The following is a 72089-nucleotide window of genomic DNA, read 5'->3' as shown; positions in this document are numbered from 1 at the left end:
TGAAATGTGGAATCAAGCATATTTGCCAGACAGGCAGATAGATGTACGAATGAACGATTGAGAGAGCTCAAAAATAACATTGATCAAAAGTGGAGGCATATCGGAGTTTATGTCAGAGATTGCCCGTCAAAACATTGTGCCGCAGGACGTGAACATTGCGAAGTGCCTGAAAAATGTTATGAACAGCTGGTGCGAGATAATCGAGGCAGCTGAGTTAGCTGCATTGCAAGAAGAGAGCATTAGGAAAACGTCCCTGCAGCTAACAAAAAGCTTGATATGTTAGATGTATAGCTATTTATGGAGAGCGCAGATGCGTGTGTATACCTATGGGCCGAAGTGACATGTGTGTGATACATGTGATGCTGTATATATGGATGTGTGTTCACTGAAATAAATATCGTTGAAAGTGAGCGCTTGTTGTGTCATCCTTTTCTCCTCTGTTCCCGTCACGTTCGAGCTGTTAACCTATTTTGAATCACTAACAAGCCCAATCTGCTGTTCAGCAACAGATTTCCTTATTGTTATCCATCCAAGGAAATGTTTTTAACAACCAGAGCATACGAATGTGGGACACATAACAAAACTGATGCTAATAAAGAAATAACAGTATGGTGCGGCAAGAAAAATTCATAGGGCTAAAGTTCCTCTTCTCAAAAACTAAATATCCTTGCTTAAAGGCAGAAGAATGGGATTTCTTTTGCATTACTGTGCTAACCGAGAGATTGGTAGCCGGTTTGGAAGAAGTTGTTCAATTCCTTGTGTAGCATATAAATAAGCATCAGCAATGCGCGCATTATGACGCCGTATCTAAAGAACAGGAGTTCGGAGGTGCATATTAGCACGACTCAATGTTAAGGCATCTTACGCTGAATATCTGTAACCGTGCTATTACCGCAGTTGTAGAGACACCTGTAGCGGTAAGTCTGCTCCATATGCATCCTACCTCCATGCAGATCAGCTGTTGCATTGCCAGCTTGGGATGTATTTCAAAAAAACACAGATATGGTGGCGTTCCTACAACAGGCAGACATTTTTTATCAGTGCACACCACTCAATTATCCTTTTAAAGGGCCGCCTTGTCGCGTAATCTGATGTTCGTAAAAAAATATGGGCTTTTAGGAACCATGCATTCGCTGTTATTAAATCCTGGAGCCCTTCCAAATTGATTTTCGCTGTTTCAAAGCAAACAGTTACATGTGATAATGTAAACACAATGCTGTCACTAAAAAGCCATATGTTAGGAAAAAGATGCCCGCGTGGCCAGGCCACGTGATACAGTAAGAACTGCTACAGGCTAATCAAAACCATTTGCCTGGCCAGTGCTAAACTGACAAATAAGAAATAAAAATGCTTTAATATCTAAAAGGAAATTCATAGGGAACTTTTAAATTGTTGTACAATTGTAGTACAATTGCAAAGTGGTCAAAAGAAAAAAAATTGCTCCTGAAGGTATCGCATGTTTCCTACAAAAAAGTAACACGTCACAGAACACCATTTTGTCCCTAGTTCAGAGTCCAATTGTACACACTGGTGGTCAAAGCAAAATACAATAATTGCCTCATTAACTCACTATAAATTCTTTAAGTAAGCTTGTGCAGCTGCCATGGGCAGTTTTTAAAAGAAAGAAGTAATTTTCGAAGTTGAGTGTGGGTTACTCTGTGTAGCGCTCAGCGCACGTCCCCTAGAACATAAAGTCTGGTGAATTGATGCTGCGTTTTCAAACTGTTCCAACTGAAATCAAATTAAGCATTGCATGACAGCTTAATAGTCCCTCCTACCTTCTTTGTGCCAGCACCTGGATAGCCTCTATGTTAATTCATGTACCCCCATCGAAGCCCAACCTTATCAGACTATTACTTTTCGTATGTGCCCACGTTTGTATGCTACAGTAGAGAAGGTGCTTGCACGCAGCCTTTTTAAGTCATTGAAGATGGTTGAATGCAAAGTATGAATTGGGTTACATGAAACGACCCTTGGTTCTCCAGGCAAGATACTACACCATCAATATCTGTTGAATTATAAAGGCCAGCCTAAAAATATCACAGAAAACGTTCATGAGTGACCTTCTGAGAAAGTACAGTAATCGTCTTGCTAATGGAATTGCTTGTCAGTATGATCATGCCTGCTTTACCCCCAACAGTGAAGCCCCTATTTTAATTTTACCAGCGGGCACAAATACTTGAGAAACCCATGTTGTAATTTATAGCAAGAGGAAGCAATACCATACTAATTACCACATTAAATGCTTTCAAATACAAAAAAGTCGCAAATAGTAGCCTCTATTAAAATTAATAAATGAGCTCACTGACCACCACTACATAGGCCAGGTGAGCCGCTACCTAGAATGCATTCTTATCCCATGAACATATATAATAGTATCAATATTCCAGAGCAGCTCAGTATAATGGAGGTTTCATAACCGCAAGATAAATACTATTTTAAATCACCTGGTCACCTCTAAAGAGCCCTGACATTGCAAAGCTCACAGGCACATTTTGCATTTTATCGATGTTGATGCGGCGCTACCAGCCCACATATAAAGGACAAGGGTTCAATGCTGCTGAACCGAATGTGGAGTGAAAGCATTAGCTACCGGTGACCGAGCATTCTTCTTCTTCTTCTAATTCTGTTCCTTTTTTTCTCTTCTTCTTTTTGTTCTTCTTCTACTTCCTTTTTTTCTTCTACCTCCTCCTCTTCTTTCTGTTCTTCTTCTTCTCGGCAGTTCAAGGTCAGCCGTGGCTATGGCAGTGAGCTACATGACGGCTCGAAACCTAAAAAAAACCTAATAAAAAAAAAACAGCCACGTGGTCTAGATTAGTACGGTGCCCACCACTGCAACATTTATCATTGCCCACGTGGAGCTTTGGGACGTTAAAGTAGGCATGCCATAGCAGGATTATGAGATGTTTCGAAAACCCGTTATTTATGACTTGACGCTGCCGCATGATCGATGAGTTTTAGGAAGCCTTGGCGTTATGTTTGGTCACCGACACCTGTACGCAGCTGCGAACATACTCACTATGTGCGTTTGTATATATTTGTCCTTTTCGTAGGCACATTTCAACGGATGCAAATATTCGCGTGATAAAATATTTTTGCGTAGGAGATGACCGATTGCTTGAAATCAAAAGGAATCAGGAAAATAGCTTAGCGTTCTTTTCAGCAAGGCCACCAAGCCACACCACAGTGCAGCCTGCAAGAAGAGCTAGTTGATATTAGGGCTAAAACGCATCCTCATTCTTTGGGTAGGTATTTGTTTCCTTCAGACATTTTGTTAAATCTAGTCGATAAAGGTTACCGTCTTTGATTATGGCCGCACTATTATTTCATCATCAGGATGTTGCGGTTAGTAAAAGGTTATCGGCTTGAGCTTTTTCGTGCATTTGCTGGCTTAGTTCTTGCAAAAATGCTGGGACCGTCGTATATAGGCGGAAATCTGATGAGGCCACGAGGGGAGGAGCACAAGATGATAGCAAGTTGCATACAACGCCAGAAAAGAAGTTTTAGGGTATGATTAGGGTATGATAAACGACTTGGGCAGGTATCTAAGAGGGTGGAGCGCTTGCGACAAGGACGACAGGAGACACCGACACATAGCGGTGTCTGTGTCGCCTCTCGTCCTCATCGTATGCGCTGCACCAATAATAAGAAAAATCCTATACCAATTTCGTTTACTGTAAGCAGCCCGCCGCTTCTCTGCGCAGACACAAAACCAAACACTATAGTATCACTAGAGTGTAAAGGCTCATTCCATATATGTATCTAATCTAGATCAATGGGTAATCCTGCATTTCCGCTCTTTCAATAGATAGACCATTCTTTTGCACCGTGTTACTACATTTTCAATCATGGGATCGGCGACTACTGCCTGTATCAACCCTTTCTCGCTACTGAATCTGATATTTTGTTTCCATGCTTCCACATTTATTTCGTATCCTGAAAATAACATTTTGTTTTAAAGTCGAAATTTTTGATCTTGGTTATTTTTTAATTTATTGCAGTACACTTTATTGTATACCCGATCACGCATAAATATTTTTGTAATTTCTATTTGTACATTTTTGATGAACATTACCTCACCTTTTAGCATGTAGCGCTAATGCCATTTGTCGGGTCTTCCGAACCCCGTCGAGATTTAAGCCCAGGATACTTTTCAGTTTCTAGAAGAGGGAATTGCGTGTACATGAATAGATTTACCTGCCCTCTGCGGCCTGCCTGCAGCGTGGCGGAGCGGGGCTGGGAAAAAATGGCGGACAGTATCTTCTTTCATGTACGTGTACCCTTGCATTGAGGGCTCTAAATAACTCCGATCCTCATTTAATTCATCAAGTAAGGTGCCCTATAGACCAGAAAACTAAGAATGTGCCAAATAAAATCCACTCATAAATGGTGAAAGTTTGTACTGCCGGTTGGTAGCTGTCAACTTCTACTGCTTACAATGGAAACACAACAGCTTGTAAATTAATACTGATTGATTTTTATGAAGGGAAAGGCGCGGTAACTGTTTCACTTGTTTTCTGTGGACACCCCAACCGCGCCGTAAGGGAAGGGAGGAATATGGGAGTGAAAGTAGAAAGAGAGAGAGGAGCCGTAGTGGACGGCTACGGAGTAATTTCTACCACCTGGGGACCTTTAATGTGCGCTGAAATCGCACGGACGCCTCTTCGTTTCGCCTCCATCAAAACGCAGCCGCCGAGGTCGGGTTTAAACCCAGGTGTTCCGGCACAGTAGTCGGGCGTCTTACCACTGCACCACCCCGGCGGTATCTTGTAAATAAATAATAACAATAATTGGTTCAATGGAAGGAAAAGGTGCAGTAACTGTTACACTTCTTTCTGTGGACACTTGAACCGTGCCGTACGTGAAGGGACAAAGGTGGAAGTGAGAGTTGAAAGAGAAAAAAAAAAGAGGAGCCGTAGTGGAGGGCTACGGCGTAATTGCGACCCCCTAGGGACCTTTAACGTGCGCTGACATCGCAATTGCAGTTAAACGTTTTGAGTGCGTAATATTTCATAAACGTACTTTCTGTTTAACCTCTTGCAGCCCACAAGTCAAGTTGCGTATGGAAGCCTTGTACAGAACCTCCATCATCTTTGTGGTGGCGGCAATGTTTTTGCCGTGCACCACACAATGGAAAGGCTTTCTTTCGGGGAAAGACCAGACAAAATACGATCCGTGCGAAGAAGACTTTAGTAAGTTGTTCGCGGCTACGTTGTCCTGTCATTTAACACCCTTGTCCTGGTTATATATTGTAAGAAACTTTGGGGCGCGTAGAAAAAGACGAAGACTCGAGGTTGTCCTGTCTCGATAATGATGATCACAAAGTATGCTAAAAAAGGTGAAAATGTATAAAAAATATATAAAATAAATGTATAAAATGCCATCATTACCGATTGTTTTCGGAAACAAAATATCTGTAGTAGATAGTTTCTGCATCTTGTTGGTGCCGGTACTAATGTGACCTTCTCCAGCATTCTTTTCACGATTTCTAATTGTTTTGGGGCCAATGCCTGAGTTCAATCTTGCTGGGATTTAATGAGTGTTTAACATGAAGACATACATTTACACAGCTGGAAGAAAGACCAAGGAATAGATTTCTATTGAAAACAATATTTGGATGTCCATTTAAAGAGCATGGCACGCAGTCTTAGCCTTTGTTATATCCAGGAAGCAACTGAGTACACTGGTATTTATATCATGAGCAAAAGATTTTTCTTATGGCAGCATCGTGTTTGACTGACGTAGAGACGTCGAAAGCGCAACGTGAGCCCTCATGTGCGACGTCTCGCGGCGTGTCCACCAGCTATGAGTGCTACCTGGCACTGGATAAACACACTAGGCAGTAATTGAAGGAAGAATCTAGTGGACACGTTGGGGTGTAGTAGTGTGTGACTGACAGATGAAGAGTCCAATTGCTGTCGTCGCGATCTCTGTTGTGCACTTGTTATTTGTAGTGTAAGAAGTGAGGCAGCCGGGAACTTCAGTAGTGAACGCCCAGTGGACGTTTACTAGACGAGTGTGTCTACATGCCTGTCGCACAATGTACAAAAGAGAGTGAGGCTAGGCCTTACAACTGCTTCTTTAGGGCGGAGTAGGTGGCGCAGTAGGCGATGATTGTGTAGGTGGCGCAGTAAGCGAGTTGCCCGATGATTGTGTAGGAGCAAGCTAGATACAGCCGATCATGACAATATCTTGCAGAGCAACAACTGTGCTGTTTAATGTGATCTGTGAGCAGGCCTCGGAAAAAACTGAAAGCCAAAAGGCTTCAACAGGAAAGAAACAAACTTGTTTTATGAAGAAAACGTACACAATTGCCGCAGAGATGCACACAAATCAAAGTTATTCAAGGCTGCAAAAATGTTACGTCGCCTGAGGATGCATATTTAAAAAGGAAAAGGACACTTTTCTCTAATAAGTCCAGGCGATAAAATATATGTCGACTTTACTGGACCACGACTGAAGGGTCAGTGAATTCTCTTGATCAAATGGCATCTTTCACAATTGCTTTCTCGGTAGAAATGTATAAAACGCGCGCAGTTTTTTCATCGAGAATTGCCACTATACATGAAGTGATGTTATGTAGCATGCACTGAACTAATTTGTCCTGTCGCCACTTCATATATACAGCCCCCTTGCCGTCATGCCCAACTTCGTTCTGCGGCGCACAACCAACAAATAACAAGCAGAAATAATAACTATATTGAAAGCAATTTAAGGAGATATTTCAGCGCTGTTAGTAAAGAAGAATGAGCTGAGCTTTAGGTGAGATACAGGGGCCAATACACGGCAATGAAGTACTCTTTTTGATCGAGTATTTTGTGCGGCCTTTGACTAACAGAACCGGAATTTCAAATTTTTATACTGGAAAACCTGGAGAGGCCTTATAAGCTGTACTGTCGAAACGGGCCTAATTTGTGATACTAGGCTCTTTCTTTTATGCCTGAAAGTGCAAACATATGGTGCATTGAGTAGTGAGAATGAAATGACATTTCCTTAATGATATCCTAGCGTTAGCATTTGCTATGACAATTTCGCTGCTGAGCAATTCTATTAGAATGTTTAGGCGATACAGATACAGGCTCCGAATACAAGAGTAATTTATGAAGATAATTGCGAAAGGTGTCATCTTGATCTCTCAAACACATATCTGAACAACTTGTTCTTTTTATGACCTAGTTTATGTATGTTTTCTTTAATTGTCGGGGAGCACTTCATTCCTGAAAAGTATATTCGATCTAGTAGTCATATTCTAATCCAATATTTTGTTTAAGGGCGATAGCACTTGAAGGCCTTATTCCTAGCAAATTAACCTTCAGGCAGCAGCTTGCTGAGACGTGATTTACAAGCAGTCTGATATTATATTATGTACCAGTATTCAACAAAGGTATCTTTATGTGGTCACATAGGTAAGTGGACTGTTCATTGGGCCATGACGAAAACGTTTTTCTATTTTTATAATGAATAAAATCATTTACGTTAAGCACCAACTGTTAATCGGTGCAGTACTTGTATCATCTTCTAAAGTAGGATGCAACTTGAAAGAATAATAGGGCGGCAGTTATGATGCTCGGCAATGCGAAAGCTAAGCGCATCACTCCAGTTTTTTTAGCTAGTCGCTATATTAAATTAACCAGATTGAGAGGCATGTTTTTTTTATATGCAGTTCGCACCTAGTCTACATTTTCTCCCCTAACCATCCTTCAGCTAGCACTGAATGATGCAGGTTCTTGATTGATACAAAAGATGCGCTTACATGAGACATGCCGCTGCCGTGTTTAGATTACTTTACCTCGAGCCGCGAATGAGCTACGTCTCTCTTCCCAGCAATAATATTTCAACGTCACCATGTGTGCATTCCTTAATCTCCGTCTTTAAAGGCATAATGTCACTACGTTGACGGCTCCCATCTGCTACTTTCCTTTCCGATGTACGTTCCTGTTCATGCACCTGGTTAGTTTCGGAGCTTAATTTTGGCCCCTAATATATCATGCGTAATGTAAAATGCAGGTCGCATAGAGTCGTAAGTCGATATATGAAATATATCGGTGTAGGTGTACAGCCCTGCGTTAACCAAGCTTACGTAATGCATGGCCTTGCGTGGTCCAGCGGTTATATGCCTCAATCGGAATTGATGGGTCCCGAGGCCGATTCTTATGCCAACTGATAGCTGCCGAGTTGGCAGCTGGGCACTCGAGTATCAATGCAAGCGCCGAGTTGGGTTGCTTACACCGTTTGGCGGGGTGGCGTTGGAACCGTGAAATCATCCGTGGCCACAGAGTGGCAGTTGTAGGAACTGGACAAACAGAAAAAAGGGAGGAAGGAAGTTACATGAAGTTGAGGCGGGTCCTTATACAGGGAGGGCCGTTCGAAGTGGCTCCGGAGGCGACTAAAATAAAAGGTTTCAGCCCGCAACACCGATATATCGTTGGCTTAGTATAAATACCACTAATATATATCACTAATAGATAGCACGGACAGCACTAATTGGAGAGGAGATAGGAATTCTCCCACCACCTTAATGAGAAATCCCGTATCGCGCCAAACCGGTTTTTACCGGTCCTATATTGCTCAACCTAGGTAAATCTATTGGCGGTGTGACCAGTCATGTATGAAGATTGAATAGGTATAGTTCGACAGTCCAATATGAATCTGAATCCGGACGCACCGCTCCGGTATGGAGCTATAATCGGACAGACCATTTCCGGTATGCATCTCAAACCGGACACCACGTTCGGTATGAATCTGAAACAGGGAGGACCAGTCCTTATGAAGTTCAACAGCGGATAGGCTATGTCCGGTTTAACTGAAACCGGACGAACACGTCATGCATTAAACTGATACTGGACAGAGTATTTACTCTTCTCAACTAAAGCAGGGCGGACCGATAAAGCTGAACCAGAATGACCATGGCGGAGCATGACGGTGCCCTAAACAAGCTGAAATCATGAAGTGTATATGTTACAACTTTTGTGTATATGTGGAGTACGCGTTCTTGCACAAATACCTCGAAGATATGAAACCGTCGAAGTATGCGCTAGTAAGTAAATACACACAGTATGTCGCCTTTGATGATCTGCTGCCTTCAATGTGAAAGTGCAGGAAGAACGTAGAATTTCGTTAGCGAGGGCTAAAATACACTCGATGATAAATAAAACATATAGCTGACAACCGAAATATGTACAGATATCCGCATATGGGATGCACATTGCTCGAGCGTTTTCATATGGAAAACACTAAGTCCGAAGTGCATTCATTGACGTCGCTGCTTTACTGGCAGCACGCGAAGCTAGAGCACGAAGTATTAAAAGTGTAGTGCACCGGATATATGCATGTAGAAAAGAATTACATGCGTTCGATGACAATGACAAATACATCAGCATGAGTTAATTATGATATTATGAGTTTTGCCTGCAAGACAGCGATGCTTTATAAACACGAAGGACATTGGTGACCCCTCGTGATAGCCAGGAAAAAGATTCAGCGCGTGTAAAGGGTGATTGGTGAATTACGACCACAAATTCTACACCCGTAAAAAATATTCTATGCACCAAATAGCAACGCTAACTACATAAGCTGTAACCATTACAGCCTTTGAAGCAAAAAAACCCCCCGCGGAGTAGGGGTTAAAGTATCTGTCTGTGTAGCAACACGATCGAAATTCGAATCGATGCTTTCGCCCAAACTTCTCTTTTTGGTATTTGTCTGTTTTATTTTCAGAGGCAGTCGTATTATTTTGCAGCTCTGCATGTTTTTGAAGCTTGACGTAGAGTGCTTTTTTAAACGACTGCCACCCACCGTACATGAAATTCCGCAAACAGAGCGCTGCGCAGTTTCATGACGGATCCGCCTGTACAATAAACCGGTTACCGAGTCCGGCATGAAATTGATACATAATTTTTCAGTGGGACAGAAGGCGAAAATAAAATATGTACAAATCAAGCTACATGACAACCTGTTAACCAGAAGCTGGTCGGAAAGAATTTCTTGATAATAAAATGAAAATGTTTATTTTTGGCAGTTGAAGGAAAAGGGATCGTAATTTCTACAACGAGCTAAAGAAATAAATTACGCAAGCTTATCGTAGTTAACCGTGATATAGGCCCTGAAACTATCTGCCCACAAGCTTTCTCTAATAATCACTGTACGTTAATCGAAGTCTCCTTCTCAGTGACGTAGATAATCATCCGGAGGCGACATTGAGGATTTCTCTTCAACCATAACAGCTATGCGATCCTTACCTTCTCGACTGCAAGACAACCAGGTTTTAGCCAGCCAGAGGGCGTCTTGTTCCTAATCACATTTCACTCACTACATAGCTTTCTGCTCTTTCGGAAATGCAGTTTTTGGATTAACCTCCTAAAATACAGAGATATGTGTTGTCATATTCTCGTGGATGATAAATACTGGCTAGCAGGGTCTACTCAAAATAATAAATGGGGCCTTTTAGAACACTTATTGAACGGGGGAAAACAAACTCGGCCTTAGGGCACAGAGTAAGCTTTAATTGTTGACGTGTGCTGAGGCTTAGTTAGCTCTTTAGTCTTATGATATAGCTTCTTAATTGCCGCTAGTCATATTTTTCCTTTTCATGTTCCTTTCTCAAAAAATCAGAAGTGGTCCATATGGCCAAAGCAGCGCGGCTCGGCGCAAGAATACTCGACAGCTGCTCTAATAGGTTGAATAATTACAAAAGCATTCACAAGGCAATCGACATCGACAAGGTGGGTGAGTAAGAGGCCATTGCGTATCGACGACCGCTTTTAAGCGCTTTCCTCGCATATCTGTTGAAATGCCTATTGCATATTCAACACCAGCTCCTTTAATTCTCGTTCTTTGTTAATACCAACTTCTTGACTATTCCAGCTATGTTGGCTGTTAACCAGCAAAAGACGGATATATTTTAGAAATAAATTTATATAAACATTTTCCTGCTTCTAGATTTACAGTTCTGACGAATTAGTACAGAAAATTGTCCAAGGTATCACCATCTGCAACTGGATGGCAGTGTAGCCTCGCCTCATGATTCCGCAGTTGCGATTGGTTTTCGCACTACCGCAAGGGTCTCGTGAATATGTCTTTTGCTGGCGTTATCTGTATTTTAATGAGATTTTGGGCGATTTCGATGATGGTGCCTGCGCCTTATTTACAAGCTTTTCCAGCGGAGGCCTATGCTTTCTGGAACGCTATGCTGTTATCGCTGAGAGAAACGATAACTCAATTTGCACAGGATAGTAATCCGTCAGAATCTAAATCCCGTGGCCGGAGTTCGATTTGCGCAGCACTTCATCTGATTCTGAGATTTTATTTCTGCAGATTGGTCCAGGGAAATGTGAAGACTAGCACTTTTCGTGAGTGTTGAATTGGCTACAGAGAAAGGCAACATTTTCTTGAGCTGATGATAAACTGCATTACTATTGTGATTGCTGCATCAAGTGCCCGGCAGCAACGAGTCTACAATATACACCTGTAGGTAGTCCTAACTGCCTTATATACAGCTTCAGATGTAGCTTTAATGTAGACCATGCCGGCAGACCGTTGACTGTAGTGATCCCGGTGGGATACAGCCAAGTCAAGACGGCAAGGGGATTCCACGATGCATGGCACTGAAGCTCGCACAAGATCTTCGCATGGCACGAAGTACCTCCTTTTGTAGACCGGGTGACTATTTGGGGGTCTATTAGCAGTGCATCATGGGAGGCTTGAGATGCAGCGAGGATATGATGAAAACCATTTCGAGACAGGAGGATTAAATGGATGTTGTGCTGCTACCACAATAATGGCGGCTATTCTGTTTTCCACAGCCTGAACTTCATGGATTCTGTCATAGGGCCCAATCCATGACAATTTCAAATTGAGTGCATTTGCTGCGCAGTGAGCTGGTGGATTTCATCTGTGTTGCTTTGGCTGCATAGCCACAAAACGCTGTCCGGCAGTATACATCGTCGTATCCACTGTCGTCATCATAACAATCACTAGCTATCATCGTCACCACCATTCTCATCATAACCAATGTTATTACCTACATCGACCACCACTAACACTAAAAACCACTATCACCCAGTATCATTACCTGTCATAATCATCGCTATTGCCACTATCATTTTATCATTGCCATTGACTACCACTAACAATATCACGAACTACCACCATCACTATTAGCAACTGTTATTACTGCTACGAACAACTATATCTTAACCAAGTACTGTCAGTAACCATTGGTAACTATCATTATCACGATAAGTTTTCATTTTTGTAGTATCGCTATAATTATTAGTAGCTACTATTCGTGCACATATATGTTTTAAGGTATTGTTAGACGCCCCGTGTACCGCAAGCGCTTTCGGACGCAAGCAGCCAATTGGGAGATGCATAGTTGCAATTTGCTTGTAGCAAGAAACGAGAATATTGGATGAGCTCAAATTAAGGGTGCGATACAATAGCAGAAAAACGCCATGGTTCTCACTCCCCGAAGAAGGTCCCGAGCGTTGATTTGTACCAGCGGACTGGGCATGGCGCCGGAGAAAAAGTACGCTCTCCCGCGAACGCAGTCATATCCTCCTTGCCTAGATGGCAAGGTCATGGCGGCATACCGGAAGAATGTTTAGAACTGACAATATTGGAAGTGGCAGCTTCACCACAAATCCCAGCGATGTGGGTTTTATCGTGCTTCTGTTGTGATTTCGAAGTGGGAGCGACCTCGTGGCTTTATAACAGAGTTTGGGAGTCTAGTCCAGCGTTTTCGACTACGGGAAGATGCCATGCATCATAGGCTACGCGCAGTAAGGTGTCTTCCCCGTTCATAGCTGATTTAGATTTAGCAAATTATGTTTTTGAACTTTTGTTGAAATTATGTCTCGTAGTGTCTAAGCTTGTAAATGTGTAAAACGTTTGTACATAAAATTACAACGAATAATCACACACTAGTCCTTCCATCATATTTGTCGCCGCAGGCCGTCGCGGACGGGGGTGCACCTTTCGTGCCGAAGGTTACATGTTAGATGTCACTATTGACATCTAACGCTAACACATGATGATTGGCACTTCGTGTTGACAAACATGCCGACAGTTTTTGCCGACACTTCAGTCGACGTCACCCATCAGCCAAGAAAGCTTTCCGCCTTAATAACGCACTTGTGACGTTAAGAGACTTCCACTAAGACTTATGTGCAGCGCTAATGCGAGTCTAGCACCACAAAAGCAAAAGGCATCGTGCAGCTGATTACCGGGGTGGTTATAGTTAATGGCGAACCGTTTCTTTCCAGGCAGCTGTCAAGATCTGCATAGGAGTTCGCATGTGTCATGCCAAATTCGCTGACATCAAAACAACGGACAAGGTACGGCTTAAATGTATGATTCCGCTGCACCCAGCCAAATGTCCCTTGCAGCGATAGGAAGGCAACAGGCACGCTTGACGTTATGCTACAAAATATTACTGAGAACGAGAGCCTTGGCGTCTCCGCCTAAATAGGCTACAGAGCAAGCGCGGCCAATAACTACCAGCGCAACGACGTTCGGCGGAAAAAAAATTACGAGGGACTTTAGCAACTAAAGTAGTGAAATGCAAAAGCCGGAGTTCTGCATTCTGCTATGCAACTGGCAATAATTAGTAAGTAATTAATCAATTATATGATAATTGATTATTCACTAAGTGAGTAATGATTAAATTTTTATTTATTCATTATACAATTATTATTTGGTTAAGTAATGAATTACTTATATAGTCCTCAATTGCTAATTATTTAAATAAATCGTAACTGATCATTGAATGACATATGGCCATATAAGGCACGCATTCGCGCATACTGTGGTGGTGCTCTGTGAATGGTCGATACCTCTATGACGTCATCTCACTTCGGCCTATCAGAGCCGCCGCAAAAGCGGGACACATTTTGTCCACAACAGCATGAGCCATTAAAGGCTTTCGCCCTAATATATGACCACACGAGATGAAATCGGAGCCGGTGATACGTACTGCGTTTACCTGTTGTTGACAATGTATGGGGGGACACCCACTCGATACAATTGATGGAGCAAAAGGCTTTCGGTCTATTTGGGCCAATACGAGAACCTCCCTCGAAACAAAACACTTGATTACGAAGTCGTTCCAGACGGAGTCGCCGCATTCCACCCATGTGAGTCGGGTACAGAAGTTGTGCATGTTATTTCATTGTTTTGTATTAGTCATATTGTATACTGTAAAACGATTCATTTAATCATCATTGTGTTAACTGTCCGCCTAATGCTCGGGCAGGCCTTCGTATCGCTTTGAGAAATATATTTCTGCTTTTTTGTTTTAAGTTTGTAACTGATCTTTAAGACCATAAACCTCTGCAGAGGGGCTAACCCTCGTGTGCTTGTGAGCCTAACCAAATTAAAGTTAAAGGAAGGAATTCCTTTTCGACCTTTATGCAATAGTATGAGCGTGGCATCCTAAAGTCGGAACCCTCATAAAGGAATGCGAGGTACCATTTACATCTGGGATCTCAACGTAGATGTTGGATCTAAGATGCGCTTAAACGCGTTTTTTCTCTTCAGGAAGCTTTCAGAAAGAAGATGCCCTGGTGTGTTGTGGACTTGGGTCGGATGATCATTAAGCTGAATCCGGTGAGTTATTAAAAAAAAAAGGGAATAACAGCTGTTGGTGTAGTTATTGCGCAATAAGTACAGAGTGAATATTTTTTTTCCTTTCCAGGAGTTCAATATCACCATGGTAACGGGGGTAATGGTGTATGGTACTGTGAGTATAACAATGGCTATCATGCACTTTCATGTTCAGTCAATTTTTTCAACCTAACATCGCAATGGATATATAAAAACTTTTATGGTCTACACATAAAGTGTTTTTTTTTATTTTTGTGATATTGTTTCTGTGTTTGATGTCAAAAATAAGCACGTTTCGGGCCGCTGTTTATATAGAATTTCTACCGAACCTCTCCTCTGTACGTTGTTTTCTATTGAACTATCTTAAATTATCATTATAATATTCCTAAATTTTATCTTCATCTCGTTTTTAGGTTAAATGGGGTCGGTGCTAATGAACAGGTTATACCAACTTGTATAAACAGTCAAATTGAGAAATAGATATTTAGCTTAACTAAACGAAGAGGAAAATCACAGAAAACCTGTTTAGGAAGCTATCTTTCACAAGAAAACGGGATGTAAAGAAATATTATAGGGGACACTTATTAAGGTTAGGTCTCGTTAGCGTAGACTAACACATAACTTATAAAGCAGCCATTAGCCTAGCCGTATTGATTTGCCTGCGTGGCCTAGAAGTAATGTGAATGCGAGGGACGAGGCAGTCTGATTCTGATATCTTTCTCCCCCATGAAAGGGGAGGCCAGAATACGCAGCTCCGGCCTATTGTAACGTTATCAGTGCGCGGCCATGTTTGCTGCCAGTTGCTACCTGCCAGCCCCATGGTCGCGATTTTTCGTTCACAGCGTCGATGCCTGGTGTTCTGCAAAACTGCGTCTTTAACGCTTTCACGTAAAATGGTGAGTGTGGATGGTAAATGCTGCTCTGGAGGACGGAGTACATAGAAAGAGAACTGTAGTTAGCGTCAGAGATTCTTCCCCTCTTCAAGCACGCTTACCCTAGAACAAATCACTCTTGCGGTCTTTGAAGCGTCATGCAGCTGCCTATTCTTGCGCGTCCGTATCGGGCCCGGTTTCTTACATATGATAAACTCATGCTTCATGAATCTTAAGCAATGAGATAACTGTGTGCTAATATGCCGCACAATATCGTCTAGAATCCATTAGATAAGCTCTCATTTCTCCGATGAATCCTATTATAGTACGTTGTCTCCCAGGGATGTGCTTAAATAAGCGTCTTATTACTGGTTGCCTACTCGAAGAGCTCTAGTTAATTCCAGTGACTGAAGACAAGGATGTGATGCATGCAATATGGCATAGTGCTGCCGTTGTTGCCATTATTAACTTTCGAAAATCGTTTCTTTCCGGAAACACCCTCATTTTTCATCTCGGCAGTACAAACCCTGTCGCATTTATGTGTGTCCAGCACGCTGGCGCCGCTCCTGAGATGCGCGTAGAAAACGCTAGCGGTAAAGGCCACCTTCACCAGAGACAATGGCGTCAACGTTGTCGGTGTCGGTGTTGTCAGAGAAAAATCACGAGCATTGAGTTAGCAGGTGGTAGCAAGCAGCTGAAATGGCCGCCCATTGATTGGATATAGAACTGCCTGCTGGACGTTACGTTTCACAGGAGGTACAGATTAGGGCCTCTCCTTTCGAATCGAAGTGTGATGTCAGAATGAACCTGCTTGGATCCTTGTATTCTGGATGAGACCCTTTACCCCAGGCCACGCAGGCACACTCGTACAGCCTGGTTAAAAGGGGGCTTTATATGTGGGTGATCGCCTATAAAATCACCCCGTTCTCTTTTAGGCGGAGCATAAGTATGCTCCCTAATCTTTGTTCTGTCTCTGAGTGCATAGATGATGAGCGTTTGCGCATATGTTGTGTTGGATTTTACAGCTAAAGCTCTATCAACCGCTAAAGTGAATTTATTTCTGTATCGCAAAGGAAAGATGCGACGTTTTCCATCACCGCAGGGCAGAAAGCATCACAAGGACTTATATGTGTGCGGGTAGGCGATTGAATCGTTGAACGCCAAATGTAGTCGATAAGGCCAAGGACGCGTTTTCTTCGCTACTGTGAGGTTCTAAGATCAGCAGGAGGCATCCTCAGGCAGAAAGAGGAATGTTGGAAGGGTGGGAAATTGGTGTCACAGTCATGCGGCTTATATAGATACTGAATCTGGAGCCAAGAAACACATCTGATGCTTTTGCTCGAGCTTTCATGCAACCATCTTTACATCTGGCTAGCGTTTTCCCCAGTTGGATTGATTAGTCGTTGAAATGGAATGGAGATGGTGAACAGCGCCGTAATGTTTATTTCCTTAACAATGAACTTATTTTCATTGATCTGCATATAATTATCGGCATATGATTGGTACTATGAGATACCTAAAAGTTTCCCCAGAAGGATTCTTTCCGGGCAGTAAAGGGGTAGGCAAAAATAAAGCCGCCTGGTTTGTTTCCTCCAATTTTATGCTATATTTATTGATCGGCTCATTTAAACAAATCGCCCCGTCATTGATATTCTTAGAAATTATACTTCAGAAAATCATTAATATTGCTTTTGGTAGCATATGAAATACCTAAACAAGGTTTTCTTGAATTGTTTGATGTTGATATCATGTCATGAAACATCGCAGTTTTTTGTTCATTCTTGCTTGCCCGCATTTATGCAACCCTCCTCGAAAAAACTTTAGGCAATTCCAGGGCACTTGAACTCCGAAATTCAACGTCCCCTTTGAAATCCTACTCGCATCTACTGGTTTTGTACTATGGAAACTCGGTTATGCGCTGAATGATTTCAACGAACGGTGTTCAAAGCACCATTCACTGTAAAAGAATTGGCTGTAGCTTAGCTCGGCTAGTCCAGAATATACGTAGCGAAAGCAAGTGTGCCTAGTACTGGGCTGCCTATTCCTCTCCAATCCAATTTATTCCCATCCAATCCAGTGTAATTCAAGCCAGTCCCGCTTAATCTAATCCAATACAATCCAATTCAGTCTAATAAAATCCAGTTCGATCAAGTACAGTTCATTCCAGTGAAATATAATCCAACTAACGCTGTTCAGTTCAATCCAAACCTGTCAATACAAACCAGTCGAATCCAGTCCAAACCAATCCAGTCCAATCTAATCTAGTCCAATACAATCCTGTCTAATGCTGAGCACACACTCATCCGAAATGATTCGCTGACCAGCCTATCATAATCACTACTATCATCCTCACTCTAGAGAAGGAGAATTAAGATGCGCTACTCACTATGTCTAGCTATGTTATTGTTGCATTGAGAAATCGTCTTCTGGTCGCTTCTTGATTGCAGATGGCACGGTGGGAGCGCGGCCTCCGCCAGCTGAGGCTGTTGCTAGGCAACGGCTTTCTGTCTCCGGCGTCGCGAAACTCCTCGTTCGTGGCCAATGTAGCTTTCTCTACAAAAGTCACAGAAAGACGCAGCATACTTGAAATTCAGACAAAAAATGCAGGAAATTTAACCATGAATGAACAAAAAAACTAGAATCTTATGTAACTTGACACTACTGTTCATTGCAGATTCTCCAGCTCATCAATAATACGCTGGAGGACACCGAACCTTAGAATTTCAACATCCCTTTTGAAATTCTCTTGGCAAATAAAGCTTTTTAATAAACGGGCCCATATAGCACTGACCACTTTAAAAACAATGGTGTTCAGACCGCGCATTAGTAAAATAAAAGGTAGTCAAATGCGCAAGATATTTGGAAATGAGGCCGGCACAGAAAGTTTCACACTACAAAAAAACAACAACAACAACACAATATTATATTAACGTTCAATAATGTTCTTTCCAGACTCTCCAAAGTATGGCAAATTCGGCATCATTGATTTCACCGCAGCGTGTCTTGCAGGTGTACGCATGAAGTATTGGGAACTAACCTTAAGAATATGCAGAATATTTTTACTGTATTTCTTTGGGGCCTGTGGTGTTTGCAAAAGCCTGAACTTATAATGTTTCCCTTTCAGTTATGCCTGCTGGAAAACGATGTCTACACAGACGATCTCACCGTGACTCTTGGTACGATCAAGTGGGCACGATCGATACTCTCGTAAACGAACGCTTCCTTCGGCATGCTGCACGACTATGAGTTGGAACGTCGCAGCCATGTAATTGCGCCTCCTCTGCATCCTAGCATACATCAAAAAGCCGAGAATTATTATACTTTTTGAAGTGAACCGGATGATTAAACTCAGTGAGCTCGTATCGAATTTCGCCGTTTATGATGACCGTGAATATTGCTTTCACTGCAAACGCAGCTTTCATCTGGTGTTATAAGGCCAGAAAGAGTAATGTTATCGCCCCCATCGGTGGTATCTGCCATCACACTTTAGTTATATGAATAGTGGTTGTCGGGTGCGCATTCCCGTCGCCAATCAGTTAAAACAATGACCCCCGAATATAATTTGTGGTAACTATTCCGTATTTCAGATGAGCAATGTGAACATATATTTCAAAACGTAATTCTCAGTGAAATGTATATGCGATTTACTGCAGCTGAAGCGATGCTATAACCAGAAAGAGGCCTTGATTCGAAAATACGTGAGAAAGAAATATATACCGTTCTCAATATTGGGTTTTATAGGAGCAATGAAAACAGAATTTAGTATGTATCGATAGCGTGTAACAGTACGATCAAAAAGAAGCAAAGAAAGAGCATTTGTAAACATCATAAGACCTCAAGTATCGACGCCAACCGCTCGACTACAAACGAAAAAAGCAGGTGTCGACCCCGAGTTCGGCTGGCGAATCCCAGACCCCATGCCCAGCCACCATTCTTTGATTGACTATGGCAGTCCGGCCTTTGCGATGAAGATGTGGATAATGTTATATGACTAGAGGTAAATTTTTAAATCTACTTTTCAGGCCGATGAATGCGCCTTCTGCTGGCGGCTAATGTCAACATATATCCAGTGAGAGCCAGAGAAACTTTTCTGGCTGCAAACCCTTTATAGGATCCTTCTCATCGTTGGTTTAATTGATGACAGCGCAGAGGGCACTTGTTTACAGCCGAGATTATTGGATTACGCCTCACCATTAGCTGAATGTGACACTACTCGCAGTAAAATATAGCGAGTTTGCCCAGACACAGTGGCTTAAGCGGGCGCACTGACAGGGAAGAAACCAATATTTCGTATTGCCTCGCTTCTATGCTAGCCATAAATACACTGCACAAAAGAAAAAATGCGTTCATTTGGTTCATAGCCTATTGTTGGCCCATTCATTTTGCTACGCCCCACCATTCTGGACGAATATATTAACAAGAGGGTATATTCAGAGGGCGCTATTGAATCCGCTGTGGCTGAAAAAACATTGTATAGGTTTTGGCTTTCCTTCTCAATAAAGAAATTTTTATATACAAGCTAGGAATCGTGTTGAAAAATACTAATAACGATGCTGGTTATTTCAAATAACGACAAACACTGGGGCGTCCCAATTAAACACTGACAATGAGGAACACCACCACTGCAGGGCTCCGAAATAATTTCGGCACCTGGAGGTTTGTAACGCAAACTGACATCACACACACACTGAAGCTTTTAGCACTTTACCTAAACTGGACTCTGGGTCTTTGAACATGGGTAAATTAGACCAGCAGCAAAGACCAAGCGGCCAAGCCATTCAATGTGTTTTTTTTTCATCACTTGAGCCTCTGCGACAGGTCGTTGCTTAAAACACTAAAGAAATTGCCATCGATAAATATATAATATATATATATATATATATATATATATATATAACCTTTGAACCGTATTCATAGTTCCCACGACGATTCGGCCGCAGCAGCACCCCAACCAAGGCTTCTGACACTCTGAATTCACAGTTCAGATATGCAGCACACAGAACAGGTTTCCAGAAAACAAACTGACCACGCTACAAGAAACACGCGGCCTTCTCATCAGGATCAATGGCACTTTCAAGACACCCTACAAAGGATGTTTCCACTGACGAGCCTAGGTGGTAGTGCACGAACTGGTTTGCCCAGTACCTTCCGGCCGGTATTGGTGCGGTGACGTCAAAGGAAGCGAGAAGGAAAGTGCCGAGGCCTTGAAATATATTAGACGAGGCTTTTTCTCGACACGCAGAAAAAAGCCCCTTTATCTCTACCATGGCCTTCATATCCGGTAGCCACTATTCCTACTTTAGACTTAGGCTTTCAGGCAGGCAGTTGGCACGTGCTTCAAATATTCGCGCTGCAACGGCATAGTGCCCGAAAGCCCGACAAGGTAAGCGGATATAAGCATTACGCGAATGACTGTATACTATTGCACGCGGCTTCCCAACGCTGAGGCGCACGAGAATGCACAGAGCTACAGAAGTCGCTTCCGACAGCGCATGAGTGGAGGCTGCGCAAAAAAACCATTCACTGCTTTAAGAGTGAATTTTTTTCCATGTGAAGAATAAAAAATGCAACTACTTGGATACGCATTGAAATGCAAGGCCATAAGTAGTGAGTAGCCTTCGCAATCTTATTTCGCATAGATCTCGCCAAGACGAATCGTTTGATGCCACCCGCATGCGTCGGCTACTAAGGTTCGCCCGAACACACTCCCCGGCAAACGCATATTCTGACCATTTTAGACCAACAAAGGTGAATTATGCGACTCCGCATTAAAATTTAAAGCAGCTTTAGGATTCTACGATTACATTTATGAACTCAACAAATATTTAGACACCATTCCGGTATCTGTACCACGAAGCTTAGTGCCCCAATTTGAGCGTAATGACAGAGTATGGTAATGTACTAATTTGTCCAGAGTGGGTGCCCACTGAGTGGTAGACACGTCTGAATGTTTTGAGTACGCAAAGGCGATTCGTTGAGTTCCCCAATAGTATTGGGTGGAACATTGCTCCTGTGCTTGTTAACATTTTTCTTGTGAGGGATGACCGAGTATTACAAAAGGGCATGCGACAAATGTGTATTAGTGCATGCTTTACATATGTTGATAATTTCCTGGTGTGTGTCGATGCGGAATGTGCAATTGACGAAGTTGTGTCAAACACTTTAGGTTGAATTTCAGCGATCACATCCTGAACTATCATTCACACATGAACTGCCGCATAACAATTGCCTGCAGTTTTTGGATATAGCAGTTGAAATGCCCTCATGTATTCTGGCACCACAAAACGAGAAGTGAAAATTTTTGCTTCCATACGACTCAGCATATTCTAAGTTGATAAAAAGAAACATTGCTGATGCGTGTTTCCAACCTGCGTTAAAAAAGTAGTATCATCACAAGGTAAATGACGGTATCAACTTGCAGGTCACTCGGATTAAGTTGGGCGGTTATCTGAATCCGATGTTGGTGTAGGTGGCTGAAAAGGAGTTCCCCACTGATGACTAACACTCGAAATAAACGACCATGTAACATAAGACAGAAAGCAAGCACAATTGTACTTAAAACGGTCCGTTAAGCACACAAGTCTAGAATGCACAGAGCGGAGAAAAGAGAGCAACAGTACATGTCTCAAGGCAAATAGCAGGCTGATAGCATCGAAATTAGGGGTCAGAAAGGTCAGAATATATTGAGATATATTACATACTTTTTCTCAAGTCATGAACACCAAGTTGTCAACTTGTCAGAATAGACAAGCATTTACCAGGAAATGGAACCTCTAGTTTTTTTATCTAGGGAACTGAACTCTGAAGAAAGAGATAGCTCGTGCAAGTAGTGTCGGGAGAGCACAGAATTATAGAAAGAATTATGCCAGCATCGCAGACCGGTAAAAGATCAATGCGGTCTAGCCAAGAAAAACGCCGCAGGTAATACGCTCTGCTAAAGCTCATTTTTAGATGGCATCCTCGAGGCACTGCAGATGAAGTTATGTGGTGTTAGGAAGATAGTGAGAGACCGGAAAGCGTGGCGTGACATGGTCCATAGGGTCACGAAGAGTCGGACACGACTGAACGACTAAACTGAACTGAAGGCTCATTTTGGTGCTTGTCGGACGAATAAAGAAGAAAAGTCTTTATCCTGAGAGTCCAACCTAAAGGCTCACTCACAGTAACCCGGTACTAAGGTATGCAGACCCGAATAGGGGGCAGGGACTCCGCGCCTTGAAGTGCGCAAGAATACACTGATTCTTCGCGGCCTCAGCTGCCAGGCGGACGACTTCTCTTTAAGCTTAAGGAAGCATCCGCTTCTTCCAATATCCCAAAATACAGAAAGGCTGTATTCATCAGGAGTATAAATATACGACGTTTTTTTTTTCTTTTCAGGCATCATGTGCATTGACAAAATGCTCCCATTATAATACCATTTGGTTCAAGGAATCTCAGCTAGATAGGCTGATCTGGTCCACCCTGCTCACGTGCAGGAGTCTGATAACGCCCTAAGTAAATGGCCGTTGGTGTGAGCGATCAACAAAAATAACATTGCCTGAAGAAGAGTCAGTTACAGGCTACTAATCTTGTCCCCGTGTCGAAGCAGCAAAGAATCGGAGGACAATCATTGCAAGCATTACAGATATAGAAGTATGCAGAAAGTAGTTTTGCAGTATGTGCTCAAGTAACAAGGATCAAGGGTAGGAGCCTGTACATGAACACTAGCGAAATGCGCTTTTTTGCCCTCTTAATAGGCGCCAAATGGACATCGCAAACTTTCCCGAATTAACAATCCCATCAGTTTAGTGGTTTCCCATTGAAATGGAGATGTTCAAACATAGGTTCGGCTGAAAGTGTGATTCATTTATTTGTACTCAATGACACTCACAGGAGGCCACAGCTCCCATGATGGCGACCTGTAAGCAATCACTACAGGCGGCTGAGCAAGAGAATTTAGGCTGAAATCCCGGATTTTACAATAGAATATCTATGAAGATTGAGATAAAAATATGAGTATGATGAAAAATATTGAAAAAACGAAAGAAATGACATCGCTTAAAGTAACGTCGTAAGGGGGCCATCCTTTGGGATATTTAAAATGACCTGCGTGGAGCTTTGCAACCTTGTAGTTGACGCGTCATATCTGGCGTCTGGAGTGTTTTGCCTGCACGTCATGCGTGCCTTGATGTCTCCGTGCGATCGATGAGTTTAGGAAGGCTTCGCCCACCTGAAAGCAGTTGTGCATACACAATATATCTGCTTTTGTGCATTTACCCATCTCATAGGCACACTGGGGCAGATGCAAATATTCTTGTGATGGAATATTTTTTTGTAGAGGTTGTCTCACTGTAAGAAATGAAATGGAATCGGTATAACAGCTCAGCGTTCTTTTCTGCAAGGACCTCCAGCCTGACCACAGTGAAACCTGCCTCCAGTGCGCATAAAGGTAAAGCTAAAAGATATTATTCTAATTCTTTGGTAAGTCTTTGTTTCTTTCGCATTCATTCTATAATCTAGTAAAGAAATGTTATACTTTTGAATCTGGCTCTTAGATCATTTCCAAATTATGAGCCTCCGGAAGAATAGGAAGGTACCTCAAATACTACACCTGACGTTTACTTAGGTTCTGCAACAGTGCTGAGACATACAGAGCGAAGTGGGGCTCCGGCCATGGCGCGAGGTCAGACGCAGAAAGATGACAGCGCTTAGGCAACAGCACCATGACGGGATATATGGAACGGATTTGGAAAACTGTTTGCATTACTGGCAGACACGTGCTAGGACTTGGATAACCGTCTTGAAGCTGTTGCTTTTTTGAGTACTGACCTAATATGTCAGTTGCAGTCAGCAGCAAGGCTGGAGCAAGTTCGTTGCTTAAAGGAAATAGTATATTTGGAGTACATTTTTAATGAGGGAATAATCAAATCCTTATGACAGTAGCACTCGCTTCGTAATACTGAAATGAAAATGTCACAAAGACCTGTATTGAAAGTTTATATATAGCATTAGCCATCAGAAAAAAAATAATGAGGAATGCCTGGAGGTAAGTATATGACACGAAGAAAAATTTCAGTGATCACCTGCTATGACTGGGTGGTAATCCAAAACAATACACTTTTGGCGATGGCCACCTTTACTTTTCGCTTTTACGTTCCAAAATGCTAGGCTACTAGTCGCTTATTAGCAAATTTCTTTCTTACGTCTTTATTCTGTCTCATCTCTTCTAAAACCACAAGGGGACTTATAAGTACCGACGAAGGCTTCCAAGCGCTACACCTAAAGGTTGCTTGATTTTGCAAGAGGTATGTTTTGATAACAATTTAGTTAGATACCTGTTGTTTGAAACTGTACGCTTAGTCTCTTGTGCAATTTCTTATATCCAAATGAAAAGTACCACTGTTATTGCTTCCGGTTTTCTTACAGTCCTAGTTCGTCTATAGCGATCAGTGACCTCGAATAGGGTTAAATCTCTGACATAGTTAAAAAAAAGAGGTAAAGGTATAGCCACAAAATTTTAGGGCGAAATATAACTGCAGCACAAAGCGCTTCTGGTGGTAAGAAAGACTAACTTCTGGGTCTGGCGGCTTGCGCGGACGAGAAGCGGCCTATTCCAATTAGCCCCACTATTTAAGCCTGTGCCCAGCTTTGCTCCCACTCTTACCAAATTTCGCTTACCCTGGGTGGAGTCTCTTTGCTTAGGTTAGAGGAAAGTGTTGAAGTTTGGCTGTCATTAAAGTTTTATAGGTATTGTTTTAGCTGTTGTCATGTTCCCTACGTTATGCTGTAGTGAAAGAGAACTCGGTGGGAATTTTGTCAGCGTAAGCTTTAGCGAGTTGCGTGGCCATCTCGCTACCGCGTACAACACGAACATGAGTGGAAGTAATTTCGGTTTCTCAATGGAGGGCTTTTCGCGAAGCAGCCTGATTGCACGCCGCTCATGCGAGCACAGACCGAACGTGATGCTGAGAAAATATTTCAGTGCACGCTGACAGGACGCCAGCTAATGATGATAACGAGGAACCTACCAGATGATGAATGAGTATTCTACGTGTCAGCATTGCAGTTCTTATGCATATGTTGCCACTAAGCTGTTAATATAATACACCCTTATTCAGTGATCAAGACGATTACACTGGCCAGTGTTCAGGACATTGTTCTCAAAAGCTTCATATTTACTGTTGTTTGAATACTTCGTATTGCAAAACTGCAAAATGGTGAGTATTGGTGACTACCAAGAGGCAGCGGTGTCATGATTTACCCTACAAGAAATACCTGCACAACTCTAACAATTTTATTACAAAACTGATGACCGTAAAACATTTAGTCATTAGAAAAAAAAAATCCCGCTTTTTTCTGCAAATGAGTGTGAAATATGCGCTTTCGAGTAGTGTATGAAACTTTGTTTGGAATTCATTGCCGCTAAATCTCTTCATTTGCGACGCTGACATCAATAGCAATTGTTTTTAGCAGGTCAACTCTGAAACTTTAACACCGTGCTCCTTTTAACTGGTTTTAGAAGTAGTTAGTGGAATAGCTAGCATCAGAAATTCCACATTTGCGGCATATGATATTTTCGAAGGAAATATTACGATACTTTTGAAAATCGCAGCTCTCTCTGAAATAGTTGACTTGGTCCTACTTCTCCTGGTATATAACGCCTGTTTCACACAAAAACATGGGCAGGCACAGCGGTTCAACAGTTTTACAGAGTTGGTTAGAAAAATCCTGGTGGTGTGTACGCAGGCAGACATCAAGTTTTCACACCTTGCTTTCATCTCTAACTTCTCAGCTGCAGTGTAACGTGGGCGACCCCGTTGCCAAGCAGGAGCAGACCTAGACGCACAAATGGCACGCTTGCGCGCCATCTCTTGCGGTAGCGCCATGTGATCGCGGGATTTCCAATGAGCACGTATACAGAAACTAGCACTCTAGGTTTAAAAAGCGGACAATCAACAAAAATCTACTACAATACTTGCTTAACCCTAGCTTCCGCAAACACTTTCTTACTAATGAAGAAACTACTCTTTCGCTGACAGTGGTAAGGCATTGTATACGCTGCCTTGCTTTAATCGTTGAGGTAACACGCTGTTTTGCGTGAGCAGTTAACTGTTCGCCTTGCTACCAGATGTATTGAGTTTGATTTCATGGAACTGCAAGGCTTTTTATTGCTTTGATTTCTCTTTGTCTGCGCGTTACAATCACAAAAAAGACGCCGGTCGTTCTGCGACAGGGGACACTTAAAGCTGTCGCGCTAATATCGAATTGCCAAGAAACTTCAGTCACTCAGAATAAGATGGTCACTGCCGTTACAGATAGTGAACTTGTATCTTCTTGTAAAAATAATTTTCATCTTCTTAACCTAATATGCATACACAGCTGACAGGAATTCGGTTTACTATAATATTATCACGAGGTTCGACACACATAAAATTTACTATAGCATCATTAACGACCATTAGAAGAGCGCATTGTTATCATTTATTCAAAGGCAAGTAATGTAGATCAACGGATGATAACGAATTTTCATACTTTCTACAAAAATCACTCCCTAACCTTAAACCTTTAATTTCCATGATGGCCTAAGTCGTTTACATTTTCTGAATACAGAATCGGCTGTTCTGTTTCCTTGCTTTCACTGTTATTGTGTATTTTGGAAATAATATATCGTTTCAAACTTACCCGTAAACTTCTAGGTTATTTTCATATTACAGTCATAAACTCTGTTATTATATCCCTTACGTACGCGTGAAAAAGCATAACGTGATTTCTTTTTTAAAATTGTATGTGAACGTTGACCCACAATTTTGAGATCAAGTGCTATCGCGATTTATCGGGTTCCCCCCCCCCGTCAAGCCTTTAGCCCCGGAACCTTTTGCATGATGGAAGCATGCGGCACATATGCAAACATGTATTTTCGCCATCCTCCGCTCTGCGACCTTCTCGCTGTGTTACGTGGCTACCTACTTCCTTATAATTTCGAACGAGTTCTTTTGCATGTGTCTGTACCCTCGCAATAAAACTACCAAAAATCAAGATCTCTGCTTTAAATCAGATTGTAAGGAGCACTATACGCCACAAAGGCTGCGAGTGCGCCAAGTAAATACGCCCAGGATCTGTAAACTTTTGTACTTCACATTGGTAGCTGTCAGTTTCCACCACTTAGAGCGAAAATTCGAGTTTTAAAAAATGCAGTTATGTGTTTCGAGTGCGTAATGCTTCATAAAAGTACTTTCTGTTTAAACTTTTGCAGCAGCCTAGCCAGGTCTCGTATGGAGTCCGTGCACAGAATCACCATTGTCCTTATGGTGGTCGCAATGTTTTCTCCGTGCACTACACAGAAGAGATTTCTTTCCAGGAAAGGCACGGAAAAATACGACCCTTGCGAAGAAAACTTTAGTAAGTTGTTCGTGATAATGTTATATCTAATAGATAGATAGATGTATTTATTGAAAGGAAAAGGCAGAGAGGTTGGCCTGAATAATTCAAATCTGGCCTGCTACTCTGCACTGGGGAAGGGGAAGGAGAGAAGAAAGAAGGTCATGATGGGTGACGATGTGGGAGAAGGCATATGGGATACATATACAGACACAGTAGCTTGTTTTACAAGCGCGAATCAAGTCCGCTGGCGCACAAAAAACGGCAAAGAGCACGCACTGCCTGGGCACCCTTCCCCTTGTCCTGCCAAGCGCCCAGCAGCAGTTCCTCCGACAGAGGTCTGTTGTCTAAACGCTTCAAGGAAGCCGCTGGCACACTTCTCTCGCGCGCATATGCTGGGCACACCAATAATATATGGTCCACAGTCTCTGGGATGCCACAAGTTGAACATTCCGGCGAGTCTATCTGTCCAATTAAATGTAAGTACTTGCGCGTGAAAGCCACGTTTAAACGAAGTCTATGTAGTAAGCATGTCTGATGACGCGGAATATCACGCGGAACATAAAATTTTAATGCTTGATCGAGCCTTCTTAGACGAATGTGTCGGGCGTCTGGCTGGGCCCAGTAAGCTGCTGTAGCATTATTCATGCAACTCGTAAGAAGGCACGTAGTGTCACCTCTTGAAAAAGGCACCGCTGTTTGGAGGCCATTGATGAGTGCGCTTTTCGCTTCAACATCGGCCTGTTCATTCCCATGGAGCCCGCAATGGACAGGAATCCATTGAAACATTATCATGTGGCCTTGCAGCTGGGCAGATCTGAGGAGCTCCATAATGTTTACTGCCAGGGACTGATAGGCAGTGTGGCGTAAGAAGTTTTCCAAAAGTTGTAACTTAACACCTTGAGTTGGCCTATCTTTGTGTTATATTTGTAGCGCAGAGAGACTGGGCACAATTGAACTTTGCCCTCTGTAGATGACGATGAAGGGAATATCCGCGAAACTTGAGATTTTGTATGCTAGAAGAGGTTAAGAGGTGTAGGAACTATGAAAGGCCGCACTGGTGGTTTTTATCGGAAGTTAACTTGCCGTGGGCAGGGCTGACGTTTGCGCGCCATTTCGTGCGGACAACAATGCGATCTTTTCCAGATAATTGTTTTATGATGTTGAAGGCGTGGGGTAAGGGGCGGGGGCGGGGGGGATTGAAGACAAAAAACAAAAACAATTTTGAATATCGCAAAAACTGGTGGTTTAATAACCCGACAGAACTGTAGGCTGCCAGAGAGCACCAAAGATGTATTTACTAGGAACGGTAGTCAAATGCACGTTTAAAGAGATCGTAGCTCGCAGACCCTGTCGTTGTTACATCGTCGCAGCAGAGAAGTGAATGCGAATTACGATGGAATGCAGTGCTTTTTTTGTTAACTGTAGAGGAATGCTTGGCTAAGGTAGTGAAATTGCGAGCGCAACGCCAGCCTGCGTGTGCCACATCTTGGGCATTTCCATCTGGACAGACAGACTCGACAGCATTTCAAGGAAGGCCCGAGCGGGGAGGTCTGTATGGTAGCTTTCTGTGATTGCGAAAGGAAGACTTCAATTGCTGTAAATGCCGTCTCGCGTAGAGAATCATTCTTTATGTTTTGTTGTATTGTAGGCGGTCCTCTACGAAAACTGAGAAAAAAAGGTGTGAATTGAAATAAAATTTATTTTGTTCCGAGGACCCATTATTTCCACAAAATTTAATATGAGGGTACCCGCGCACAAAGCGAAGTTACACAAGTGTGCAAAAGTTCTAATTCGCAAGACGACAAATTTTTAGAAAGGAAATTAAAGAATTAGTGATGTAAATGGAAGGTGACATATGGTGGTTTTAGTTATAGGAATTTCACCTTCAAGTAGAAGCTCCTGCTCGGAGATTTGCAAGGTGTCCGATATGTTGTTATGGATCCCCAATAAACCAATATACCGTTTATGAGTGGCATGGGGAACAATATTGCTTCATAAACACTGTGAAAATATACAATTTTGAATTTTTGTAATAATTAAGCACGTTTGTTAATATTTAGCACTAATTTTACAGGAAGTGCCTCATACAGCTTTCATAGCAGGATAAAATTTTCAAGAGAAATTGTATGACGGCTGGGATAATCATTTATGCGCAACTTGAGCACAACCAGGTCCATTTCAGGCAAAAATCTAACTTGACTTATGGTGAAAATCCTGCCTGGACGACATCTGTATGCAAGTATCTGCCGGATTCCGCTAGGTATTGGTGAGGTGGTGTAATCGTTAAGAAAGAATACCTCCCGAGAGTATCGAAATCCTAACCTTCCGATTACCAGCCGAGCGCGTTAACCGCCTACGCTATGCCTTGGATGTGAGAAACGGATCTTAGTTATATTCGTCTAGTATTCCTGCCGCAGCCATAGCAACGTGGGCCGCGATAATGATGCCTGCACTACGGTCTCCAAGAGGGAGCGTGGCGAACACCATCTGCCGCTACCTAACAAGACAAAGCTCCGCAACGAGCACGCGGGATAGGGTGGCTGATCCTGGCCCTGATGGGGCTAGGACAAGTAGGTCACCGCCGCTTGTGGCGGGGACTAGCCTGCCACTGATTTTTAATCTGTTGTAGGCCGTCATTGCACCCACCACCGTTTCGGTGGTTGTGGACGACGGCTGTTGTTGCAGCGCGCGTCTTTCCCTCCCTCTTCTTTTTTTTTCTTGTGTATTTTCTCTTCTGTCGCACGAGGCAGCGGAGGTGGCTCAGCTTAAGAGCCAGTAGCAGGCCCGTGCATTTTCTTTTTTTTTTCCTACCACCGCAACAACAACAATAGCAACAAGCACGCGCCATCTCCACTGAGTGGAGCTACTCAACTCGAATGTGATGAGCCACTGTGTGATGTTCAGGGCTTTGTCAAATAAACACCGCTGTAAACTAGTTCCAAGGGCTTTCGCGTTATCGCTCTTAAGGGGTATTATGTGCCTCAAGTGTTTTTATCTTTGGAATATATTGATAACAATGATAAGTGAGCCATGTTTGTATGTATTTGCAGTTAGTGCCAAGTTACATTGTGCTCATAACTATTCTTTACCTATCACTTGTTCTTGATTATTTGAAAGTAGCGATTGCGTAAGACCTGCTCGCGTTACTCCAGTATTTTGACGACCTCGTCTCGTGTGGTGCATGGGCGACGTGGGGACGTTAACCATCTGCTGAAAGATTTCATCGAGGAGAGTTAGCGCGTTTATTAAGCGCCGTTTATAAGGGCATGAAGTGATCATAATAATGGCTAAGTTTCACTCCGCTCTCCAATTCACGATTCCGTTATTCACTTTCAGTTCAGTTCAGTCGTTCAGCCGTGTCCGACTCTTCGTGACCCTATGGACCATATCATGCCACGCTTTCCGGTCTCTCACTATCTTTCTAACGTCACATAACTTCATCTGCAGCGCCTCGAGGATGCCATCTAACCATAGCGTTTGCTGCCTACCCCTTCTCCGGTGACCCTCAACCTTTCCCAACATCAAATCTTTCTCCAGCGACTCCTCTCTTCTCATCAGATGACCAAAGTAGCTGAGCTTTAACTTTATAATTTGACCCACCAATGTTATTCACTTTACTAATCGCTAAATGACTACTGTCATACTTTTTCCCATAACTTATGCTGCGTAATCTCGAACACACATTGCATACAGTGGTAGGCTGCCACCTTGCATCAAAGACCACCCGAGGTCGATGAAAAGCTACGATTGAACGAAGCTGGTTGAATGCCCCCGCGTGACCTTGGGAAATGCATATATGTGTCGGGATCCAAGGATCACTGGGTCGCTTCTCTTGCCACCTTTGTGTCTGACAGCTAGCCAGATGGTTGCAGGCCAGTCGGGTAGCAATCAATTTTACCTGCATTCCTACATTCATGTTCCTTATCAATGCCCAGATGGTATCAATATCATAACTTTCGGTCACATTTCCCATCACGACAGCATATCTTCCTTCGCCGCAATATACCATACTTTTCTTTCCTGCTTCCACCGCTGCTGACCTCGTACTTTAGGCACCATGACGTTTACGATGCTGTCTCGGACACTTATTTCTTATTGCTTTCTTGAAATTCCCGTGGCCCCTTTATCAAAATCTATCTTTGGTAGCTTTATTTGATTATATATTATAATTGGTTCACAGGAAGGGAAAGGCTCAGTACCTGTCACAATTGTTTCTGTGGACACCGGCACCGCACTATAAGAAAAACGAGGAAGGTTGGAATGAAAGTGGATAGAAAGAAAGACCAGCCTTAGTAGAGGACTACGGAGTAATTTTGACCACCTGGGGATCTTTAACGAGCGCTGAAATCGCACGGGCTTTACATCGCACACGGACGCCTCTTCGTTTCGCCTCCATCGAAGCGCAGCCGCCGCGGTACGGAACGAAGCCGGGTACTCCGGCACAGTAGTCGGGCGTCTTACCACTGCACCATCCCGGCGGGGCATTGTGCTCAGTGTTTCACGAATATTGCTTTATATTTGTCATACTTCAGTAGAAGATATCGAGATTTCCTTTACAAATATTCATTTATACATCCTTTACCTCATGCAGCCTTTTGTTCAGCTGCCAATCTTTTAAGCTTTTAATAATTTCCTCTGCAAAGCCCTTCCCCTGGAGTGTGTTGCGGCAAACCCGTAGGGTCTCAACGAGGGTCAATTTGTGACGTCGGTGTCGAGGTGGATACCATGACATTGACGTACAAGGGGTTCAATTGTTCCCATGGATTTACCACATATTCCTTATGTAATCTCTGTTTATTTTCTAACATACTGCTTATCGCACACAATATTAACAATGTGAAACCAAGTCGCGTTAAATACCTGTGACTACCTTGGGAATAATTTCAATGCCAATTTTTTTCGCTTACCATAAACCTCGTTTACAACGATGACATTATTTTTGTTTTTCTACAAAGCTCTACAATGCTTTGATGGCAGTCTCTAATATATTTCCCTGTAGTATATCTGTACAGTGGTCTCTTTAAGAAACAAATACTTTTCCTGTCGGCCACCAAAAACTTCATGGAGCTCGAAATAACCATATGATCATGTGATGCATCTTTTGAGCATCTTTTATGCTCAAAAGATGCATCACATGATCATATGGTTATTTTGAGTATAAAATGGGTGGTTCCACTCTTTGAATATCGTTTGCTCTCAATCTTTGCACACAATATTGCACGTACAGGAAATGGCTGAGGAAACTTGAGACCCCTCGGCTCATATGATCTAATACATGTTCACTTGGTTAGGTCTATCATTTGTGCTATTGAGCTGAAAGGTACATACTTACGTGGATACATACATACATACGTATATACGCACGTATGTACGTACCATCTTTGCCAAAAGTAACCAGGCTGAATGTTTTGCTTCTCGCTTGTAGTCTAAAGCCAACATGGCTTCCGAGAGGCTCACAACTTGTTAATAAGTGAGGGCAAGAGGTCGCCTTTACTTTGCACAGATTTACAGCTTCAGAAGTACGAATTCTCCACTACCTGACCAGAAGCGAAACCCGCAGCCTGGTTACTTTTGGCAAAGATGGTACATATAAAGGAACGACGACGACAAAGTGCTGTGCTCGCCTGTGGAAGGTGGAGAATGACGAAGAGTGTGTGATTCATGCTTTTGCGCCGCTGGCATGAAGTTGTTCGTTTGGTCAGCTACCCCTTTGTAAATATCTGTAAATACATCCGTGCATCTATGTTACATTGTGTGTGTATGTATGTATGTATGTATGTATGTATGTATGTATGTATGTATGTATGTATGTATGTATGTATGTATGTATGTATGTATGTATGTATGTATGTATGTATGTATGTATGTATGTATGTATGTATGTATGTATGTATGTATGTATGTATGTATGTATGTATGTATGTATGTATGTATGTATGTATGTATGTATGTATGTATGTATGTATGTATGTATGTATGTATGTATGTATGTATGTATGTATGTATGACTCGACGCAATAAAACATTTACTTTCAATTAGGTGGTATGGTCCGTGCAAGCGGCGCGTTTCGTGGCTGGCACTGTTTGCTTGGAGCATCACAACCGGGACGTCTTATCATCCTTGACTGTGGTATTTCAGTTGTAGGAACTGTTCCACAAAACAAAAACCGAGGAAGTGAGTTTTGTGATGTTCAGGCAGCTCATTATAGAGGGAGGACCATTGCAAGCGCTCCTTTGTTAGCGCCAGAATTAGGCTTCAGCCCGCAACACTGACATATTATGGGCGTAACGTCAATAGTGTAGATAAACGAATGAATGCTACAGTTGAGTCCCTGCTACGTGCATGTATTCACATGTACATATGCTACAGTTATTTCATCTGGAAGTGAAAACAAAATATTTAGGAAGTAAATCACATAGGAAACATTTACCGGAAGCCTATCGGGAAGGCTGTCTTGATTTTCAAGTGAAAAGGTTTATTTTTATCAGTTGAAGGAAAAAGGAGACAGCAACCTTTTCGATATTTGAACACGATAAATGTGCTGCAGCTCTCTGCCTTCAAGCGTTCTCTAATCACCACTGCACGTTCGTCGAGATATCCTCCTCACTGGTGCAGGGAATCACACTGATGTGACGACAAAGAGTTGTCCAACTAAAAACGCTACACCATTCTAATCTTCATCGATTGCAAATGGACTATGCTTTAGCCAGCCAGAGGGCGTCTAGTTGCTCATTATCTATCACTCGCGACGCACGTGGCAAGGTTTTCGCTGTTTACGAAAATCAGTGTTTGAAATGGCTATAAGATAGTCTATAAAATACACGAGTGCATCACCCACAAGAAATGAATGAAAGCGGCGTTTTTGAGCAAAACTGAACCCAAGAAAACAAAAGCAACTATAGAGAGCACAAATTAAACAACTACTGACTATGCTTAGGCTTATTTAATTGACAAGATTAGTCTTTTGATACAGCATATTTATTGCAGCTCTTCTTTTTTTCTTTCATGTCTGTTCCTTCGCACGAAGAAGTGGTCCAGATGGCTAAAGCAGCCCGGCTCGGTGCCAATATCCTGAACAACTGCGGCAAAATGCTTGCTGACTCCAAATACATCCCCAGGGCTATGGGCATCCAGAAGGTGGGTGAGTGAGAGGTCACCGCGTGCCGATGATCGGTCTTAGGCACTCGCTCGTGAAACGGATGAAAAGTTGAATGCACATTTTGCACGAGTTCGTTCAATTCTCTTTGTTAAGAATGATTTCATGGCTCTTCCAGGCTATGTTGATCGTTCAGCAACAAAGGCGCATATATGTTCGAAAAAAATACATTTACACATTTTCCCCACCCCTGAATTGAGAGCTGTCACTATAGGGCACAAAAGTTATTTTACCGTGACCAAATTGCAATTGGATGGTAGTGAGGACGCGTCTCTTGTTTCTGTGCAGAGTTAATCGATCTTACGCGAGCGAAGACCACTCACAATTATGAATCGTGCTATTGTTACCTGTATTCATTCCATATTTCTCATTTTTTAAATGTCACTCAAAGCATCATAGTACTGACATGAGCACACTGTGATGAATTCTGCTTTACCTATCTATGATGTTGTCTTGTTGAATTTACTTATACTTCTACTTTCGCTAAGGTGATATACAACGCCAGGTTTGGTGCTTCGTATAAATCAAGCTCACGTTTCAGGCTTGGTCTTTGCAGGAGCCTGATAATGGGTTTGTAGCTCAGTATTCTCTTCTGCTAGACTGTTCGAGACCACTTTATGTTCCAAATATTCTAACTCAACAGCTGATGCTTTAGAAACTTTCCAACGTAGAGTGGGACTTTCGGCTCTTTGGTTCACTAGTTACAGAGGCAAAACAGTGTTACGAACAAAGGCAACACAAGCCGTACAACGGCGAACAGATGATAGCACACATGGTTTGAGCAGTTTTCTTTTTTTCTTTCACTCCTTCGCCGCTTCTATAAACACCAATTTGTATTTTTAGGGGCGCTGAATTAAGATGCTATCATTGGCAGCACCCTAATACCAACGCAATAAATGCTCTGGCGTGGTAGCAGTGTTGTTATCCCCGAAAAATTGTGAATGTATGCAAGACTACACTAGTCTTGGCCTATGCAATTTCCTTCCGTTACTTTAATGACCCATCAGATTTCTTGGCTTTGCATTAGGTACTCTGTTCACTCCCATTCCAGTCACATTTCAACTATATTTAGCACTGACTCGTGTTTACTGCAAAGCTTACCCTGCTGTCTTCAAATCTTTTAACGCTGCACTTATTAATTTGCGATCAATTACTTGAGGAGTTGACCTCAAATAAAATGCGAACATTTCGCAGAGCGTGCGATTTGTTGCTTCTCACCATCCGAGCTCATTTTGTTTTACCCAACGGATGTTATTATTACCATGCCTTCCGTCTACCTTTATCATCCACTGAGTGGGTAGCTGGAAATGCGCGTTTGATTTCACACGAGCGTTGTTTTGCATCGGTTACAACTTAGCGCTTGTCCCGTGTTTCCTTTCAAGTCTCAATTTCTTTTCAGCTAATACGTCTTTCAAACAATGTGTACAGTCCTTTTAAAAGATATTCAGCCAAATGGCCTGGTTTTTTTAATTCCTCTATAGGGCGCCTCGGGCATACGCGGCATTCACAACCTGGAAGAGAAACCTCGTTTTCATCTTCCTTGAGCTTATACGTTCTTGAGTTCTGGAATAGACGCAAGGAACTGGAGCAAGATGCTTGGGCGGCATATTTTTACAGACTTTAGGATTTCCAATCCGGCAGGAACTCGAATGTGCGCATACGCCGGCGTGAGACAGGCACAAAAACTTTTTTTGGTAGAATGTACTCCTGTAGTATAGAGAGTAGTATGTAGAAACTCACAGACACAGCTTTTGGCTATGATCGCAAGAATAAATAGGCCGCGAGGCTGCGCAAGTTTTCCGCATGGCAAAGTGGGAAAGACCTGTGTTAGTTAGCCTCCTTTTTTCTTAGAGAGAAGTAATATTTGTACGTTGACAGAAATACCCCACTGTAATGACATAGAGGCGCTGTTGCACACGGATAAGTAAATGTAAAAATAAAATCACGGAATTCTGTATAACGTGGTTCTGCACCCCATTTTTTAACGCTCTTTGGCGAGCACAAGCACAAACGATTTTTTTATTTGATATCTTTCTCCTATAAATGCTCAGTTGTAAGTAAGCGCTTATCATGTTTTTTTTATTGGCTCCTGTTGAGATGTAACATTCGATTCTTAGTATCAGAATTATTTCCATTTTACCCATGCCATGCTCTTGTTTACATTAACTGACTAACGTTTAGTATGAATTTACGATGATCCTTGTCATTATACCCAGACCTGCGACGTAACGTACACAAACGCGTGGGTAGAAACACAACACAGACGCACACTACCACCTGTAATATGAAACTGAACACCACTTCATCTTTAACACTCAGCCACGACTTCCTCTTCTACACCAAAGTATATCACACTCGCACACCTCTTCGTTCCGAAGCAAATGTCTACCCGGTAATAAATGTTAGCAGCACAAGTATTCTAGTTCAACACTCATATCGTCCAAGCATGACAGCCAGTACTTTCAGCACATAGACGAAAACTGTAAAACCATTACACAACTGCTGCTGCCACTTATAAAGTCCATGTTCACTCGTAGAGCATTTAAAATATGAGTCCAGTTCTTGAGATTTTAATGCGAAACACATCAAGGAAACCCTTCATTCAAACTTTAAAAACCTTGGCCAATCTTACCAGACGCAGTTCATTACATACCATGATGGCTTTCTTCTTCATAAATACCTAGGTCACCTTCTTTTCACACAGGCCAACCTACCGAAAGGTCCTGAGTAAGATATCAAGCTCATCCAAAATGGACATCTAATGAACACAAATCCCTCGAAAAAACTCAGGGTCATCCCTCAAGAATAGAAAATTCATTTCTGCGTAAACACAATAAGACTTACTAACATATGTGCTATCTTTCTTTTGTATTCAAAACGCCTCTACGTTTTCACCGGCAATCTTGTCCCGACTCGTACACAAACTCCTGAGCCTACCCAGCAATGACTCACACTTGAACTTTTGACAATGAAGTGGTAAATATGACTCCTTCCCATTATCTAGAGATTTCTCATGCCCCTTGTTCTATCATTCATACGCCTCCCAGTCTGGACTATATAGGTATACATTTCCCCACGTCTGTGCAATCTCATAAACCACTCCCACCACACACCTACAAAACGCTTGCCATGCATCTTATCACAATGTGCTTTCTTACTTTTCCTGTTTATTTCACACAAACTACTCACTTTCTTTGACGCAGAAAACAGACCCGGAACATTATACTTCCCTGCCATCTTCTTCAGGCGATGCGCCAGTCTATGAATGTAAGGAACTACTTGTGGGCACTTATTTCCCAGCTTTGTTGCAACCCTTCTGTTGGCTTTCATTTTTTGAAGAGTCTCTGCGACCCCACAAATAACCAGACCCGACAGTCTAGCCACCTGAAGTTTTGCGTCTGATTAATAAACTAGCCTTCAGCCATTTGGACACAGGTATTTACCATAGCTGATTTCAGACAAAGAGAAGCAATCGCTCATTTAACAGTTTTTGAATTGGCTAACCCACGCGGAAGTAGCTCTTTTTTAGCCCGGGTAAATAATTACAACGTGCTTTGTCATCACAAATTTTTATATTTAAATCTAGGAACTGGAGCCTGTTATCACAGGCAGCTCATGAGTAAAAGAAAGTCCTTTTCCTTGTATTCTAAATACAGAAAGGCACTTTCTAGCCCTTGCGTCAATGCAAAGCCCTTATCAATGATCACTACTAAGTCATCAATATACCTAAAGATTTTAATACCTGTACCGTTAAGGGATACAGAAATCTATTTGCGAACTGAAGATAATAATGTGTTTCATATGACTGCGGCAGCATATGACACAATACAAATGCCCATTCCCTGCACATATTTATTCCAAACGACACGACTGTGGACTTAACGTAAAAATCAGGAAGGGAAGGAAAATTGTCAATATTAACGCCAGCAGAGTTCTGAAAAGCTGCAGTACCATTACATTCAATACTTTCCCGCAGCGATTCAAACAATTCTAATGCCGCACTGAATAGAACAAATCCTCTGCATCTACAGAAAGAAAAGGTATCGAATATTGGCTTGATCTTTTAAAATATGGATCACTTCAAAAGAATTCCTGGTCGCAAAGGTGCCATCAAACTCCAAACCTTTCAAATCTGTAAAAAAAAAAAAAAAAAAAACCGGATCATCTGTAGTTGCCATGAATCACGTTCGCTCACAGCACATCGAAAAGGCGAGCCCGGTGTATGAGTCCTAATAGCAAACAACACATCAATGCAACCCTTCACTGATCGCCTTGGATAAACATGGTAAGCTGTAGATCAATACATAATCCCATAGCATTTGTTCAGCCAGCTTTCTTCTTCACAATCACAAAATTCTTCTTAATTGGCTGTGTCGCATTCCCTTCGTATAGGCCAGCCGGAAAGGATGCAAAGCTCCCTTCCTTGTCTGTTTAAAGCAGACAAAAGTTATTCCCCTCAAAAAGTAACCACTTCTGAAGTACATTCCTTCGGTACCAGGGCCTTCCGATACGTCCTCAGGATGACAACTGTTTTCTGTGCAAAGAAACTGTGTGGCTTGTGTGCTAGAATATGGAAACTTAAGAAATCACAATGTGATAAGAGGCATGTCAAGCGTTTTGCAGGCTCTGTGCTGGGAGTGCTTTATGAGATTCCACTGACGTGTGGAAAAGTATATACAGACCAGACTGGGAGGTGTATATTGACAGAACAAGGCAGCATAAGAAATTCTATAATATGGGAAGGGGTAATTTTACCCCTTCATTATCAAAAGTTCAAGTGTGAGCCATTGCTGAGTAGGCTCAGGATTTTAGGTAGGCGTCGGGACAGAGATTGCCCGCGAATATTTAGAGGCATTTTAAATACAGAACTATAGATAGCAGATGTGTTACCAAGCCTCTTATTGGTTACGCAGAAAAGAAGTTTGCTTTCTTGGTGAATACTCATGAGTAGTTGCGAGGAATCTGTGTTCATTAGAGGTGCTTTTTGTATGGACTTGATATTGTACTGACTATGTTTCAGAAGATTGGCCTGTATGAAGAGAAGGTGACCCAGGTGCTTATGAAGAAGAAAGCAAGGTTGGCTAAGGTTGCCAGTGTTTGAATGAAGGGTTGCCTTGATGCGCTGTGTGCGTCTTTTTTCTCTGCCCTTGTCTTGGTGCGCTACCTTTTGTTCCCTTCGATCATGTACCACCAAGCCCAAGTATCTGCCTTTCTGCCTTGATGTGTTTTGCCGTTAAAATCTCAAGAAATGGACCCGTTTTTAAATGTTATACGAGTGATTGTGGAGGAATTGATGGAATTGAACGGCGGCGCAACACGGAAACGGACACAGACAAGAAGGGGACACCACATGCGCACTTGCAAAGATTGCAACTGTGAGCCAATGCTTAGCGGTATACGAATTCTGGGCAGGACTCGCAATCAGGTGGCACGGGAAATTCTTGAAGCCTTCATGATCAAAAAGAAGGGTAGCATTTGTGTTAGCGACTCGTCTGTGTCCCTCAGTAGAAATGAAGTTTCATTCCTTGATAATTTTTTGTGACGGCATGCACTGTGCGACTTTAAGCCCGGAATTTTTAACGGCCTTGTGATGTTTAGTTAGGCGGGTTGTTAATTTAGTCGCTCGTTTGATTCTGCTTTTGCTACCAGTGCTTTTTGTTCTGTTGTTTTAGGTTTGACCGCTGTTGTTTCTTTTGTTTTGACTCTGCTTTTGCTACGATCGTTTTTAGTTGCTTTTAGGTTCCTGACTGTTTTTGCTCCCCCTTTTTTGACTATGCCTTTGGTATACGATTGTGTTTGACTGCTTTTGCTTCATTTCTTTGACTCTCCTTGAGCTACAAATGTTGGTGTTGGTTTAGGTTTTTGACTGCTTTTGCTTCCTTTGTTTGACTCGGCCTTTGCTATGATCGTCTTTTGTTGTTTTTTACTGTTGTTGTTGTTGTTAATGTTTTTTTTTTTTTTTTTACTGCTTTTGCTTCATTTGTTTTGACTGCTTTTGCTACGATCGTCTTTTGTTGTTGGCTTAGGGTTCTGACTGCTTTTGCTTAACTGTTTTGACTCTGCTTTTGCTACGATTGTTTTACCGTTTTGTATTTTTTATGTGTTAGGGTTCGGGCTGGTCGCTTCTCATGTCTTACTCTGCTGTTTTCGGTCCACAGTGCATTTGCTATGAGATATGGCCTGCCGTCCGTTTTTAAAAAAAGGAAAAAAATGTTTTTTTTTTCCGTTTTTGATAGTTTATCTACAGAGGTTAGAAATATCTTGTCTGATTTCCTGTTGGTGCTGCTCGGCGTTCACGTGTTGGGTTTGGAGCGGACTGTGGCGATGAGTGTGATGCTTGAGATGGACGTATAAATATGCCACCTTTCCGTTTAATAAATAGTTGGTAGTGTGCGCATGTGGTGTCCCCTTCTTGTCTGTGTCCGTTTCCGTGTTGCGCCGCCGTTCAATTCCATCATGCACCAACTCGCCCCCCAGGCCGTTATTCTGGAGTGATTGCGGACTTTATAAGCGGCAGCTGCAGTTGTGTGATAGTTTTTCTAGTTTGTCTATGTGGTGAAAGTGCTGGCTGTCATGCTTGGACGATATGAGCGTTGGATTGGAATATTTGTGCTGCTAACATTTATTGTTGGCGAGACATCTGCTTGGGAAAGAAGAGGTGTGCGAGTGTGATGCACTGGTGTGTAGAAGAGGAAGTCGTGACTGAGTGTTGAAGAGGAAGTGGTGTTCCGTTTCATATTACTCTTGGTAGTGGGCGCCTTTGTTGTGTTTCTATCCACGTGTTTGGCTATGGACGTTGCGTCGCACTTATGGGTACTGTGCAGCACCAACTCGCCCCTCAGGCTGTTGTTCTTGTCATTTTTTATGATCATTGTATAGTGCCTGTCAGGTTGTCAATGACTGGTATAATTGTATCTGCAATGTCAAAACTTGTTGTCTCGGGCTAACTTTGGGAGCCAGGATAATGGTCGCCATAGCCACATAAGGCTGGATACCAATTTTGGTCCATCTCAGCCGAGGTCAAATATTGGGGCCGGACTGTGTCAAATTGGACGATGGGGCGGATTAAATTTGGGGCCCCAGGCTAAATACAAACGTCGCATGCGACGCGCCCAGTGAGGCACTCCTGAAAGAGTGATGGGGTTCTTGATTAAGTACAGCAATACTTCGTCTGATAACAAGTCCCAGCATCATTTGAACTTCAGGAATAATTTCAGTCGAGATAACCGTTTAATAGCACGTTCTTTACGCAATGATGCTTTCTGCACTATTTTTCATAAAAAATGAAAGTTCACCTTCATGTATATAGAAAGTACGCGAAGAATATTTTAGAGAACGTGGATTAGTGATCTGCGCAATAAAAATAACGTCACATGTGACTTAAAAAGATATTCAGTAAAACTGAATTGTAGAATTGATGCGAATGCAGCTGCATAAGCTCAAATGAGTGCCTGAACCTCATAACAGTTGTGCTTATCGCGAATGGTGGACTATTTTTTCCAGGCAGCTGTCAAGATCTGCAATGGATTTCGAATGTGCCATGCGAAATTCGCCGACATCAAAACAACGGACAAGGTATGGCATAATTGCATCATTGCGCTATATGCAATGAATTCTTCCTTGCCACCTTCAGAAGGCATCAGCTAGGCTCGACTTCACGCTGTAACACGTCACTTAGAAAGCGACCTCACGCTTCGATGGCAGTCTCTGTCAGCGGATCACACGTGGCGAATTACGGACCATCAGCGCACCAATGGCCGGCGGTAAACATTACCGACATCAATTTAAGGCCGGGACACTTCCTTGTGTTGTAACGCTACGCCTTATAATGACGATATATAATGTGATGCCCATTCGTTACTGTGGGCAGAGAAAAAGGATTTGATCCTCCACTGAGATTCATATTGGAAGCTTCATAAAATAGAAGAACTTTACCACGAAGTCATTCCTAATATAGTAGCCGCATTAAGGAGTGCCAATCACGCTCGAAAGACGTGCATATTGCGTAGCTAGTCCAGTGCTGCGCGCGCGACACTTAGATCAATATCGCACTCTTTGTGTCTTTGTCTTACACGTCCCAGTCGAAAAAAAACTACAGAACTTTGTCAAAAATACGAGAAAATATCCTGTAGTTCTGTAGTTTTTCTGTAGTATATTTCTGTTGTCTGTAGTTCTGTAGCACTTTTCTATTGTAACAACACAAATTTCTGATGTTACTACAGAATGTTCTGTTGTCACAACAGGTTTTCCGTCAAAAACCGCACAGAAATTCTGTCGTAACATCAGAAAAATTTCTGTAGTTTTTTCCGACTGGGACCCTCCTACAATACTGCATGAAGGTACCGTCTTTGCCAAAAGTAACGAGGCGGCCTGTAGGGGAGCACATGGTGTGCAGAAATGGTCTTTGCTAGCCTATATCAACTATCCAACCGTGCAATTTTAATATAGCAGCAGCTGCTCTGCTGAAGCCAGCACTAATACAAGGCCTACTCTACTGCAGTTGATATAGCGGTGTTACACAATGTTAATTTTTGTTATTTTATTGTACCACTTTCTGGTGAGTTATCTGTCAAAAATATCCCAGTCGGAAATAACTACTGAAATTTATTTGTTGTTACTACAGAATTTGTGAGCGGTTTTTGACGGGAAACCTATTGTGACAAGAGAAAATTCTGTAGCAGCATCACAAATTTCTGTAGTTACAACAAAAAAGTGCTACAGAACTAGAGACAACAAAAATATGCTAGAGAAAAACGACAGAACTACAGAAAAGTACTAAAGAACTACAGAAACTCAGACGTTTACGACAGAACTACAGTACATTGTTTCCCATTTTTAACACGGCTCTGCATTTTTTTTCGGCCGGGCTGTAATATTTATGCTCTGCGGCGTTTTATTTTCTGCACGTATAATATACCTTTTTATAAGTAGCATACGATTCATCAAAACTTTACTCTATAAGCTATTCTCTAACTCGCTCTCTCTTGCGATGGTAAGTATTTTCCTATTCTTTGGTCTGAATTGGCTGACTTCTCCTCAGCACCATGGGGCAGTGTCCAAGGTCTAACCTCTATGAAGTTGCGAGGCTACCCAAACTAAAGATAAAAAAAGTAAATCTTTAATCTTTTTGGTACTGTATAGGCCTGGAGTACGTTAGACAGACCTCATCGAAATGAATTCGATATACCTGTTTCATATAGCACGACCTCCACGTAAAAGTTGGATTAAGGTGAGCCTAAATCGGGAAGCTTTTTTCTTTGCAGGAAGCTTTCAGGGAAAAGATGCCATGGTGTGTTGTAGACTTGGTCTTGATGGTTTTTAAGCTGAACCCGGTGAGTTATTCGGTAACTTCAGGACGCAGCTGTGAGTCCAGTGTTGATGGAATAAGTAGTCAATATTGTTTTTTTATTTTTTGCAGGAATTCAATATGAGCCTTGTTACGGGGCTAATGATGTACGGTACTGTAAGTGTGCCAACCGCTATCAAGCACTTTCATTTCCAGTCAATATTTGAAGCATCGCACTGGTTATCTAAAGGAGCTTTGATGATGCACTAGTAAATGTTTCTGATCCTTCAGGTATCCTTAGGTTCTCTTCTTAAATCTGCTGAAAAGAAAATGAGCACAATTACGGTCGTTCTTTAGAAAGCATTATTTGTGGACCACAAATGCTTCGCATTTTTTGGCATCGAACTATCGTAAAACTTTCACGCTATATCCTTTATTGTCATTTTTTGCACGGTCATCCTGCGGATGCGCTCCTCTTCTTCTAGTTAAACCGAATTCCCAAGCCATGCGAAGGTACGGATTCGCCTCGCTTCGCATGTCACTTCAAATTCTGACACACGTATGCGCCAGATGGCTGCAGCTCTCGACTAGACACATCGCCCCGTCGCAGGCGGCGGCGCCTCCTAAGTACGTTTTCAACCAGCAGCAGCAGCCGAATTTTAATATACTCAGCACCAGGCGCCACATTTTGTAAGAGGGGCGGATTTCTATCTCCATGTTCTATACTATGAAATAAACGGGGCAATTTCGCATACCTGTATAGATTTTAATGGACAAAGGGGTCTCTAATGACATCAAATGAGGAGGTATAGATCACAGAAATCTCGTTTGAAAAGCTGTCATGCACTATGATATGGGATCTAAAGGAAAGAGCGAATGTCTTTGGTAGACGATATTCTGATTACCCCGTCAGGGAGAGAGAGAGAGAGAGAGAGAGAGATTTGCCGTAGCGCCGACGATCATGCGTCTTCTCGCGTATGCACACTCCAGAACGTATGATTGAAACTGCCTTTAAAGCGCGATGATTTGCCTATCCTTGCGTGTCCGTATCGGCAATTGTTATATTAAATAACGCGACGCTTCATGATTATCTGAGTCAATAAAGAATACTGTTTGGAATGATATATTGCACGATATGATCTGGAAGCCGCCATGTATGCCCTCATTTCACTTTATCGGAAAAAAATCGAAGGAAGCTGTTTTAACAAAACTTTCCCGCCACAAAATGTACTCCTCCCAAGCTGAAAAGACTTGCGCTGGTTTTGTGTGACAGGACGCAACTCGAAAATCTTGGGAAAATAGTCAGAGGAGAAAAAGCGAAGCTCTGAGCATTTTCTTCACTGCCAAAACCCTTAATTACGGTGTTCCCTTTAGAGCTATTGTTTCTGAGGGCAATACGTGGCCGGGGGCTAATTATTATTTTCATTGATCGAAACAAAATCTATCGACACATTATTTTTACCCTGAGAAATTCAGCACCGGGTTGAAAAATCATCACTCCATTCCTTAGGTTAAAATATGAAGCATATAGGCAAGACTCCGGTCAATTGTTCGTTGTGCTACATATCATGCCACCTCAAGGTTTTTCTATGCATATTCCCCACTCATCTACACCATTACAGAATTAAATTTTAGCTCACTTCAGCTAGGAATTTTCAACATGCCCTTTGAAGTCCTGTTCGAAACTAGGGCTTTCGTATTATACCCACCCAGTTTTGTCCACGTTCTTCTGAAGGAATTACCTTCAAAGCGCGGATAATTGTAAGCAAAAGCAGTGAAAGATACAACCTTGGTTTAAATTCAGAGATAGGCGCATGAATTCACATTGCAATAAAAAAGCACAATTTATTATAATTGCGCACCCAATTTCTTTTCTGATCTTCAAGCGTGTGGAGCATTAAGGACCACATATCTGTCCGTACCATATCTTACAAGTCTACGCGTAAAATATTGTTAAAATATTGAAGCGTCTATTTACAGTACTTCTTCGGGGGCTGTTGTGTTTGCAAAAAGCTGAACTTATTATCTTTTTCTTTCAGTCATGCCTACTGGATAATGATGTCTATACGGACGACCTGGCCGTGACTCTCGGTACGATCAAGTGGTGTCGATCAGTACTCTTCTAGGTAGATACATCTCCTCCGTAGGCTGCAAAATCAGGGTTAGAAGATTGCAGCCAAGTTTTGCGTCTCCTCAGAATCCTTGTATCCGTTACATAATGCAGAAATTTTGCCGCCTTCTTAAGACAGCCGGTTGATTAAAGTCATTGAGCTCGTATAAAAAGGAAACATTTTCTGATGACCAGAAGATTGTTTTCAATGGAAACGTAGTACCTTTCTTCTGCTTTTATAAAACCAGGACGGACCATCGCCGCTATAGCCCGTTACGTCAGCAAACTTTATAGATATGAGGAATGGCTGTCAAGGGCTCATTCCTGTGTCCATTCAGATATAACACGGTCAAGGAAGTATTTTGTGCGTAGTGGCATTGCGAATTTCAATCCTGCAAGGGAAACCTGAATGTGAATACCTAATTTTCAGGTAAATATATAAAATTGATGCAAGAGAAGCAAAGCCACAGCAAGATAGAGCCGTTGCCACGAATATCTGGGACTAAAAGAATTTATGCAGTTTTCAATCATGGGTTTTAGACAAGTATAAGGGGTTCTCAAATTTAAAACGTACTGAGCAATATGATATCAAGAACCAAAAGAACCAAAAGCTTTTGTAGACTAGATCAGACATTAAATACCTAACTGCTGACGTCAACAGGGCGACTACAAAAGAAAAAGGCAAGAGTCGACACTAATTTCGGCGTGCGGATACCAGACTCCCCGCAATGCCACCATTCAATTAATAACTCTAGCAGCCCATCATTTGCAGTGAAGACGGGGCGAGTTTAACAAGATTGGAGGGTACTTAATGAAATTTATATTTCTGGACAATAAATGCTCCTTTTCAAGCAAGCAAATGTCAACATGTATTTCCAGAAAGAGGCGGAAACATTTTACTGACAAAAATCAAAGCATGGAGTTATGCTCAACTGCTGTTAATAAGGTTTCGTGCGGTATATTGCAAGGGAACTAATTTGCTCAGCCGACATGAATGATTGCACTTCACCATCCGCTGAATATTTCACACCATTCACAGTGAACCATTTCTAGCGAATTCGAGCTGTCTTTGTGGCTTCTAAGCGGGCTCAATAACCGCGAGGAAGCTTGCATCCGGTAGCTTTTCGGTTTTCTTGTAGCCATGTGCAGAGACCCACTAAAAGAAAAATTATGTTCATTTATGTCACCGCCATAGTTGACTCATTTATTTATTTAAGCGCCATCTCATTTGACGAAAGCAGTGACCAAGGTAAATTGGGTGAGCTGTAGTGGATTCGCTGCATCTGCATATATTGAAATGATTCTAGTTATTTTCCTGAATATAGAGACACGCATGTCCTATCCCATAACTGCGTTGGCAGTTCGGATAACAATGCTGGTTATATTTTACATAATTTTAATCACAGGGACCTCCCAGACAAACTTCCGAGGAGCACCATAATGCAGTGCTTAGAAATGTTGTTGTGGCTGTAGGAAGAAGAAAAAGAAAATGCACGAGCCTGCTACTGGCTCTGTAGCTGAGCCACCTCCACTGCCTCGTGCGGGCAGGAGAGAAAGTAGAGAAGAAAGAAAAAGAAGAGGGAAAAAAAGACGCGTGTCGATACAGCCGTCGTCCACCACCTAAGCGTTGGCGGGTGCAATGACGGCCTACAACAAATAAAAATTTGGTGGCTGGCTCTAGCCCCTGCCGCAAGCGACCTTCACCTACCGTCCCAGCCCCGTAGGGACAGGAACAGACATCCTTCCTCCACCCTTTGAAATGTACTAGGACACTAGGTATTCTGAGATGTGCACTGAAATTGCAGGTAATGTGCCCTTCCTTCGCCTGTTACGCACAGCTTCCATGCAAGCTGCTCAAGGTGAAATTTCTGTCTAACGGGAGTTTCAATATTGCTAGCAGTACAGCTAAGGCTCTAAAAGACACCGTCGCTTCGCGATTTCGGCCCTCGGCTACAGTGTTGGAGCCGAGCTTCGTCGGAATGAAGGTTAAAAGCAAAAAGAGCTTTGAAATGTACTAGGCCACCAGGTATTGTGATGTGCACTGAAATCGCACACTAGCACTTTTTACGTTTCACCTTCATTCAAACGAAGATCGGCTCCAACACTGTAAACCAGTTTTGTAGCCGAGTGCCAAACGTGCGTAGCGACGGCGTCTTTTAGAGCCTTAGCTCTACTGCTAGCAATATTCATACTCACGTTAGACAGAAATTTCAGCTTCAGCAGCTTGCATGGAAACTGTGCGAACGGGCGATGGAAGGGCGCGTTACCCGTGAAACTTTCCCCTCATTGCACCCGCCACCGCTTAGGTAGTGGACGATGGCTGTTGCGGCGAGCGTCTTTCTCTCCTTCTTCTTTTCTTTTTTCTCTACTACTTCCTATAAAGCAATCTCTTCTGTCTGTACGAGGCAGCGGAGTAGGCTCAGCTACAGAGCCAGTAGCCGGCACGTGCATTTTCATTTCCCTCTTCCTACAGCCACCACGACAACAGCAACGATAGAACAGAGAAAGTAGAGAAGAAAGAAAAACAAGACGGAGAGAAAGACGCGCGCCGCGACAGCCGTCGTCCCCCACCTAAGCGGTGGCGGGTGCAATGACGGCTTACAACAGATAAATATTCGGTGGCAGGCTAGCCCCCGCCGCAAGAGGCGTTCACCCACCAGTCCCAGCCCTGCAGGGCCAGGAACAACCCTTCACCTCCTCCCCCTTCATACCTCGGTGTCCACGATCCGCGAGAACGAGAGCGCCTTCCAAGTTCCAGGCGACAGTCCTCGACAGGCGGCTAAGCGAGCGTCCACACAAGAAATGCGCTGGCAACTGATGCTCCCCTCATCATTTGTTACGTCTGTAATTAGCGTTGACGCTATTAAAGCTCAGTGGTTGCCAATGTTCTTGAGCGAACTTGGGGTGGCAATTACTAATAATAATCACACAAGCCACTATAAGAAGCGGAGCTGCCAATGATTACATATTTGCATGAGAAGTCCAGCACGAAAAACGTGTGGCTTCAGTTATCATATGCTCCTGCTCTTCCAGGGCGGCCGCACAGATCACATGCGTTATTAAAACTACGTTCCCTAGAAATCTATTTTTGTGGCCGCAGAACATTGATCAGCACTGTAGCAGATCTGAGTAAGGCTGACGTCACTCGCTCTAACCTAATCTGCGCATGACCCAATACGTCAGCACACTGTATATATGCGCCTTCTTATCAGGAATAAAAGTTGTTCATCACCCGACGCGGGGCCGTGCACAGTAGCAGATCTGAGTAAGGCTGACGTCACTCGCTCTAACCTAATCTGCGCATGACCCAATACGTCAGCACACTGTATATATATGCCTTCTTATCGGGAATAAAAGTTTTTCATCATCCGACGCGGGGCCGTGCACATGGTGGCTGCGGTGTCCATTCACTATGTCCGCCCCGTCGACGCTTCTCCCGGCCCAGAAACCATTGGATACCTCGGACGACGCATGGACTGCATGGAAAACATGGAAAAGTGAGTTCATGCTATTTTCTACGGCCACCCAGTTAAGGAAACAGTCTAACGAAGTGCAAGTAGCAACGTTACTTGTAACAATCGGAGAAGACGGAAGGAAAACTTATAGCACTTTCAAATTCGACAACGTAGAGGACAAGAACAACGTCGACATTTTGCTTAAAACGTTTGAGGAATTCTACAAACCATCGACGAATCTGACATTTCATGAGTTCCGCTTCGGATCGAGAGACCAAAAGCAAGGGGAACCTTTTAACGACTGGCTGACAGACCTAAGGCTGCTAGCAAAGAACTGCGAGTTCGGAGACTTAGAAGACCGCTTGGAGATCCGCGGTCACTCACAGATGCGCAGCAAAGATATGCTCAGATAGAAAACGAAATCCTCGCGATAGTGCACGGCTGCATCAAATATCATGACTATATAGGTATCCATTTGAGCAATTGAACAATTTAATTGTAGCACGGGTTAGACGGCCAATGTTTGCCCTACTATCCAATTCCTAAACCCAATTAACATTTGTGAGCGACATTGTGTGTTCCCAATTTGTTCTTTCATACCATTTGCAGAAGCTTCGTTTTTGATAAGTTGGTTTTCGTAGTTTAAGGTCTAATATCAAAAAGGTTATAAGTGATGCGTATTCGGGGGTTCAAGAAATTCCGACCTAATTCAGTAAAAAAATGTGCACTGATATCGCGTAGTAGTGGGGCGCCTTGCTTTTCGCCTCCATTTAAAGTCAGAGGCCGCGGCAGGGATATGAACCGGCGTCATTTAGGTTCAGTACCCGAGCGCCCTAATGGCTGAGCCACTGCTATAGTTCTATACTTTGTTCGACCTTTAGGAGACTGTGCTGGTTTTGTAACATTTTTACAGTTATATGCTCCTTCTGCCATGCCAAGCCTCAAGCTCATCTGGTACAAACATTTCATCTTAAACACTAGTGCTCTGCGCCAAACAATGTAATCTTCATTCTTTATGGTCATTAATCAGTGCAAAGTAGGTACGGCGCATGCGCTAGTGTGATCTGCGCCTCATACAGATGCGCCGCAAATGATTGCCGCGACTGGGTCTCAAAACCGGGACAGCCCGAGTATACTCTACTCGGGGACACCTTTTCTTGGCAATGAAGCCAAAGCTACAGAGCCAAAACGCACCATCTTCCTACGCAGCTGAATATAGTCCCTAGTTACGTGAGTAGTTTATGCAAAAACAAATTGAAATCATAGCGCTAGTTATTTACGGTATAGTTTTTATAACAGAATTGATTTTCCGAAATGAAGCTGTTATGCCTAAAACACTTGTCTTGGTTCCACCAGGTTTTCTTCTGTGATGTATGTCGCGGGTTTTAGAGACGCCCCAACTTTGCAGACAAGATGGCGACTGCTGCCTGTTCGAGGCGTTCCGGTCCTGGTTCGTTCACTCCGAAACGACTTGACGCGTTTTCACCAGACAAGATTCGGGTCAAGTTCAAGAGACGCTGGCTGTCGAAGCAAACGAAAGAAATGATATGCAACGTCTATGTAGGCCGAAAGCCGCGCGGTCTTACTACACGGCGGAGCGACACGTTTAAAGGCCCCGCCACCCTACCTTTGCGCCCATTGCCAAGAAAAAGTGTCCCCGAGTATACCGTCACATAATCAGGGAAGAGAGTATCGCGTTATTGCCTCATCCAATCACATATTTTGTGAAACTGCAACACACCCACGCTGTGCACAAAATATGTCCGTCTTCATCAAGTTCCATCTGAAAATCTTTCTCTAACTGTGCAGTGACGTCGTCGAACTTCATAAGACTCATGTGCGCCACTCTTTCATTTAAATTAGGTAAATACGCCATGCTCACGCGCTATTGAGCGGGTGTAAACGCAGTCCACGAGTGTAATGTAGGGAGAATTCACAGGCGGCATGAAAAAAACAAAGATATGCTGGCACCGACACAGCCCGCAGTCGTGCCAGTCAGGCAATCTAGATTACCCAAATAGAAGCCAAACTAGCTAATTGCCGAGAAGTTAAACAAGAATGGCAGCAAGCTAACCGTTAATTTCAATCGCACACGCCAACTCAGAGCCTCTGAATACGGCGGAGAGCATGCCTTCCGAATCTGCTTTAAGAACGCTCGTGCTCCTGTCGGAGCAAGTAGGTGACCCTCGCGAAATGGCAGAGGAAAACCCATCATTCCTTGCGCTTGTCTAGCTGCGCTTGGTGCACGCTTGTCATCTGCTTTCAAACCTGTAACGGATCAGCGTTGCTCTCCCTGCTTCTTGAAATGTTGACCGCCATATCGTCCATACGCTATTATTTCGTGTTCGCGCGGTCGAACGCGGGCGCACACCTTAAGGTTTTTGTACTGTTTTTCGAATATAAAAATGTCGCGGGGCATAGTAGAGCAAAGCAGAGCAGTAATTGGATGACAAGTTTACTAAATACATGCGCATAAGAATTTTCATGCATACGTTAGCAGTTGCTCTTCGAGCTGAGGCTGCTCTTTGTCCCCAAGACAGAGCCTATATTCGAGACTGGGAATTGGCATCCATAGCGGCTTCAAGAACTTATCGCCTGCTGCAATGCGCAGAGGGCTGAACCGGCCCAGCGACGAAGCCAGGCTTGCGGAAGTAGAAAGAGCCACGTAAAGAAAACCACGCGCAAGCTTCGCGCCTGCTCCACCGATTAACAGTACAAGCGACCTTTACTTGGTGATTGCTTCGCATCTGCGTTTGGATGAAGCGATCCATGTTCCGGATCAACGTACGTTGCTCAGAAAAGAGCAGACAACTTCACTCTGGAAGTGCTCCTGCTCTGAGACTAGAATTCACCATAACATCGACGCGGCAGTAGCTCCTGGTGTCGATGACCTACTATTTCAAGAATAAATATTTCAAGAATAATTGAAACTGCAATTTTTCGCAATGCTTCCAGTGTTTTACTTTTTCTTAGTGTTGAAATGTTATAGTTTAGGATCGTTTCTTCGCATATTTGTTAAGCCTAAAAGCGGTTTCAGCTTATGTTGCCTGTCACCTTGCACGAGCCAATTTCTCTACCGCGCTGGAGATCTGATAGAAGAGCATTCGTGCATTTGGAATAAGTTTCTACTTACATTGCAATGTAAAATTGGTTTTTTCCTCTTTTAAGAGAATTTTATTTTTCATAATATTCAACAAATCTAAAGTATATTTTTTCTGGGATACTTATTGGTCTGACAAGCACTAGGTCATGTACAATACACTGATTGTATATATATATATATATATATATATATATATATATATATATATATCCCCAGTCGAAAAAAATTACAGAACTGTGTCAAAAATACGACAAAATATCTTGTAGTTCTGTAGTACTTTTCTGTAGCTCTATAGCACTTTACTGTTCTAACTACAGAAATTCCGGATGTTACTACAGCATGTTTTGTTGTCACAACAGGCTTCCCGTCAAACACCGCACTGAAATTCTGTCGTAACATCAGAAAATTTTCTGTAGTTCTCTCCGACTCGAATATATATATATATATATATATATATATATATATATATATATATATATATATACCGGGTGTCCCAGCTAACTTGAACCAAGGGGTAAAAAATAATATATTTGAGGTAGGTCAGTGAAACCAATTGCATACAACTGCCAGCCTTCTTGCGCACTACAGGCAATTTTTTGTTTTGAAATTACTTAATTAGCTAATTATGTTAATTTCTCTAATATTTTAAATTTTGACTTTAGACCAAAAATGTGAATTGGAAAGTTGTAGAGCACCTTGAGAAACCCCCGTTTCATTAATTACGATAAAGGAAGCCTCATGTGTATCTTTTTTTTCCGGGCTCAGAAGAAACCCCGCGAAATACAAATAATACCACGTGACTAGTGCATTTGTGCGCCGCGATTGTGGTGCTCTCACTCGTGGTTTGAGCGAACGAAATTAGCTGCGGCCGCGTCTTCTTGGCCCCGCTAAAGCGGCAGGCCGATATGCCTGCGATGGCTCCTTCGCCCGCGTCAGACAGCCGGCCCACGTGACGGTGCACTAGCAGCGAGAGCGGCGAGCCGACACCACCGAGATTCTAACAAGGCCTCCTTTTCTCCCATCAGCGAACGTCACGACAAACGGATGAGCGATAAGGTATCAGCCACTGAATCTGCGCATACATGCTTGGGCAGAGGGGCGAGATGACATCATGTGACTCGACTAAAATTAGCGCTGCACGTTCATTTGCCGGTTCTTTATCGTCATCCGCCTGTCGTGATGTGGGCTGCTGCGGTGCGCAGGTCTGGCCAAAATCGCAGTGGCGACGGGCGAGCTCGAGCTCGCTCGAACCATCGCCAACATTTCTGCCTGCCGCTGCAACGGGACCATCGGGTCACGGCCGTAGCTGATTTCGTTCGCTCAAACCACGACTGAGAGCACCACAATCGCGGCGCACAAATGCGCTAGTCACGTGGTATTATTTGTATTTCGCGGGCTTTCTTCTGAGCCCGGAAAAAAAGATACACGTGAGACTTTCTTTATCGCAATTAATGGAAGGGGGGTTTCTGAAGATGCTCTACAATTTTCCAATTCACATTTTTGGTCTAAAGTCGATATTTAATAAATTAGAAAAATTAACATAATTAGCTAATTAAGTAATTGCAAAACAAAAAATTGCCTCTAGTGCACAAATAGGCTGGCAGTTGTATGCAATTGGTTTCACTGACCTACCTCAAATACATTATTTTGTAACCCTTGGTTCAAGTTAGCTGGGACACCCGGTATATATATATATATATATATATATATATATATATATATATATATATATATATCATAAGGGTTCTTTCCAACAATAACGATTGTGTAGCATTCTAACTCGATGGAGCCGGGCATAATGCCAGTCACTTCAGTTTAAAGAGAATTTATTGGGTACATACATACATACAAAAACGCAAATTACTCACAGGCCAAAACACTATACAAAACATTCTATGGTACATATACATAATAAACGGGAAAACATGATTCCCCAGAGAGAGGAAAACAATAGAAGCGTGGAGGCCCAGTTGGAAAAAACTACAGAAAATTTTCTGATGTTGCGATTGAATTTCTGCGCGGTTTTTGACGGGAAACCTGTTGTGACAACAGAGCATTCTGTAGTAACATCAGAAATTTCTGTAGTTACAACAGAAAAGTGCTACAAAACTACAGACAGCAAAATTATACTACAGAAAAACTACAGAACTAGATAAAAATTTGATGGTTACGACAGAACTACAGGATATTTTGTCGTATTTTTGACACAGTTCTGTACTTTTTTTCGACTGGGGGGGGGGGGGGGGTTTCAATACAGGACGGCAAGCATCTCAAGTCTGCTCCCCTGTAAAACATGGAATGCGTGTGCCGGTGCAGCAGAAACCGCGTCTCGCCGCCCGTTTCTAACTGTCCAGACAGATACTTCCAGACGACGAGGCGCAGCCTCTGGAAGGCTGGGTACATAGCCCGGACGGGCACCTGCGACGCCCCAACACAATGAGAACCCCAGTGAACACAAGGTGTTCAAAAGGCTGGCGCCGGGGTTCGTGCTGACTTTAAACACCCTATATGCGAGCCGCCACATTGTTCTCGCAAATCCACATCAAAAAAAAAAAAAAAAAAAAAAAACATGCGAGAGGCTCTCAGGAGCACCACAGGTGGCACGCTGGTCATTGGGTACTATACCCCATCTGGCATGGCGCTGTCTCGTTGGAAGGACGCCCCAGCGCCTACGCCAGTCAAAATCTCAAACTTTTGACAACTGACAAGCTGCCCACGCTCGCTATTTGGGGACAGAGGTCTCTCGTTGCTCATCAGCTGAAAGCCTGCGAACGGCAACTAGTTCACTGATGCGTATGGCTGGTAGGCCGCCTACATTAAAATCTGATAGGTCTGCATCAAGAGTCGACTTTGTCTCGGCAACCTCGCGGTAAAGAAGCAGAGGTCTGTCCGCTTGTGGATCGAGATAATGTTCAGGTGTAAGTACACGACGCGCCATGCTCATCCAGTACAGGATGAGCGAGCGATCAGGGTAAGACTCGTCAGCCAATATCCTCTCCTCCAGCCTTAACGCGAGTACTCAAGCCACTGTCGGGATGCACGGTAGGCCAAGGCCTCCCCTGCACTTCCGAACGTGTAGGATGTGACGGGCTACTAGCGCTGTCCTGCCATCCCAAACAAAAGTCCCTATAAGGGACGGGAGTCTGTTCGTCACATGGCGCAGGATTGTCGCGATACGTGCCACATAAAGGGTGAAAGCACGCGCTTGTGTCTTGACGACACTGACTTGCCTTGTCAGTTGGAAGGAAGGATGCACTAGGTGCGATCCTCCTGTGAGGGTACAGACCTCTACCAGCAACCATCATCATCCTACGGCTGCCCCAGGCAAGGCCTCCAGCACCATAAGGTTTGGGGGGTTTTTGTTTCGGGGAGCGGGCTTTTCCCAGCCAAGGGGCTCATGCAATCCGGCCTATTCCCACCGGGGCAGGGTCGCAGTGCATATGCACCACGTCCGCACCACCCCGGCGGGTCGAAGCTTGACGCGAGCAAGTCTTCTACTATCTCACTTCTAGTTTTCCGTTTTCTTCTTTGAAGATCACCATGGGGTGTCCCCATTCTTCAAAAAACTTCTTTCTCCCTAAGTGGCGTCTCTCTCTCTCTAGGTGGAACCATAGTTCTTTTCTGATTTTGGCCTTCACTTCATGGAGGCTCGGAGTCTTGTTTGAGTAGGCCGCTTTGCAGCGGGCCAACCACACCTGATAGTTGACCTCTGCCAGCATTGAGCGTGAGGTTGAAACACGCTGCGTCAGAAAGGGCGTGCATTGATTAAGCTAGGTTACCGAATGCTGATGTGTTTAGTTAGAGCTCCGAGAGATGTCACCATGGCATGCTAAGAAACCTGCATAACCGAGCTAGACAAATATGAAATTTTTCTCATAGCATAAACTTTGGACTTTTTGTAGCTACGCAATAGTTTGGCACGTAATATCTTATAGCATATGCGTCTATTATATTAAAAAGAACAGCAATGAAATAAAAGCCGCACAAGTAAGCTGAGCTGCTTAGGACACCTATCCCAGTGAGCGTACTGGCATTCACAGCCGAAAATTGTGGAGTGGTAGAAAGCTCGCGGCTTAGGCCTAGTGTCCAGGTGGCTAGATTCTCTCTGTCACTCCTCTTGCTCACCCCAAGGACGTAGTGCAGTTCGAAAAACTGCAGCGTCTGTATCATAGCTGATTGATTGGATATGGCACACATCCCAATTTCACTTCCACGTGCATAGTACCTTCGTCCGACTTTAATACAATAAATAGTGATGATGACGGCGACGTACAGTGCGATCTAATGGCTGTTTTACACGTTTGCTTACAAACTATGGCAATGGCTTTGTTATATAATGCTACTTTTCGGACGGTTATCTTGATGCGGAATCTTTTTTTTTAAGCTTATGTTGTTTTAAGCATAAAGCGCTTGAGGTCCCCTTGTCAGCAAGCTTGAGATGACGTCAAAATAGTACCGCGAGAGAGAGAGACCACCCATTTCCAGTCTGCCAAGCAAGGATTTACGCTCATCCTAAATTGAAATCAGAACATTCAAAGATGAAATGACGAATGAATGCTAAATGTTCTATTTGATCGGTTTTAGGGCCATGGAATAGATCGTTGATCGCGTCAGATGGCCACCAGCCGCGCCGTGGCCGCGATAACGTCGGCACACTCGGTGGCAAAAGACATAGGTCCAGGTCCGAGCAGAGCAGGGAGACCTCTCTTGGAGCTTGCAGTAAACCGGAGAGTCGACTAGAAGCCACGAGCTTCTAGTCGACTCTGAATGAGGTGTGTCAGTTGCGTAAGTATGTCCAATACCGCCTCCCATATTAGTGTGTTAGCGGTTGGTTTACAATTCGGAGCATCCACTAACCTTGCTGTCGTACTGCCTGCAAGCGTTTCTTTGTTTTTCTGAACTCTCCTTTCGGCGTTGGGCTATACGTGCTTTCTTTTGTCGCAGCGGTGCAATTTGTGCTGAAAGCACCGCAGTTTGTTTTTCTATTGCATCCTGCTGGCTTCTGCAGTTTTTAAGGTCCGGAAAATCATCAGCAGTGAATGCCACTGTGCTCCGTTTTCTGCGTTGTCCATTCTTCAGCGTAGAAGCAAAAGATGCACTGTTCTGTGCAACCACCGCAACAGGCTCTTCTTCAGGAGGAGCATCAAACAGCTCTTCGGACAGAATGTAAATCTGTTTTTAACCACTAATGGTGCACATTGTTTCCGTCGTCCAGCCCTTGCTAACTCGAGCTTTCGAGGTTTTGTCGGACACTGAGAGGAAGTGATATCGCGATCATCAGATTTGCATAGGCCGCATTTGAATTTCCCTTCTCCAGATTCAGTTATGTATTCGGGGTTAACTCTATATGCACAAAAGTTTTGCATATGGCCTTCTCTGTAGCACCTGTAACAGTGCACCGGTCTAGGTTTGTACGTTTTTGGTCGCACTATGTGGCCGTTGCAGTAAACTTTGTCCGGAAGAGTATCTGGCCCCTGTAATGTGATCAGAAAAGTGCTTCTGTTCCCCATACGACGTGCGGCCAACACAGTATGTGTTCCTGATATGAGGTCTCTGGCCACAGTCTCCGGGGAATCTTGTAGGTCTAGGTCATAGACGACACATCGCTGAGTGTTTGGACTAGACGCAAAATACGTCTGGACAGGAAGATACTCCTCTGTCGTGATGGGAATCTGTGTTACTGTGCTCAATTTGCGTGCATCCTCAAGTGTGGCGAAATGTACTGCTAGCTTATCAGGGGCGGCCCTTACCTTCTTTGCCGGTGGTGCGTTGAATGGCGGCCCAGGTAGTTTGACCAGCCGGGGTGTCCGTTGAGAAGCGTTAGTGACGACTTCCTACTGCACATCCATAGCCTGATTTATATCGTTTAGCTAGGGTAGCGGCCCGAGCGTTGCCCTCGTATTCGAAGTAAAGTCTACGTTGCTCTGTGGCCAATTTACAGAGAATTTTGCAGGCTAGTGGCGTAATTGGAGAAATATGAGAGAGGCCTTCGCCCTGCAGTGGGTATAGTCAGGTTGATGATGATGATGATGAATCTAAAGCAAAGGTGGAAGGAAGAGGAAGCTAAAGAAAAGCGGGCGCGCCATAAGACCGTTAAGTGCACGTTGAAACTTTGCAAGACTGGCGAAGTGTTTGCTATTTTGCATGTTCTGTATTCTCTGCATTAGTGCGCGACAACTGTGTGCGCAATAAGCGTAAACTGGTGGTAAATGCTAAGTGCTGCAGTGCATGGTTATGTGAATAGTAGAGCAAGTAGACTCTGAATCACGCTTGCGTGACGTACGTTATCTTGTTTCTTCACGATTACACGCATGCAGCGGGATCGGAACGTGCGAAGCGCATATTTTTCTAGTGTACAACATACAGATCGGCCTCGGACTGAGCGGAACTAATGGCAGTCCCAGCCACGCATTTGAACGCTCGAGTGTTTTGCGGGCGATAGTACATATTCGTTTTATGTTCAAAAGCAAAGAAGTGAGCACTGGTGTCCACATTTCACCTCGATCTGACTACACACGCAGGCTCCGTTGTTTGTGCAAACAATTCTCGAGCAGTGTCGTGCGTAGGCATCAACTAGTCGTTACTGGCTGATGCTGCTAATTCTATATATCCACTAGCAGAAGATTTAGGAAAGAAGCAGTTTTACGTGGTACTGTATTGTGTGAGAATAGTTTTGAAAACGAGTTTTTATCAAAGTAAGGAAGACCTAGCGGCGTAGCGCGATGTTTTTTACATTCCATGATAAAGGCACTTCATTACTGATTAAGAGGATCAGCAACTGCCACCGTGGCCTCCGATTAGTCATCTCGTGGGAGCGATCGCTGGTCACATGGTGACCAGAATAGATATTTAGTTCGACAGTGATGCCAGAGAAATGTAGCCCCATGTCGAAAGCCTGCTAGTTGTGAGGTTATTGAAACCAATGATCGATGGGCCAAATGACATGAATTTCGACTACGCTGGTAAGGTGCTTTTCATGTTAATGAGCTTGGTTTTTAAGAAAACATTTCCTTTACTATGCACTTTCTCTCATAATGCTAACAGCATGAAGTTTAAAAATGAACTCCATTATCTAATGTCTGCACTGCCAAACCTTTCAGTATGTACTAACTAGCATAACAACTACTGTTAAAGTTATATGCAAAGGTTGTCAAGTTAGTCACTTTTCCATGATTTTCAAATTTTGGTTCTCCTTTATGACCTTGCTCTTTATTGGTAGCTGCTTTGCACACCTCACCATCAGTAGAAAAAAAAATAGCACTTTTCGAGACAGCACCGCTCACAGACATACAGGAAAGCTGCTCAATAACAATGTCAGAACAAAAAAAGACAGCAGCGAGGACAGGTAAGTGATAGCTTTGTCGATGATTTTATTGCATCTTTCACTTTGTTGCAGTGTTGCCATCCATGTTTGGTTTGTGGGGTTTAACGTCCCAAAGCAACTCAGGCTATGAGAGACGCCGTAGTGAAGGACTCCGAAAATGTCAACCACCTGGGGTTCTTTAGCGTGCACTGACATCACAGCACACAAGCGCCTTCCTTTTGCCGCCATCAAAAAGCTGCTTCCGAGGCCGGGATTCGGTTCCGCGTCCTAGGGAACAGTAGTCGAGCGCCGTAACCTCTGCGCCAACCCGGCGGTGCAAGTGTTATTATTCACCATTCGCGCTGCGTTTGCATGCTTATTTCTTTACAACACACTTTTCATGAAACAACATGTTCTGCAGACAAATACATGCACAGTGCGGCAATTATTTATTACTCTGTAGTGCAGAACCGCACATGTGAGGTAGCAAACACTCCAATATTGCAGTCATTTGCAAAAAAGTAGTACTAGCTTGAATTTAACGTACACATGTTGCCTTTTGTTCATTAAAGCTGACGACTGCACAACTGCCAGCCCTGCTGATGAGTTGCAGCCACCAGCTGACGCTGCTACTGAAATTGGCAACCGGCAGCAGCTTCAGAAGCAAATATGAGCACTTATCATTCTGTGCAGCAAGCTTCAACATCAAGCACAGCTGCGGCAGGCTGCGCCAACCTTTAACGTGGTTCTGGAGCTGCTGCTTTTTGTACCTTTGCTGCATCAGTAGCCAATGGTGGCCATGCCAGGCCTCCAAGGGCGGGGAATGGGGGAGAGGGGGGGGGGGGAGGAGATGGCCCTTTTGAAGAAAAGTCTCTTAGATGAAAGTGAAGTAAAAAATGTTCAAGAGTTCATCGCTGCTGAACCAAATATTGAGCGAAAGCATTAGCTGCGGATTACCGAGTGTTCTTCTTCTTTCTCTTACTTTGCAGCCCACATATAAAGCACGCTTTAACCAAGCCGTATGAACGTGCCTTAGTGACTATAGGGGTAACGTGAATTCTAGGGTCCTAGCAGGCTGAGTCTGACATAACCGTCCCATGTGAAACGAGAGACCCAAGTTGGCAGCTCCTGTCAACTGAGCCGCGGCTCTGACCGCGTCACGCCGACCGCTTGAGTTGGGAGCCCATCTCTGGCTTTTGCGTCACGTGGGTTGTAACGTCACATCGTCACGTGGGTAAGACGGGGCTACCGCCGCCCTACGCCGACCGCTTGAGTTGGTAGCCCAGCTCTCACCCTAGTGTCACGTGGGGTGTGACGTCACAGCATCACGTGGATTAGACGTGGCTACCGCCGCGCTACACTGAAGGCTGGAAACCTAGAGTAGTATTGCTTTCGCAACAACTGAAATTTTGAGCAACCAGCAGGCCATCTGAATACTGCTCTTCCAGGAACACCAGAAGATCCAACGAGGTTGGGCAGCAAAGCAAGTGTACAACTTAGGGTGCATTTGGTTTAGGACGTGTATGCTTGGATATTAACCTGTCTGGGATTGTCAGCAAATGACAGCTTCCTCTTAGTTAAGAGGTCTGTGCGACGTAGCAGATCGCTTTCTTCTGCATGTGTAGTTCTCTATAATTACCGAGTATTTCTAGGGTGCTGGCGCGCGTTCTGTGAAAGCGGAACCTTGGAGGTGCATCGAATCTATTTGGCCAGCCGTGGCGCACCGAAGGCGCTCAGTTTTTTCGGATTTCTTTATGTCGTTAGTGTGCAAAACAGCAGTGAGAGCAGGGGCCTGGACTATGCTATGCTTTCTTACGATTTTTAATAAAAGACGTGAATGCTATAACGAATAATGCGCCTTGCATTAAGGGTAGGTGCCAAATATAACAGTGGTCATGGTGTAGTGAAAGGTAATTTCCTAATTATCCGGGGGACTAAGGCAGGTTTCTTAACGTTCCAAGTAGGACCTCTTGTGTGAAATTTGGATGTTGAGCAATGCCTGCGAATTTCTATCTGTGTTTTTGTATGTATGTATGTACCCTATAAATTATGCTTGTTATTAGGGCCATTTGTTTATCCTACACAAGCTATACCTGTGCAGCAAAAATCTATTGTAGGTATAGGATATTCTCTGCACTGCTGTAGCTGGAGTAGGTTAAACAAATGGTCCTATTATGTTCTCCGTACACGGTGGCCCTGGCGCCAGGCCACCACGCGGATGTTTTGCGCGGCTAGTAGTCGCCTGTGTATATTTTGTGCTATGGAAGAGGCGATGCCTTGCTGAAGTCCGTAGACAACCAGCCAGGGCCATGTACTTCTATTGTGGAATTATCTCTCTGATCAACTGAACAGAGATGGAGAGACGCGGTTTCTGCAGCGCTGACACACCCGTTTCTTCGTCGTTCGGGACGGCAGGCTTGTTAGGCCAGCTTTGCCATACTAACCCCCTCCCCCTTTGTTACGTACCTCGAATCATAAGGAAGTGTATTGCCATATACGATTTAATCATCTGTCATTAAGTTTCTCATTGTAATTCCATTTGAGCTTGTGTTCTGTAGGTATTGATGAACAAGGAATAACTATTAATATGTGATTGTTGCTAGTATCGCACCTTTCGTTGGCCTCCCATGTATGTACAACAGTGCGTGTGTGTGTATATACAAGTACCTATGTGTGTGGAAGACAATAAATTCCCTCTACTATTTCTCTTTAATGCGGAAGCATTTACTGCCTATGTTTGTGGTGTTTCTATCATCAGTTTGTATGAGCATAGGTGCGTCGCAGACGAACGACGTGAACCGAAACCGATGGCGACATCCGTCTATTAAGGCCAAAGCACATGCGTCCGCCACAGCTATTAATCATCTCCAGAATGATTAGGGTTGTTCTTGTACTGACAGTTAATAATGTAGTAGTACATATATGAACGCTAGGTAACGATGAGTGGCTATTTAGTCAATTATATATATTTCATTAGTCAAAGCTAACTAATAAATAAAAAATGATAATTAGTTAAGGAGCATCTATAGATCTTAAACGCACTCACTGTGCATGTGCAGTGGAATACATATCCAACTAACTGTGGTCTCTCGGTGGTCACTGCATCGCAACTTTCCGATTACTTCTACATGCTGAATAATGCCGGAGTTAGAACCCAGTATGAAGCCAATTCCATTTTATGTCTCCCCGTTAGGGCTTTTCAATCTCCATTCCTTCCGTTTGTTAAAGAATGTATTCATGATTCGTAAGGTATTGCGCTCTGCAAACTAATTACTAACTGCCCCCTGCTATTCCTGAAGCCAGTGCCATAGTCACCCACTGTCTGGTATCCGGCGTGCGGTTTCTTTACCATCTTCCCCCATTGCCAATTCAACATTTTCGTAGAAGCTTTCTACTGCCTGATCATCATAACTACATGCAGGCGCCTTCAGTTTTATACGGCTTACTCAGCTTCGTTGGAATGTCTGCCACCCTCTCATTATTGTTATACAATTCTTCTATTACCAGCTATATTCTATCCATATTTCTCATATCACCGGTAAGCTGCCATAAAAAAAATACATGTCCGCCGCCTTTTTTGGCCTCCTAACCTCACTACGCCCTATCATATCCCATTTTGTACCTTCTAATTCCTCTAACAGTACTGCTAAACTGCCCTCACTAGCTATAATTCTGGCGTTGAACTTTGTTACAGTCAGTTTCCAAAGACGGCCTCTCCGGAGCCAGAGATTCTTAACACTCTTTGCTGCGTTGTAGGTCTGACTGCAGCCAAGGTCAGTTGCTTCGCAGCCGCTTGGTGGAAAGGACCGGGGTTTTGTTAGTGCATTCATAGGAGGTTGTGGCCAATTACTACACCATGGTGGTCAAATCTTGTAGTGAGAGCATTCGTATCGGAAGGCGTTCGCCGAATAGGTCACAGTCCAAACCTGTTTATGGAATTTCATCCCCACGCGGAGTTTTTTTATTCCTGTGAGGAATTGCGCGACACCGGGATTCGAGCCACGCTCTTCTTGCATGCGAGCCGGAACGCCAGGGAATCCTGCACCTAATCAATGCGCGGCAATTTCACCTGTCAGCTACCTCGTGCCAGCGCCAGGCTCGAGATTTTTCGCTCACAACGTGGATGCCTGATATTTTGGTAAACGGGGCCATTAACGCTAATGCGTTATTGGTGTTTGTGGATGGCAAATACCGTTTCGTATGACGGAGAATATAGACATAAATATAATTGCAGCAAACATTACAGATGATGCTCCTGTTCAAGCATGCGTCTTTAATTCTTCCGTGTATCCCGGCCTAATACGTTCAGTCTGCCAGCGCTCCGCTTAGCGAAATAAGCGCAGTGTTACTGGTTGCCAATCAGCATGGCGTAGTTTTGCCTTTGCTGCAGTGTGACCCTGTAAGACTAAGACCATCGTTACTTTCCGACAAACATCCTCATCATTCGTCGGGGCAGCACATGCCTCGTCGCGTATAATTGTGCCCCCACTCTCAATAAGCACCTGCCACGTAACAGATAAAAATTTGCGCGATTTGCCCCGTTCGACAGGAAATCCGCTGTTGGCGGCGTCGGCGTCGGCATAAGGGAAAAACACAGCATGATGCTAGCAGGTAGCACATGGCAGCTGAAATGGCCTCGAATTGATTGGACCTAGGTATGCCAGCCAGATGTTACATTTTACAGGAGCTATCAATTAGGACTGCTACTTTCGGATGGAAGGGTGATATTAGAATCAGCCTGTATGGAACCTTCATTTCTGGATCAGACACGTTACACCGAGCCAAATAGGCATGTCTGTAAGGCTTGGTTTATAATAATAATAATTGGCTGACCGGAAGGTAAAGGCGTAGTAAATGCCACACTTGCTCTGTGGACACCCGAATCGTGCCGTAAGGGAAGGGAGGAAGGTGGTAATGAAAGTGGAAAGAGAGAAAGGGGAGAAAGGGGAAAGTGGCTACTGAGTAATTTTGACCACCTGGGGATCTTTCGGGAGAACCACAGTTGGCACACTTGTCATTAGGTACAACACCCCATCTGGCAAGTCGCTGTCTTGTGGGGAGGATGCCCTAGCGCCGAAGCCAGTCAAAATCTCGCACTTAACTTGGCAGCCGACAAGCTTCCACGCTCACCATTTGGGTACAGTGGTCTCTCGTAGCTATCAGCTGAAAGCCTGCGAGCGGCTACTAGTTCGCTGATGCGTACGGCTGATAGATCACCTACATTAAAATCTGACAGGTCTGCATCGAGAGTCGGCTCTCGGGTAAAAAGGCAGAGGTCTGTCCGGCTGCGGGCCGAGGTATTGGTCTGGTGTAAGCACACGACGCGCCGTGCTCATCCAGTACAGGACGAGTGAGCGACCGGGGTAAGACTGGTCAGCCAATAGCCTCTCCACCAGCCTTAACGCGAGTACTCGAGCCACTGTCAGGATGTGCGGCAGGCTAAGACCTCCCCTGCTCCTCGGAAGGTGTAGGATGTGATGGGGGACTAGCGCTGTCCTGCCATCTCAAATAAAAGTCCCTATAAAGGACGCGAGCCTGTTCACCACACGGTCGAGTATGTCGTGATACGCGCCACATAAAGGGCGAAAGAGCACGCTCGTGTCTTGACGACATTAACTTTAGCATTGAGCGTACGTGAGGTTGAAACGCGCCGCATCAGAAAGGGCGTGCGTTGCTCGGATAGAGGGAATTATTGTCTTCCACACACATAGGTACTTGTATATATACACCCACACACTGTAGTACATACATGGGAGGACACCGAAAGGTGCGATACTAGCAACATCACAGAACACAAGCTCAAAAGAAATAACAATGAGACACTTAATAACAGATGATTAATCTTATATGACAATACACTCCTCATGATTCGAGGTACGTAACAAAAGGGGGAGGGGGTTAGTATGGCAAAGCTGACATAACAAGTCTGCCGTCCCGAACGACGAAGAAACGGGTGTGCCAGCGCTGCAGAAATAACGTCTCTCCATCTCTGTCCAGTTGATCAGAGAGATACTTCCGCAATAGAAGACGCAGTCGCTGCAGCGCTAGGTACATGGCCCTGGCTGGTTGTCTACGGACTTCAGCAAGGCAACGCCTCTTCCACAGCATACAATATACACAGGCGACTACTAGCCGCGCAAAACATCCGCGTGGTGGCCTGGCGCCAGGACCACAGTACACAGAGGACATCCTTCTCACCAAGAGTCACATGACCAGCACGACTGGGCATTCAAAGAAGGCGTGACTCATGGTTTCCTTGAGGCTGCAGTTTGGGTATTGGTCATTCGGCACGACATGCCACATGGCGAGGCGTTCTCGCGTGGGTAACACGCCCCATCACTGGCGCCACTCGAAATCGCAGACCTCGGGAGGCACACGGATGGATGGATGGATGGATGGATGGATGGACGGACGGACGGACGGACGGATGGAATATAGGAGCGTCCCCTTTGAAACGGTGTGGTAGCAGTAGCTATCATGCTCATTTTTTTCCCTATATCTCAATTATTTATTTAGTTTGGTTCACTAAACCGTCATTCTATTTATTAAATTTTTGTTTCTACATTACTAACATTATGTCACTTCTCTGCCTTTAAGCCACCAATCTTCCAGTCGTTTTTTGCTAGTTTCCACCGCCGGTTTATTCACCCGGCTACTGGTATCTCTAAACCCCAGAGCTTTAGGAACAGTGATTGCGCCTGCATCAGCTTCCGGATGGATACCATTACATTCGAGTTTAATATGGTCAGTTGTTTCACTGGAGTTACCACACACAGCACATGCGTCATCCCTATTGTTACACGGCTCACCGCCTACCGACGCCACCTGTTGACGGCCGTGCGGAGATGGTAGTCACGGTTTAGACTCGAGGCGGCAACCATCTCGCTGACTTGCATTGCGGGCACCTCAAAAATATTGATGTCAGGCAGGTCGCTGTCGACCGCTGTTTTAAAGCCTGCTACCGTTTGGTAGAACCTGTGAGGCCTTTCAGCCTGTGGGCCCAGGTGCCGGTCTGCAGTAAAGGCCCGGCGAGCTGTTCTCAGCTAGTACTGTAACAGGGAGCGCCCCGGGAACTGCGGATCATTGAGCAGCGTGGCGACCAGTTTCGACGCGAGCACTCGGCCCACCGTGTTGACGCATGGCAGCCCGATGCCTCCCCTTTGTTGCGGTAGGTGAAGGAAACGTTGCGCGAGAAGAGCTGTCCCGCTATCCTAGACAAACACCCAGCCAGGGAGCCAGGCGACTTGCCGTTCAACGCGGAATCACCGGAACGTGCGAAACGTAGAGCGCGTAGGCGTACGCCTTCCTTGTCAGATGGAAGGAAGGATGCACTATGTGCGATACTCCTGTTAGGGTACAGACCTCAACCTGCGACCATTATCATCCTACGGATACCCCAGGCAAGGCCTCCCGCACCAAAAGGTTTGGGTTTTTTTTTTGTTTTGGGGAGCGGGCTTTTCCCAGCCAAGGGGCTCATGCAATCCGGCCTGTTCCCACCGGGGCGGGGTCGCAGCATATATGCACCACGTCCGCACCACCTCGGTGGTTCGAAGCCTGACGCGAACAAGTCTTCTAATATCTCACTTCTAGTTTTCCGTTTTCTTCTTTGAAGATCATCATGGGGTGTCCCCATTCTTCAAAAAAAAAAACTTATTTCTCCCTAAGTGGCGTCTCTATCTCTCCATGTGGAACAATAGTTCTTTTCTGATTTTGGCCTTCACTTCATGGAGGCTCGGAGTCTTGTTCTAGTAGGGCGCTTTGCAGCGCCCCAACCACACCTGATAATTGACCTCTGCCAGTGACAAGAGAAACTGCTTGCGTCATTCCTTTGGAAGCGGGTTGAAGTAGTGCACGGTGGGGTATGGGATCCCGGGGAGGCCGAACATATCTCTCAGACGCTCTAGGAGTACTGCAGGAATTAGGCAGTCAAGAAAGATGTCCTCCGCTGTCTCTCGGGGCAAGCAGAAGGGACACAGGTCAATAATCCCCGACGTTGCAGAGACGAAGGCACGCCTTCGGATTGGTAAGATGCCTCTTGCGAACCTCCATATCAGGGAGGCTGGGCGTGCATCGAGGAAGTGGGCGGTTACGTACTGCCAACTGGGTCTTTCTGCACGTAGCATGTAGCTCGACAGGCGGGCAGGGAGCGGAGGGGTGATCATATTGATAATATTTTTCAGGTGCATGGTTCGTGGGTCAACGTCAGACGAGTTTTCTTTCAGGTATACTCTAAGTCCGTGGCTGCGGTTCGGTAAAATAATAGGGGTGACCCTGCATTCGGGGTGTTGTGGTGTAGGGCCTTCTCAGTGAATGTTCGCAGCCGTGTCGACAGATAGCCGTGTCTGAATGTCCATTTGATGTGCAGAGCCCTTGCGAGAATATCCAGATCGGGCAGCCCCAGGCCACCTTTGAATCTGGGCAGGCAGACAATGGCTCGCTGTACCTTATCGGGGGATCCCTGCCACCAAAAGCGGTATATATGTTTCTGGAGCTGTTTTTTCTTCTCTTGCCTTGTCAGATGGAAGGAAGGATGCACTAGGTGCGATCCTCCTGTGAGGGTACAGACCTCAACCTGCGACCATCATCATCCTACGGCTACCCCAGGCAAGGCCTCCCGCACCATAAGGTTTGGGTTTTTTTTTGTTTCGGGGAGCGGGCTTTTCCCAGCCAAGGGGCTCATGCAATCCGGCCTGTTCCCACCGGGGCGGGGTCGCAGTGCATATGCACCACGTCCGCACCACCCCGGTGGGTCGAAGCCTGACGCGAGCAAGTCTTCTAATATCTCACTTCGAGTTTTCCGTTTTCTTCTTTGAAGATCACCATGGGGTGTCCCCATTCTTCAAAAAACTTCTCTCTCTCTAGGTGGAACCATAGTTCTTTTCTGATTTTGGCCTTCACTTCATGTAGGCTCGGAGTCTTGTTCGAGTAGGCCGCTTTGCAGCGGGCCAACCACACCTGATAGTTGACCTCTGCCAGTGTCAAGACAAACTGTTTGCGCCCTTCCTTTGGAAGCGGGTTGAAGTAGCGCACGGTGGGGTATGGGATCCCGGGGAGGCCGAACATATCTCTCAGACGATCTAGGAGTGCTGCGGGAATAAGGCAGCCAAGAAAGATGTGCTCCGCTGTCTGTCGGGCCAAGCAGAAGGGACACAGGTCAATCATTCCTGACATCGCAGGGACGAAGGCACGCCTTCTGATAGGTAAGATGCCTCTTGCGAACCTCCACATCAGGGAGGCTCGGCGTGCATCGAGGAAGTGAGCGGTTATGTACTGCCAACTGGGTCTTTCTGCACATAGCATGTATCTTGATAGGCGGGCAGGGAGCGGAGGGATGATCATATTGATATCTTTCAGGTGCATGGTTCGTGGGTCAACGTCAGACGAGTTTTCTTTCAGGTACTCTAAGTCTGTGGCTGCGGTTCGGTAAAATGATAGGGGCGACCCTGCATGCGGGGTGTTGTGGTGTAGGGCCTTCTCAGTGAATGTTCGCAGCCGTGTCGACAGATAGTACGAAGCCATCGTTTTTGTTAGCGGCATGTCGCATTCGACGGCTCTGAATGTCCATTTGATGTGCAGAGCCCTTGCGAGAATATCCAGATCGGGCAGCCCCAGGCCACCTTTGAATCTGGGCAGGCAGACAATGGCTCGTTCGCATAGAGGATATGCGAAAGCTATTGCTCAAATATACCAACTTCTGCCTAGAGGTGCCGCAGTGGCATGTTAAAAAAAACCTGCCTCAGCCCGCCGGGTAACTGTGAAATTACTTTCCGCAACATCATTACTACTATTATACTTGGAACCTGCCCTTATTACAAGGTACATTATTTGATCCAGCATACAAGTCTGTTAATAAAACTCGCATGAAGAAAGCACAGTATATTCCAGACACTCTCTGTCACTGCTGTTTCGCACGCTAATGACGTAGAGAAATGCGGAAACCGCCTCCAGTGCATCATGGCTGGCCAAGCGGATTGGACAGACCCAATTTTCGCTTTCGCAGAACTCACACCAGTACCTAAATATACTCGGTGATTGCAGGGAACTACAGCCCCGCCGGGGTGGTGCAGTGGTAAGACGCCCGACTACTGTGCCGGAGTACCTGGGTTCGAACCCGACCTCGGCGGCTGCGTTTCGACGGAGGCGAAACGAAGAGGCGTCCGTGTGCTGTGCGATGTCAGCGCACGTTAAAGATCCCCAGGTGGTCGAAATTACTCCGCAGCCCTCCACTACGGCTCCTCTTTCTCTCTTTCCACTTTCGCTCCCATCTTCCTCCCTTCCCTTACGGCGCGGTTGCGGTGTCCACAGAAAACAAGTGAGACAGTTACCGCGCCTTTCCCTTCCTATAAACCAATTAATCAGAGAGCAAGTGTTACAAATACGGCACCTTTCACTTCATGTGAACCAATTGCTATGTTATTGCCATTATTAAATAACTTTCCACCGTTTTTAGCAGAACAGGTGTTTGTTAACTTATTGCGCAACAAACGGTTGTAGTAACGCATGTCTAAGCAAGCCCTATGAATATTCATAAAATATTTTATGGTAGCCAGGGCAATACGGATGCCTGGCAGCGAATGAAGCCAACCATGTCTACCCGTACAGTGTTATAGAGCCCAAATGGACAATTTTGCTCGATCATGTCTAAGCAGTGTTTTATCAATAATTTCTAATGCACTCAATTGCAGCCGCCTATTGTATCATTAGTGTGAGTTATATACGTGAAATAGGCAGCATTTGCTCTGCATACCAAGGTAATCCAAACTGTATTCAATGAGCAATTGAGGCAGGCAGCAAGAAAGGCTCAAAATAACAAGCTGAGGTGACAGCATCGCATCAGCCAACCATTCTGAGATGGCAGCGCGGCTTGGTGCGTCTAGCGGAGGAACTTCCGGTTGCGGTTCTCCTCCAGGATTGCCTTGGCTGCTGTTAGACGCGGGAAGCTGCGGCTGCAGTTGGACTCCTTGTATGCCTCGAAGCCCAAATCAAAAATAGCCCAGCCTACGCGCCTTAACACCACGTCGTCGAGAGGCATGACGAACCTGCGTATCTGCCGGAAATAAATAACAATAAAATAATTTTATGTGCTCGTTTTTTTAACTTGTTGCTGCACACAACAACAAGTCGGAGACGTATGAATGTCGCGTCAGACAGCACAGCAGTGGGAAAGACCAAAGCTAATCGTATCGGCTTCGATTATGGGCCCATTACATAGACATTTATGGTGAAATGTATACCGCACTAATTGTGAATAGCGGGACCATAATGCCTCGACTTAGCTCACGCACGTGCCTAAGCAGCATGTGCGTAGCTAACATTCATAAAACTACAGCATTTCTCACTACCAAACAAAGCGAAACCGGTTATTGTTACAGGAGATAGACGTTTCTTCAAGCAATAAAAGGCCCTTTCCGTGCTTACGCGCTATTATGTAGGCGTACTGCAGTCATCGGATCCATGTGTAATCGGGCATACCATACAAAATTACGTTCGCCACTGATGGGCAGCTATCAATTCACGATAAAAGCTTAAGAGCTTGCCGGTTTGAAGCAAGAAACACATTTTTGCGCTGTGCTTCAAAATAAAACAAAGTCATGCGTTTTCGAGCAAATGTCAAAGCCGAGACAGTGGCAGTGTAAGCCACCGTATAAATTTCTTGAGGTTAATGTATCGCCTGCACTTTCTTCCATCATTACCAGCGTAACCCAGAATTTCCGGAGAAATTTCGAAAAGTTGTTTGTGAGCTAAAGTTTTGCCCACATCGTACGACAGCGCCTTAGCAATTAATGTAACCGCAGATGCTTCCTGCTCAGACTTGTTGTTTGTGCTGCTTATTATGAAGAAC

At 44.1% G+C, this 72089-nt stretch overlaps 1 protein-coding gene across 1 annotated transcript; it reads left to right on the top strand.

Moving 5' to 3' along the window:
• Positions 1 to 34872: 34872 nt before the first annotated feature.
• LOC146178879 (uncharacterized) lies at positions 34873 to 60920 on the top strand. The gene is made up of 6 exons (XM_084580061.1): positions 34873 to 34971; positions 42494 to 42565; positions 44254 to 44322; positions 44409 to 44453; positions 46316 to 46367; positions 60820 to 60920. The coding sequence occupies exons 1-6, from the start codon at positions 34873 to 34875 to the stop codon at positions 60918 to 60920; spliced, it is 438 nt and encodes a 145-aa protein (XP_084436187.1).
• The last annotated feature ends 11169 nt before the right edge of the window (positions 60921 to 72089 follow it).

The sequence above is a fragment of the Amblyomma maculatum genome, chromosome 9 (genome assembly GCF_055883805.1).
Source record: "Amblyomma maculatum isolate TAMU_Amacu chromosome 9, ASM5588380v1, whole genome shotgun sequence".
NCBI classification, from domain to species: Eukaryota; Metazoa; Arthropoda; class Arachnida; order Ixodida; family Ixodidae; genus Amblyomma; species Amblyomma maculatum.
Note: the sequence above shows the minus strand (reverse complement) of the source record. Positions and strands in the feature narration are given on the sequence as shown.

Bases quoted from the DNA above. Each gene is read 5' to 3' on its own strand.
- LOC146178879 (XM_084580061.1), top strand. From the start codon at position 34,873: ATGGCTAAAGCAGCCCGGCTCGGTGCCAATATCCTGAACAACTGCGGC. The intron at 34,972-42,493 runs GTGGGTGAGTGA...TATTTTTTCCAG, and splicing joins GGGCTATGGGCATCCAGAAG to GCAGCTGTCAAGATCTGCAA. The intron at 44,323-44,408 runs GTGAGTTATTCG...TATTTTTTGCAG, and splicing joins TGGTTTTTAAGCTGAACCCG to GAATTCAATATGAGCCTTGT.